The 72,089-nt window shown below is 41.8% G+C and overlaps 1 protein-coding gene across 1 annotated transcript; it reads left to right on the top strand.

Annotated features, from left to right (window-relative positions):
- Nucleotides 1–16,820: 16,820 nt before the first annotated feature.
- COLEC10 (collectin subfamily member 10) lies at nt 16,821–54,199 on the top strand. The gene is made up of 6 exons (XM_036264315.1): nt 16,821–17,060; nt 38,753–38,824; nt 40,188–40,259; nt 49,835–49,888; nt 51,601–51,696; nt 53,808–54,199. Exons 1-6 carry the CDS (start codon nt 16,913–16,915, stop codon nt 54,197–54,199), a joined length of 834 nt encoding a protein of 277 aa, XP_036120208.1. The 5' UTR covers nt 16,821–16,912.
- Nucleotides 54,200–72,089: the final 17,890 nt, after the last annotated feature.

Genomic DNA, 72,089 nt, shown 5'->3' on the forward strand with positions numbered 1-72,089 from the left:
CTCAATTTCCCCCATTTCCCAGAGAGTACACTCTTGGTACAGGTGAGCTAGCTCTTGCCTGGAGTGGCAGTTGACTTTCAAGGCTGCAGGGCGGCCTCGGAAGCCGACTGCGGTCCCCACGTTCAGGTAACAAGAGGGCCTGCCTACTGGGCTTTCTCGTGAAAATCTTGCTCATGGATGTAAAGCACTTGTAAAGTGAATGTTCCCTGGCACTTCATAAGTCTTGGCTATCTTATTTTATTTATCAGATTACCAAAAGCAAAGCATTTGATTTCAAAGCTCTCGTCATTTATAACTTTGAAGAATTTCTACAGTAACTAGAGAATAATTGATTCTCAGTTTCCTATTGAAATCATCTTATGGTAACCTTCAAGTGATATAATTTCTTTAGAAGTTGGTCAGTGAGGAGATTTTTCTATCCAAGAGAATCTTATAAACCATTAGATAGAGGCTGCAAGAAATCGTATATACACATTTACAGTCTGATGAAATGTCTGGGTATTTTTTTCTTCGAGAAAAAAAAATTGTGATTTTTGGCTTGGTAACTTATTTTACTGTAATGAGACAGTAACTTTTGAGACAATGCAAAAGTTACATGAGATGACCATTTGCTTCTAAGACCCATGTGAACAAACAAACTATTTTTGGAAAAGGCCGATCAATCAGTCCACATCCTGGTCACCGCTGTGGAGGAATTCTCTCCGACTGTGGAAGCTTATCTGAGGGATACGGACTTGTTTATAGATAAAATGACAGCTCCTTCCATGAGCCAAGGCATTCTCTCATTTAATCTGAAGGCTACCACAACTCTCATTACTGACCTTCGCTTCTAAGATCTGAACTCACTTATTAGTTCTGCAAGTGTATCATGTCACTTAAAGTCCCCGAGTCTCCATTTCCCCACAGAGTCAGCGAGAATCTCAGATGAAAACAAAAGCTCTGGGGACAAATGCCAAACAGCAGAGCGAGCCAATCCCCTCTCCCAGGGTTACTCGGCGACGCTGCCTTCATCCCCGTTCCATTTTCAGAGCATGGACAAATAAGTCTATTTACATTTTAAGTTACTGAAAGAAATGTTGCTGATGGCAATGCGTATCTTAAGGGAAGGATTTTATTTTATTTTATTTTTTTTTTTATCCTCACCCAAGGACATTTTTCGATATTTTGTTCAGATAGAGTGGGAGGGAGAGAGAGAAAGAGAGAGAGAGAAACACCGACGTGAAAGGGACACATTGAGTGGCTGCCACCCGCATGACCTGACCAGGGCCGGGGACAAAACGCAGCCGAAGTACACGCACTTAGCGGGAACCGAACCCGGGTCTCTGTAGACTGCAGGCCAATGCTCCAACCGCTGAGCCAAACCGGCCAGGGCTTAAGGGAAGGATTTTAGAAGTTATTGGGCAATTGTAGTGGAAGGCACACAGCAAAAGAACCTGCAAAATGAAAACAAACCAAAACAGAAATATTTTGAAGGTTCTATGGCAGCCCAAGAAAGAGGGATATTGAGGGCATCAGGAGCAAAAAAAAAGGACCCGGGGTTAAACTTCTGGAAAAAAATGTGGAGAAAGAAAGGTCCGAGAGAGGACAGCAAAGAGGAAATTTCTGGCATGTCTTTGGCCAGAGGTCTTGGAAGAAGAGGAAAGTCTCAGACTCAGTTCGGAATTGTTTGATGTGCTGTTGAAATAACCACCTTCTGTGGTCCTTGGCATTGTAGTAGGAAAATGCTGCATGCGAATACCTTGTGCTGGAAATCAAAGGAACGGACGAGGTTCCAGATGTGGTGAGGCAGGGGACAGCTGCAGGGGACAGAGGCGAGGCTCAGAGAGACACTGAGAAGGGCCCTTGCGGTGACTGGATTCGGAGAAGGAACGTCCTCTGGTATTCTCAGCCATTTCAGGGAGGGCAATAGGCTGGAGCATTTACAAGACAGAGACCCAAGACAGTGTTAAGGATTGAAGAGCTCCGTGACCCCCACAAAGCAGGAAAATCCAAGGACCTTCAGGTGGCGACGACTAGGCTGCATACTTGACACCCCCAACATGGCACAGTGTGCTTGAAGCAGCATGCCGTTGTTCTCAGCAGGTGTTTGCCGTCAACAGTCCGGGTTTGATCCCTGACTCCACACTTTTCCCTGAAACCTTAGGCAAGTTGCTAAAGCTTTCCAAAGTCAATTCCCCATTTGTAAGAGTGCGGATATGATCCCCTGCACAGGATTGCAGGCAATAAAAATGGAATAAAGGTCCCTCATGTGATGGCTGACACACACTTGAACTTGCAGAGGAGGGATCGTTTCTTTCCTTCCGTCTTAACTGAGTCAATGGACTGGAAGTCATTTGTTTTAAGGATGCAACTTGTGGATGTGATGACTCGTCAGGGAAATGTTCCCATACCGACAGATTGCAAACAGGTCATGTAGAAACGTTTACATTCTACAAGTTATGTGCCTCAGATGTTCAGAGAGGAAGCATGTGGCAGATGAGGAGCCACTTAACGGAAGCACCATGGAGCTGAGGTTAAAGAAAAGAACACGAAGTCCACATTGACCTGAGCACAGGGCGGGTGGCCCTCGTATAAAACATGAACCTACACGCATATCCTCAGGGTCTCCAGAAACACACTCGGCATCATTTCTGGGAGTCCCTCAATTTTGGCTTCCATTTTCTGTGTTGTATTCCTACCTCTGAAACAAACATGTTTAAAGACATTTTTAGCAACAGAATGCTCATATTGAAACAAAAGTGTCGCTCAGTGTTGTATACCTTGTTACATGTCCCTGGAAGCCTGTGGATCTTTTGAAAGAAAAAGTAATGATATGAGTAAAAGAGACTTCAGTATCTGTGCATGTGATGAAGCAGAAATGTTAGAATCATTTTGGGGATCTTAGGAAATGAAGGGGATTTGTGCAATAACTGAGTTGAAATCACTTCCAAAGTATTTCATGAAATTGTGTTTTGAGCATTATATATGATGTAAGGGACCAAGTTTCATGATGTGAAGTCTAAAACATAAACAGACCATTAAAAAATAACATGTCATTTATTAGGCACATGCTTCCCTGCAGAGCTGGGATAAATATTTATCTCCATAGTGCAGGAAATACTTTCCCAGGAATGGGTTGTAGTCTGTGTTTCATCAGCTATGCAAATGCTTGATGTCTCTCTTAACTCTTCTGTGTTGCATGTCTGACAAGAACAGCAGGTCGACCTCAAGCTCTTCTGTCTGCGTGGAAACTGGGAGCTTCATGCTTCTCAGGGGAAGGGGTAAAGGAAGAGTGAGCTGTAGAAATTACCTGAAAGAATCCTCATTCTAGACCTCTGGGTGCCAAGGGGAGGGGCAAAGACGCCCTTCAGTAACTCAGCCTGTGTCTGTTTGGTGCCTGCCTCCCAGATCTCGGGTACCATGAATTGTTTTTTTGACCCATCTCCACACACAGAGCATGGACCAAGGTCTCCACATTTGAAAGCAGGAGAGTCAAGATGTAGAACAAGTAAATAATCTTCCCAGAGGCAGAATCTGCAATGCAGTTGCAAGTTGGGCTCAGGCCTCTTAAATGTCAAGTCACGACTACTGTTTAACATCATTTCTATTAAACATATTCAATTTAATCATCTATTTGTCCTGGAGAGCATAAAGCAATTTAAAAGAGATCATGTATTTGAGCTGACTACAAAGAAAAAAAAATGCCTTGTCAAAAAGAAAGAAAAAGAAGTGCTTTAAAGTATTAATTTCTTTTTTCTGCTGCCAAAAGCATCAAAGAATCTCCCAGTTATAAAATGTGAACTTTCTCTCTCTGCACAGATTTGACAGCTTACCGAACTCTAGTGATTCTTCCTTTAAAAAAAATACCTTGACTCTTTTCTTCACACCTTTTATTCTTTCAAGAGTTCATCCATTCCAATGGCTTTAATTACCTATGTAGATGACTTCCTGATCCGTACCTCTGCCTGGGATTTCTTTTAGGCCATCAGGTAGCTCCCCTTGAATATTCTAGAAGGATATTGAGCTTAACATATCCAAAATTTAATGCATCATCTGTTCCCTGAAATTAGCATTCCTTGTGCTCAGTAAAAGGAACCTGGGAATCACCCTGACTCCTTCCTCTCGCTTACCCTCCATTCCCAAGCAGTCAGCAGGTCTTAGTTTTGCTTTCTTATATTCCCATTGCCACTGCTGGCGTTCAGAGCTCTCACAGGGTGAGGCACCACAGTTCGCCTATTTAATGTTCTTACTTCCAAAGCCCCAGTTTACCTGTCAAAATATTTCATCTCTCAGCCTCCCTTGCAGCTAGCAGAGGACATAATCTTGGCCAATGGGATGTAAGTGGATTTTACCCCAGAAGTTTTCCAGGAAGGTTCTTTATTTTTTATTTGTTTTCATTTTTTTATTAATCTTCACCCTGGGTATATTTTTCCATTGGTTTTGTTGTTGTTGTTTTGTTTTGTTTTTTAGAGTGGAAAGGAGGGAAGAAGAGAGAGAGAGAGAGAAATCTATGTGAGAGAGACACATTGATTGGTTCCCTCCTGCAGAACTCTGACCTGGGCTGGGAATTGAACCTGCAACCCATGTACGTACCCTTGACCAGAATCAAACCCGAGACCCTTTGGTCCTCAGGCCGACACTGAGCCAAACCAACCAGGGCCCAGGAAGGTTCTTTAAAAAGGTGACTAACTTAGCTGTCATGTTTCCTTAGCCCTTTACCTACAACCATTTCCTTCATCCTATGTAGAAAGTAGGTGCAGTGTTTGAAACTGTAGCAGCCCTTTTGTGACAATGAGGAGGAAAGCCATGTATGAAATATGATGAAGCCAGAAAGTGGAAGTCCTGGTCCCTGGTAATAACATGGTACTACTATGTTAGGATCCTCTGCCTACAGATTTCTTATCATCTCAAAAAACAAACTAAACATCTATTTCATTAACTCAGTAAGTCACTGTTGCTGGGTTTCTATTACATGAAGCTGGTTTAATTTGATCTCTGACACACCTCTCATATTCTGATTCAGGTCTAATAGTGACCTCCCCTTTCTTAAAATCCTTCCTGGGCTCCCACTGCCCTTAGGATATTTTTCAACTCCTGAGCAGCACACACAGTGTCCTCCTGGAGCTAGTCCTTACGTTCAGCTTAAGCTTCGTCTGCCTCATCGAGTTCCCAACTCAAGCCGCCGTGGACTGCTTTCTGTCCCATACACATCATTCTTTCAGCACGACTTCGCATATGCTGGTCTGTCTTTGTGAAATATCTTCCTGTAAACAGGTTTTCCTAAACCTTGCTAGGAAACGTCCCCTCAAGGAAACTTTTCCTGATCTACCAAGCTCAGGTCAGACACCTCTCCTCTAGGTCACGGTAAGAACTGGGTATCTGGTATTCATCCCTACCAGAATAGCCAAAAAAAAAAAAAAAGTAATGGCAACTACTTTTAAACTTCTCTGTCTTCTCAATAGGAAGATGATAAATTCATTAAGGAAAAGACTGTATCTAATGGACTACTACAACTTCAGATGTTGCGCCACTATTCAGATATTGAATGAGTAAATAAACGAATGCATTTTCACCACACGTTCCTATCATTTAAGCTCAGACTCCAATCATTATGTGCCTGTGTAATTAGCCATTCAAATTCATCCAGTATTATTCAAGTGATTACTATATATAATTAATCATAGAGCAAAAATAATGGAAATCAAAAATTTGCCTCTAATTCCATTAGGGCCAGAAGAAGGTATTAATGCCTTAGTAAGTAAAAAAGGTTGAAAATATCTGTGCTCCTTAATATGATTAATTTTTGTAATTAAATGTATACTTAAAATTTTTAACAACACCATTCAGTTATGTATCTATGTTAATACGTTTTCTTTTCTCTGGTAATTTTCTATTGGTTGCTTTAAAGAGCCTCCCATGAAGACACTCCTTAGGTGTACTAAACTAATACATACTAAACTGGAAATAATCTTTTTTTTTTTTTTTTAATCCTCACCCGAGGACATTTTTCCATTTTTTGTTCAGATAGAGCGGGAGGGAGAGAGAGGAAGAGAAAGAGAGAGAGAGAGAGAGAGAGAGAGAGAGAGAGAGAGAGAGAGAAACATCGACATGAAGGGACACATCGAGTGGCTGCCACCCGCACGACCAACCAGGGTCGGGGACAAACTGCAACCGAGGTACGTGCCCTTAGCGGGAACCGAACCCGGGTCTCTCTGTACCACAGGCCGACACTCCAACCGCTGAGCCAAACCGGCCAGGGCGAACTGGAAATAATCTTAAAATTATGACGTACTGAGTCTACAAGGAGTAGAGGCAAAATCAAGTTTGTCTAGACTTATAAACCCTGCTAGAGAATTAAAATAACCCAAGAGTTCTGGAATGCAATTTTAATATTAGTTTATGTTAATACAGTTTTATGGAGGTATAAATTCTATACCATACCATTAACCAATTGTAAGAGTTGGATTTTTAAGTATATGTATATGGTGTACAACCATCACTGTCATTCAGTTCTACAACACAACTATCACGCCCAAAGTTTCATCGTGCCCGTGTGCAATTAGTCTTTGCTCCCAGCCCCAGCCCAGGCAACCACTCGTCTCCTTTCAATCGAGTCTTTCTTGCCTTTTCTAGAAAGTTCACATAAAAACAATGATATAATCTGTAGTCACTTGTTTCCAGTTTCTTTAATTTAGCATAATTTGGAGAGGAGACATCATCCATGCTGCACGCATCAGTAGTTTTTTCTTTTATAACTGAATCGTGTTCCACTTGATGAGCAAAACCCATCCACTGCTTGATGGACATTTGTGTTGTTCTCACTTTTTGACTATCATGAATAATACTGTTGTGAACATTTACGGGCAAGTATTTGTGTGAACATATGTTTTCATTTCTCTTAGGTAGATATCTAAGAGTGAATTACTAGGTTATATTTAAGTGTATATTTAGATTTTTAAAAAACTGCCAACTGTTTTCCAAAGGGACTGTGCCATTTGACAGCCATGTCAGCAGTGAATGAGGGTTCCAATCTATCACAGCCCAGTCAACACTTAGTAGTGTCACATTTTGTATTATTATGGCCATCTTTTCTGTATATAGTAGTATCTTACTGGAATTTAATGAATAATGACATCCCCTAAAGGGGATGTTTATACACACATTAGCTATTTCTTATCTTTGTAGATATGTCTGTTCAAGTATTTAGCTTATGTCTTTTATTATTTAGTCATTTGTATTCTTATTATTCAATTGGGTACAAGTACGTTATTGATACATGACTTGTAAATATTTTCTTTCAGTCTGTGACTTCTCTGTTTATTTTCTAAATGGTGTGTTGTTGTTGTTTGAAATCACAGATGTTTCAGATTTTGAAGTAGTATAATTTATCAAATGTTTTATAAACTATGGCTTTGGTATAATATCTAAGTCAGTTTTGCCTAACCCAAGGTAACTAAGATGTTCTCTTATGTTTTCTTCTATAAGTTTTATAAATTGTGTCTCTTCTATTTAAGTCTTGGATCTGTTTTGAGTTAATTTTTGGATACTGTTGTGAGGTATAGTTCTAAATTCTTTTCTTTCCATGTGGCTGTTCAATTTTCCAGTGGCACCATTTGTTGAAAAAACTATTATTTCTCCCACTGAATTGCTTTGGTACCTTTGTCAGCAATCAATGGGAGGGTTTATTTCTGTACTCACACATCAATTACATTAATCTATCAGTGTGTTTTCACACCCCATTCCCTACCGAATCTGCCTCGTGCTGAGAAAACTGCTAATCTTACCTACCAAGATGGGGAGAGGGGTAGAGTTGACTTCATGCACGAAGGCCTCCTACTTTCACTGTTTTTACAAAAAGTGTGGCATCTTTTAAGAATAAATACTTCTAAACTTGTTGTTTGCTTTGGTCAATTGTCAGAACCCTAAAAGGGTTATTTTTAATAATGTTGTTTACTTTAATTCATGTTACGTGGAAAGGATGCCATACCCGGAACCCCTCTCCAAGACTCATACTTAGGAGAATAAATACACACGTTGAATTTCATCTTATCACAAATACACACAGGAGTTGTTTGAAACTATACTAAAAGGTAATCATGGGAATATCTGAGTTCGTATGGCAGATTGAATCAACATGTTTATACTCTTTTTTTTTTTTTATCCTCACCCAAGAACATTTTTTCGTTCCTTTTTCAGATAGAGTGGGAGGGAGAGAGAGAGAAACATCGACTTGAAAGGGACACATAGAGTGGCTGCCACCCTCATGATCCAACCAAGGTTGGGAACAAAATGCAATCGAGGTACATGCCCTTAGCGGTAACCAAACCTGGGTCTCTCCGTACCGCAGGCCAACACTCTAACCGCTGAGCCAAACCAGCCAAGGCTACATATTTATATTCAATTCCCCCCAGAATATCACCAAAATAGCATAATGGAATAAAAAAATAAAAATCCACAATGACAGAGAATGGAAGAAGCAAGAGAAAAGTAGCTAATCCAATACAGTGAATACGAAAAAGCCAATATTAAGGACATATTACTAAAATTTCAGAACACAATCTATAAAGAAATGTGCCTAAAAGCTTCAAGAGCAAGGAAAGAAATATTCTGTACAAAGTGTAGACAATTTGAATGACACCAAACTTTTCAACTGTAGCACTGAAAACTAGAGGAAAATAGAACATTTTTACACCTTAGTGTTTAAATTACTTTCAACCTGTGATTCTATACCCAGCCAAAATATTACATAATTTGGACATAGAATTATTAGATTTTTAAACATGCAGTATCTCAAAAATGTATCTGCAGCTATGCTCTCTTTCAGGAAATTACTGGAAGAAATGCTACAAAATGAGGAATGAAACAAATCAAAAAAAGATTTGAAAAAGGAGTTATAACACAGAGTCCCAGATGATGGTAAAGACATGTTCTAAGATAATATCTTTACGCAAGTCTGACAAATACAAGATCCAGCTGGAGCGAGTAGCTTGAAAATTTCAGAAGAGATATTTCTAAAAAAAGCAATGGAAACTAATTAAACATTTCATGTTTTCCACAGAGCTGACAAATCTCAAAGAATTAGTACTTATTATGGGATTTGTATGCAGAAAGCTATGCAAAAGAAAACAATGCAATTATTAAACCTTGCAAAAATAAAATTAGTACAAGAAACAAAATGTAATTACAATCCACATGTGTTCAGCTATGAATTATTTTTATAGTGTCATTATAATATAAACATTAAATTTTCTATTAAAATGATAATATTACTAAATTACAAAGAGAAAGAAGGGAAATGTGTGAGGAGGAGGATGCAGGGCAATGGATGAAAGAGAAAGAAATAACTATCTTCTATATAAAGAAGTCATTGTGTATCTAAATAGAAAAAAATTAAAGTCAAGAACATTAGCACAAATTTGTTACTTAAATACCAAGGTTTCAGGTTTCATCCCAGGATCTTTCTCTCTCTCTCTCTCTCTCTCTCCCCCTTCCCCTATTTCTTTCTCTTTTTTTTGAACAAAAATGGATTCTTTTATTAGTATTCAACCCTAATTCTTTTTATTTTATTTTATTGATTAATTTTTGTTACAGATGATTCTCCTTTTTTCCCCCACTGATTCCCCCCTCCCCCTTCCCTCCCTGCCCCTTCCCCAGATTGTTGTCCATGTCCACTGTTCATGCCCCCCTTCCCCTATTTCTAAAAATCAATAAAAACATATCTTCGGGTAAAGATTTTTTTAAATTTGATTTAAAAAAATATGTCCTTATAAGTATAAAACTAAAATATAAAATAATTTTATGAGCATGTTTATCATATTGCTTTCTAAATATGTGTCATCTTAGAAGCCATTCTACTCATTTTCATTTTTGACAAATTGCATTTAATCACATCAGTTCACCAGAGAGATCTTTAATCCAACTGAGACGTTCTTAGAGATGGTGGAAGACAAAACCAAGTTTGAGGTTGAGTTATTTCCATTTGTTAGGGAATTTCTTCAGCAGGTGAGGGGTCACCTCGCTGCTCTCCTGCTTTAACTAGTGAACACTCGGCCTTCGTGGATGCTGTTTTCATAGTCTGTATTTTATTTCCCTCCAGATATCTTTTAAACTGGATGCATGATCATTACAATGCACGAGAACAGATGTTGCTGGGTCTCGGTGACGCACGTCATTTTTCGGTGTGTCATTCCTTCCAGGAACAGTGCATGAGCATCAGAAGGATGGTGGGTTTGTTTCCCAGTGCTGCCTTAACAAATTATGGCAAATTCGATGGCATGAAACAACAGGAATTTATTATCTCGCAGTTCTGAGGCCAGACATACCAAGTCAAGGTGCCAGCAGGACTGAAATCACCCTGAAGGCTCAAGGGAAGATCCTTCTTCGTCTCTTCTAGTTTCTGGTGGCTTCAGGTGACCCTGAGCTGTGGCTGCATAACTTCAACCTCTGCATCTGTCTTCACATGGCCTTCTCCTGTTGTCCCTGGGTTTCTACTTTGGGTCTCACTTATGAGGACACTTGTCATTAGATTTAAGGTCAACCTAGATAATCCAGGATTATTTCTTCTTGAGGTCCTTATTTGATTACAACTGCAGAAACAATCACATTCACAGGTTCCAGTGATTAGAATGTAAACATACCTTTTTTTAAAATTAATTGATTGAATTTTTTTATTACAGATGTCCCTTCTTTTCCCCTCATTGACACCCTCCTCCCTGCTCTGTAAACATCTCTTTAACGGGACCACCAGTCAACATACAAAATCATGGGTAGAAGAGTAGGAAAAATTTCGCTTGTTATTCACTTCAGTGGCATGTCATATTTGGACAAGCATAAATCTAACCTTAGAATTTCAATGCTTTTTTTTTAAAAATAAGGTTTATTTATTTATTTTTGTTACAGATGTTTCTCCTTTTTTTCTCCATTGACAACCTCCTCCCAATCCCGCCCCACCCCCAGCATTATTGTCTATGTCCTTGTTTCCGCATACATGCATGTAAGTTCTGTGGTTTCTCTCTTCCCTCCCCCCATGTCCACCTCTTCTGAGGTTTGTCAGTCTGCACTCCACTTCCATGTCTCTGGGTCTATTTTGTCCCTCAGCTTGTTTTGTTCATTATATTCCACAAATAAGTGAGATCATGTGATATTTGTCTTTCTCTGTTTGGCTTATTTCACTTAGGATAATCTCCAGGTTCCTCATCTCAAAGGATAAAAGACCTTTCTTTTTTACGGCTGCATAGTACTCCATTGTATAGATGTACCGCAGCTTTTTTAGCCACTCATCTACTGATAGACACTTGGACCGTTTCCAGATCTTAGAGATTGTAAATAGTGCTGCTATGAACATAGAGGTACATATATTCTTTCTGATTGGTGTTTCGGGCTTTGTAGGGTATATTCCTAGAAGTGGGATCACTGTGGAAAATTTTAAAAATTAGAAAAAATGTGGAATTAAAGAGAAAATTTCATAAACCAGCCAGTGACTCTTATCTTTTCTAGATTTACCATTAACCTCTTCCAATTTTACACCAGCCGAAAACTTGATAGCTTGTTGTCTATTTCAAAACTTTGTTTTAAAGAAAATTTATTGACCTATAGTCTATTTAAAAACTATGCTTTAAAGAGTTGACTTATAGTTATCAATGACTTCATTTTCTAGATAACTTTTAAGTCTCATTAGAAATCTTTCTGGTGGGCCTAGATGTTTTTCACACACTCAAAGGAATACACTTAACATAATTTTATAACTTTCTTTTATTTATTTCATCTTCTCTCCTATTTTAAAGTTTATGCTATTTATATGTTTCATCCCATATTTATTGAGATATCAAGGAACTGCTACAAAGATTGCAAGTAACAGCAGCAAGCTAACAATTTTTATCCATATATACCACCCCTTCCATGAGTTACAGGTAAGGTTCTGTTAATGCTTTCTTCACATTATATTTATTTTCTTCTTCAATAACTTTCTTTAAAAACTAGTCTAGATTCCATTGTGTCACTTGCCACACTATTCAATTTAATGGCACCCTTGTTTAAACACTGTTTAGAACTCTTATAAGAAGAAATACAGCATGTCCCTAGGTACTGATCATAAGTAAATGAAAGAGACGTGGGTCAATAAAAGTGTGTTATTATTAATTTTTTTAAATTATTATGACTGTTCAATAATGACTTTTCTATTGGACAGGGAACCCTTTGTCACTCCTTTTTGCTCCCTTTGATGAACTCTCTCCTGAGTGCTCTCTTTTATTCAAGGTTCTATTTAAAAGTATTGACTCCTAAGTCCCATGGCTTGTTCTTAACCTTCATCTTATGCATCCATGCATTAATAGGCATCTGTTATAGGTTTAAACTTTCTTGTCCTTTTGTTACTGGTCCAAAGTTGGTGTGTCTGATGCTTCAAAAAGTCAAAACTCAACAGAGTTTGGAGTAAAAAAAGGTTTATTAGTTGAGGAGGCACTAACTTCGAAGATGGGAGACCTGATCCTCAATTCCATCTTACCAAAGTAGACGTTCAGGCTTTTTTTTTATGTCTACAGAAGGGGTAAGAGGTGATTGATCACTGCAGACATCTGGATGCCAGCAGGGATCCAGGAAGATTGTGCTGGTTGATATGAGTACTGTCTGGAGGTTCCTGCAAATCTTTGATAAACAATGCATGCTTCTCTTATCTCCTCAAGCTGCAAGCAGAATTCCTCTAATGATTAGCATGTCTGTATGCAAGACTATGTCCCTGTGTTCCAATATGCCCCATTATAATCTCCATCCTGTTATTTCCCTGACCCTTAAATTCACCCAGTCTCATTATTTCCCCTCAGAACTAGTTTTTTCTTGAACCAGGGTTTCTTACTGGCAATAGTGTTTTTCCCAGTCACCCAGACTAAAGCTGAAAAGTGATTTTTAAGATCACATTTCTCTGTAAATCTTAGCTAAAAGTAGAGTAGTTCTCTACGGTCTATGAAAGAACTCATCTTTGAATATTCATCTATTTATAAACTCCCCATCAGTGTGAAAGAAAGGAAACTATAGTTTCTAAGCCAGATGAGAAAAAAAATCAACCCAGGAGACCGTTGTCTCCATGAGAAAAGAGAGCACAATATGACTACAATATATGAATTCTTTTTAAAAGTTTAGTTTTTCTGTTGCTCTCAACTTTCAGTGAGCTACCAAGCAATATACATTTATCTCCTTCAAAGAATGGGCACACAGAATGACCTCTAAAGATGTTCATCACAGTTTTATTTATATTAATAATATTAGAAAATTTAAATTTCCCACAATAGAGCATTGTTTGGTTAAGTGATGTTTTACATATAAAATATGGGATTAATAATCTATAGCAATTCAGATTTTGATGTAATAGTCTATTCATTAATGTAGAAAGCTATTTATATTTAGTGTTGAGTTGATTTTTTAAAGAGGTTGAAAAGAACAGTAATAGGATAGCCCAAAGAATAATACTGAAGACTGTTATTTGCTTTAAATTGCAACCAGTAGATTTCTATATATAAATGTAATTGATGGCCGTGGCCAGTTTGGCTCAGTGGTTGGAGTGTTGGCCTGTGGACCGAAGAGTCCCGGGTTCGGTTCCCGCTAGGGGCATGTACCAAAAAATAAACAAATAAATGTAATTGATGTATTTTCATCATGTGCCAAGAAATGCTTGAAAATAAATGAAAGAAGTGAAATAGATTTAGACTAGTCTAAACAACAACAACAACAAAACACCTATTTCAAAGAATCTTATAATTCAAGCAGTCCATGAAATATCAAGTCCTAACTCACTTTATATATCCTATGGCAATTACAGTTGAATGATTTGCTATAGATTATATATCTGATTATGACAAATGCAGAATTTGAGGCTTCTACTACCATTCTACTAATGCCCACTATTTTCTTATCACCGTTAACATGACAAATGCATGTACTTTGGACATTTTAAGCATATGTGGAAATTAATGCATCCTCAAAACTTGAGAATATTAAGCTTTATAGGAACCAAATAGCATTTTAAAGCAGGACTTTTTTGAAATAATTTATATTTAAATTTCTTTTTTGTTTTCTCTCAATGGGTAACTGTCAGTCGGGATTCTACAGAGAAACAGAACCAATAGGATATATCAACATCTATCTATATTTATATCTGTATCTGTATCTGCATACCGATATCTGTATCTCTATCTAGAGAGAAACATTTGTTGTTTCAGGACTCGCTCACATGACAATGGAAGCGTGAAGCCCCAGGCCTGCAACGGGAGGCCCAGCAAAGCTGGTGGCACACTCCCCGTCTGAGCCCCGAGGCCTGAGAATAAGGGGGCAATGGTGTGAGCCCCGTCCACGTTCAGAAGCCCCCAAACCAGCGGAGATGTTGCAGTAAGCTCCAGCCCAAGTACCTGAGAAGACCCAAGTCCCGGCTCCACAGCCCGGCAGAGAGCAAATCCGTCCTTCTTCCACCTTTTTGTTCTATTCAGGCCTTTGAAATATTAGATGAGGACCACCCACATTGCGGAGGCCAGTCTACTTTACTCAGTCAACCAATTCAAAAGCTAATCTCTTCTGGAAACACCTCAGACATGCCCAGAAATAATGTTTAGCCAAGTATCTGGCACCTTGTGATTCAGTCAAGTTGACATAAATTAGCCATGACAGTGACCTTAAGTCAATCGTTTAAATTTTGTGAGCCTAGGATACATTGTTTGTAAGAATGGGGGGATGGGTATCTATTTCCACAGTGTTATTTTAAGGCTTATATAAAATAAACTTAAGAGATTAACTCTATCCTTACACATAATGACTATTCAGTCAACGCCAGTTTCCTTCCCTCCCTCTCCTTGTATTTCTTATGACATGGTCAGTGAAGTCTTACTATAAGCCTGTTATTGGTTGAACTGGGTCTCCCGAGCCAAAAAAAAAATTCATATGTTGAAGTGCTAACCTTCAGTACCTCCTAATGTAGTCATAGTTAGAGATAGGTTTGTTAGAGAGGTAATCAAGTTAAAATGAGATCACTGGAATGAGCCCTAATCCATTAGGAATGGCATGCTTATTGTCAGGGGAACAATGGACACACCCACACAGGAGGAACTCCGTGGGGAGATTGCAGTTATACTGTCACAAGCCAAGGGATTACCAGAAGCTATGAGAGGTGCCTGGGACAGACCCTTTCCTGGCACCTTCAGAAGAATCATGGCCCTGCCAACACCTTGATCTCAGACTTCTAACCTCCAGAATGCGAGATGATAAATGTTTGTTGTTCAAGCCACTCAGTTTGTGTCCTTCGTTCCAGAAGCCCTAGGAAACAAATACACCTGTATTTCTTAAATTGAACATCATATCTCGTAGGGTTAATTCTTTATTCGGCCTTCCCATGATCTGTAAGATCCTACTTAGGAAAGTAGGTCCAAAACCCCTCAGGCCCACTCTTCAAGAATCAAGAAGGTAAGGTATGTGACTCTGGTTTTAGTTTTTCAGTATCTTACAAAACTAAGCTATTTATACAGGTCATAGGTTGATGGAAAAGATAAATATGCAGATGAATGGATTGATGGAGAGAGAGAGAGAGAGAGAGAGAGAGAGAGAGAGAGAGAGAGAGAAGAGATAGATAGATAGATGATAGATAGATAGATAGATAGATAATAGATGATAGATAGATAGATAGATAATAGATGATAGATAGATAGATAATAGATGATAGATAGATAGATAGATAGATAGATAGATAGATAGATAGACAGATACATGATAGATAGATATCTCTATTTCTACCACTGTGCCTATACTTACATCCATCCTATTCATATCTATCATGCTTTTTTTTTTAATCCTCACCCGAGGACATTTTTGCATTTTTGTTGTTGTTGTTCAGACAGAGAGGGAGAGAGAGAGAGAGAAACATCGACGTGAAGGGACACATCGAGTGGTTGCCACCCGCACGACCAACCAGGGCCGGGGACAAACTGCAACCGAGGTACGCGCCCTTAGCGGGAACCGAACCTGGGTCTCTCTGTACCGCAGGCCGACGCTCTAACCGCTGAGCCAAACTGGCCAGGGCTCTATCATGCTTTTTAATAAACATAATACCACAGGCTTTTTCCCATTTTATAAAAATCTTGCTACAAACATCTTTTTAATAAAATCATCATGCCATACTCTCTCACGTTTGTGTTTGTTAGGATTTTCTAACCATAACTGTATATTAAGGCAATTGATGTTCCTTCCCCTTTTTCTCACATCTTTTCAAGTGAAGCTCTGTCCACGTTTCAGAATATTTTCTTAAGATCGTGTACTAGAAAGGCAATTACCAGGCCAAAGGCTATCAATATTTTCAATATGCTTGATACTTATTGCCAAATTGCCTTGAAGTAAAGATGGTATTCTTTCCTTTAGGGTTAAGTCCTAAGACAAGTATCTGTAGCAGGAGAAAAAAATAAGGTCATGGAGAGCAGGGGTAGTTTTGCTGTTCAGCTGCCACACACAGGTAATCCATATTTCCTCGTGGAAAAGCTCAAAGCCATGCGTACTGCTCACGTGACGTGAAGGCGATAAAGAAATCTCTGGCTCAACCTTTCTGGAATCCCATCATTTAAATGCAATCCAGGGTATTACGTTGTCAGCTCATGTACTGAGCAGAAGGCATCTCTATCGACTCTGTTCTCTGGAATGTGTCTACTGACCTGCACACTTGGCTGTTTAGTTCAGAGATAATTTTCAATAAACTGTTGTCACTTGAAAATAAACAGTCTGGACAATGTATGGCCCGTTTGGAATACTGAGAAAATAAACAACCCAGGATGTGTCTTCTTGTCTTTGCAGGCCTTTTGGGAATGTGTGCTCCCGAGACTTCGCTTTCTTCCCCAGAGAGAAGATTCGATTTCAAATAAAGCTGATTATTGCGCACTTCTGAGCAACTCTTGTTTGGAGAACCTCAGCAATGGGTGGCTTCGCAGTCCCACTTCAAAGACACGAGTTCATCGTCCTGGTGCTCCTTCTCCTGCAAATTCAGAGCCTGGGTCTGGACATGGAGAGCCATCCTACCGCTGAAGTCTGTGCCACCCACACAATTTCACCAGGACCCAAAGGTAACGAAAGAAAAAGAAAAATGTCATCCCTGATAAGTAAGCTCTTTCTTCAGCTCTCAACCCCATTCCGGCTCTCAATGACTTTCTTTTCTCCCCTCCCTAGTTCCTCCTACTTTGCTCCTATTTGGGCAAATCAGTGGCCTCTTACTTATTTATAAATCTCCCTTGATGTTTGGTAAGATAATTTTAGGAGGGAGTGGAACCCCAGGGAAGGGGTGTGGTGGGACTGACTCGGGGCAGCGGGAAATAGCCTCTTCCACGCCGCTCTAGAGGAAGACCCATGAGCGAGACATTCGGCTTCAGGAATCTTTCCTTCAAAGCCCAACTCCTTTCTCACACTGCGTCTGCTTCAGCTACTAGGCAAAAGCTCAGGGACGCAAATAATAAACCTTTTGTACGTTTCATAAACTAATGGGCTCCTGGGTTCCAGAGCAGAGGAAAAGTTTTGTCGAGGATTGGAGGTAGTATAGAAGTGAACATTTCTTTATTTGAAAGTGACATCTTTGGGGCCAAGCGCCTTCAGCTGAAGGATGATAGAACATTGCAAAATGTTCTCAAGCGGAGCCGATGTGCTTCAAGCAACTGGTTGATAAAAAATGCCGCTGTTTTCCTGGGTGCAGCTCTGACCCTTAGCTGTGGAAGGGTCACCGCAGTACACATTGGTGCTCTCTCATTAGGAATTCATGCTGTTTCTCCAGGCTACAGAGCGGAAGAATTACAGCTGCTTAAAATCTTCAGCAGAAAAAGGGTCTTTCCAAAAAAAAAAAAAATTCTAGAAATACATCACCCTAGCCTTGTCAGTTACTTCAATGTGTACTGCTTAAAGTGCATTTTTCTTAATCAGTGAATTAATTTCCTCATAAGACTGCAATCCAAGTTTTAATCTCTGATACCACAAAATAAATGCAGGGAGAACAATGAGACCTCGGGGCTTCCTAATAACTTCTTGGGTGAATAAATGAATAATGTGAGGGCAGATGTTTAGAAAAGAAAGTTTTGATGAGAAAGAAAGTGTTTACTTAAAACCATTACTGAACTTTCCCTAGCGTATAGGAGACTTTGTATTAGTCTTTGAAATTATTCCTAGGGTATCACGGAAAAATTAAAAATGTTCCTGCAAATAGGAGAATCCATTTGATAATAACACTGTTAAGCCCTTTTCTTGTTGAGAAACTACAGTTTTCAAACTGGAAAAAGAAAGGACAATGTGATGTTAAAATAATGTTCAAAAGAGAATGTTCAGCAATTCTCTTCATTCTAATTCAGTAAATCTATATTGAATACCTACGAAGTGCCGGCCACTATTTTAGGCACATAGGCCTCAAATAATATGTATTAATGTCATGAGCAATGGGGAGATATGTGATTTAGGAGGGAGAACAGAGGGCAATTAGTATTAGTGAGATGCCCGCAGGGTGTCCATCATGAGTCTTTCTACCCTCATTTCTTTGCTTAACAGAAACCGTCCCCTTTCCCATTAGAAACTCTATTAAGATTTCAAACAATGGAAACCTTTTGAACTCTCAACCTGAGCCTGTGTAGAGATGATTACAAGCCACAAATGTGACGGAATGAAGTAGGGAGCGCTCCTGGGAAAGAAAGATTTAGGGAGTTCGCACTGACCCTGGGTTCCTGCACTGAGTCTGTAAGGAACCTGGTGTGATGTCTTGTTCTTCCCCCAGGGCCTGGGAACTTTGCTTCCAATACAGTCTAAGTTCCTTTCTTATGAAGGAGATTCCAGGACTCTGGGATGGACTGACTACCCAAGTCCCAAGCATATGGAAGATGCTAACGTTTTCCAGCTAAGGAAGAACTTGTCCTAGGAACAGCAGCTACATTTCCAGCTGGGTATTAGATTGCAAACCCTTGGGGTCAGGGCCTGGTCAGCTCAGTGTTTTCTCTGCAGATCGCCTGTATGGACACACGGTGCAGTATGACCATGTTCCCCGGGCCCTGCCTCTGCTCTGGGCACTGTGCTAAATGTTGTGCATACAATGAAAAATAAGACATCACCTTCTGTCATCATATGAACTGTGATCTACCCTACCTAGTTCCTTCATAAGCACAGTGACAGCTTCTTTCCAGTCCTGAACCAGGCGGATTTATCTATTTAGCACTACAAAATGAAAAAAAACGAAAAGAAAAAAAAAAAAAAAGACAAAGCTTGGTGGCCAAGTAAATATTTTAAAGAGCTATTATTTCTGTTCAATATATTTTTTTCTAAGATTAAGCTGGTCTTTACTTTTCTCCATGGCTAATCATTGCAATATCGCATTTATTAGCAGTGTGCTCAGAAACATCTAGATACTTTGGGAAATAGACAATACAAGGAGCTTTCTGTATATTCATTTTAGAGGCTGGGAACTAAAAAGCTATTTAGCATTGTAGCTGCAAAACCAGTTAGGTTAACCCATCATGTAATATGCTGTCCAATAGAGAGACACCATATTGCACTGTGTGTATTTCCCAATGACTTAGATTCAATCTCTTTGATCTTCAGTATGTGATTATATCTATTTATACTTCAGATGTTTTTTTTTCACTTGTAAAATGGGCCTTAATAATAGACCTGTTTTAAAATAATATACGATAATCAATACAAACTTTTAGTTGTGTAGACATCATCAATAGGTATTTATTTATCATTTCTTCTCTCCCTACTGTTGGGTAACAATTTCGAGAATGAGCCTTGTTCCAGTGATCAAAACTTCTTTGTGTAAAGACATCTTTATTCCTCCTTCTGTGCCTTAAATGTATTCTTTTATTCTGCTTAGTTGGAAAAACGTTTTGGGTGTTGTTTTTTTGTTTTGTTTCTACCTTGGTAGTTTCTTGAAACAATTCATGTGAAATTCTGACCTCTAGTGGTTTGACTTAAAAACAACAATGACAAGAAATTTTAACAGGAAATAAGTTAAAATTGTTTTAAACCAATGAGAACTAGTGAGGCGATGCTCTACAATGTCTAAGGACCTCTGAAATACACTATCTGGTTCCATTTTCACCATTTCCCCATGTGGTAGCCATTGCAACGGGAAGATAAGGAAACGAGATGGATGAGGCCAAGCAGAGTGCCCAGGTCTTGCGAGTAGACACACTCTAGTCAGGCACATGAACTTCACCTCTAGCCTCTGGCTCCCGGTGCAGAGTCACTCTGCGACATCCACTGGTTTCTGTTAGGACCAAGTCTGAACACACTGTCGGCTGACCCTTGTTTGATAAGAAATGGACAAGGCAGTACCTAAGAACACACAGCTCATGGAACTTCTCAGCCCACCGTTGTACTGGACACCAGAACATGCCCAAAGTGACGACAGGCCTCCTCGATGATTAATTCCCCTGCTTCACTGTTTGGAAGTTAATGATACTTTGCCTTTTGGCTTCTGCTCGCTTTTCAGTGTAGGCGTTCTTTCTTCCAATGACCTGGAAGATCCTTTGCAATGCATCCTGCTTCTCCCTGTGCCCTCCGCGTCATTCCCGACCTCTTTCCAAAGGATGTTTGCCCGACATCCTTGACTTGTGTCTCACTTCTGACCGAGGGACTTAGCCCTTGAAGTTCCCTCTGTTTGGCCCAATCTTACTGCAGACCTTCCCAAGGATAGTTCCCTCTTTATTCATTCAGGTTTTAGCTCAAATGCCATTTGCACAGGGAGGTCACTCTCTGTCATAGTTTCCCAGACACTTTATTACTTTCAAGGACTTTTACTAAATGAAAGTCTCTGGTGTAGTTATAGTCACTCCTAGATCGCAAGCTTCTGGGGTATAGGGACCCTGTGCATCTTGCTGAGTGTGTTTTCCTGCCGACGAGAAGAGTTCCTGGCACATGGTGGGTCCTCAGTTAGATCCCCATCATTTCAGCGGAATGACCTATCCGTCCAGTTCCTGAATGCCCGCCACGTGTGTTCTGCGCTGGCAAAGAAGACACTGCCCCTTTTATGCAAATACTTCCAAAAGGAAGACTGGCCTTGGGGGCCCACTGTAACTGCACCATTTCTTCACTGGTCAGAGCACTTCCCCACTGGTGGCCACCGATTTTCTGCAATTACAAGGGCACCGTGGCTTCCCCGATGGCCGTCTCAGCCTGAGCTGGCCACTAACTCAACACCACTGCACTCAGGAAGGACAGCTTTTCACTGATTGCTTCTGGGGACACGCAACTTCTGCAAGTCACTGTCGTGACTCCTCCACACACGTGGCCTGCGATGAGCCCATGGGACCAGGGCAGTCTCTCCTCCCTTCAGCCTGACTCCAACAGCAACCTCTGTCCTCACAGTAGGAGCAGTGACACAAACACATTGAACAGCTGCCATTCACCTTGGCATTGCGTGTTTGCAGGCATCTTCAAGTTTGATGACCTCAGTAGACTCACAGGGAAAAAAACGCAGTATGATGACCATTTGACAGATGAAGAAACTGAGGTTCAGAACTGCTCAGTCACTGGCCTAAGGCCACACAGCTGGCAGGTGGTAGGCTGGAACTCCATCCTGTTCCAGTTGGACTCCACGCCCTAATCAGCAGAGGGGCCCTGGGCAGCGCTGGCTGCCCCGCAGGGTTTCATGGCGCCGGATGCAATAGCTACTGCAGTTTTGCCTCCAGCTCTTACTGGTCCCAATGGAGCTCTTGCATGGCTAGACCAAGTGGCACATGTGAGTGGCAGACGACAGGGTGTGCCTATGGCTTCGCCAGGAGGGAAGCCTTCCAGAGCCCCCTCTGTCTCCTGAAATAATTCTCTCTCAGCCAAGCCCTTCGCCTCCAGAAAATGGACTTCCACCTGACCACCCAGCGTTCTGCTGATCGCGGCTCAGGATCCCAGCAACGGACACAACCTGAGTCGTTTCCCAGGGGTCTTCTCAGCCTCCAAACAGGCCTTCCTGTGACATCATCAAACGGGTGGTCAGATATGCCCAGAAATATCTGGGTCACTTTCACACTCAAATTGGGAGTCTCGCCACCTGTACAGTAACTCTCAGAGATACTTTGGTTTAACCCCAGTTATTTTTACGTTTGTGAAAGCTGAAGCCCAGAGAGGTAACCACGTGTGTTCTGTCTGCACCACACAGCTGCTCCCTAGAGGCAAGTCTGGAGTTAGAGCTCAGGTCCCCAGCCAGTCATCAGTCCCTTCCACCAGGTGTATCACTGCCCTCGTGCTCTGTCATTCCCGTTAAGTGGGAAATGATCCTTCCTTCCATTTTATAAATTAACATTAGAAAAGAAGTTCCGTGAGCTCCATGTATAAACATGGGGCAGAATTGTTTTAACTCGGTCACCTTGATATAATTTAAGCTGCTAATTTCTTTCTGGTGCCTTTATCAGAGAGGTTAAGCATATAGTTAGTTTTGAAAAACTTTTATATCAATTGTAGCAATTAACTGGATTCTTTCATTGTGAGTTGTACTATGTACTTGATGCTTAAGGACAGATCGAAATTGTAAGTGGCTTGTCTTTGTTTTACTTGATATTTCAGTGTGTGGGTGTTCTGAACCATGTTCCTCCCTCCCTTTCCTTTGGGCAGATGCCAAAAGAACATTTCAAGGTTGTGTCGAGGCGAGGACTAGAACTCTAGTCAGTCAAAGTGTGGGCGAAGACGAGTCAGGAAGTACTGAATGGTAATGACAAAAACGATTATTTTGTTTCATTTTAGTAAGAGTGTATCCTTTACCACTGCCATGTCTCTGTCCAACTCTCTTACATAATAATCTGGCTATGGATCCACCACCACCAGGGACCATACTAATAGGTACTTGCATGTTGGTCAAGGTCATGGGCTTTGGAAACAGTGTATGGTTTCGCCACCTCCTATCTGTGTGATCTTGAGCTTCAATGTCCTCACTTTTTAAATGATGATAATGATACTGCCCATCTCAAACGCTTAATTTGAAAATTAAAACATGTTTACCATATTAATTAGCTATCATTGTTTAGCTTCCATTGTTATTACTGGTTACCACCCACTTCCCCCATGCACCTCCCCCGGGTTGTAAAGATGATTCAACAAATAGAAATCTACCAGGGAAATGCCACTGTTTCTGCTCCTTGCTGCAATTTCCTGACTATTTTTCATCCACTGCAACGTCAACTCTTGTTCATCGATAGCTCACAAACCTGAGAGCGCCCATCATCTTTGTAACATTGCCTTCTTTCTGTAGTTCTGCCGCTGAGCCTCATGCTTGGCGAAATGGAAATGACAACCCTGTAAATACCCCAGAGGCGTAATCGGGTTAAATTGGTTAAGGCACACAGAACCAAGCCTCAGTTTTCTCATCGGTAACATGGGATGTAAATATTGTGTGACTGCTTCACAGGGTTGTGGTGAGGAGAAATGAGTTAAGCCACCAAAAGCACTAAACACAGTCCTTGACACAAAGTAAAGGACCCTAAATATCAGCAAACCACACATTAGCAAGACCCAAGGGAAATGATTTTTTTTTTTTCCTTTGTTGTTGTTGTTGTTGCTCTTTTTCCTTCCTTTAAGGACTATTTCCCTTTAGCTACTGTCTGTGCCCCAGGCCGACAGTTCTATTGGCCTTGGGGTTATTGACAATATGTGTAGATGTCTCTCGCTCTTACAATTTGCATTTAAGAAATTCCACTTCGGGAAGCTGTCTCAGCTCTGTTAGAAATGGTTCGCTTGGGCCTCTCCTCATCTCTTCCGGATGTTCCAACCCATCACCAGCCTGTCTGGTTTTCCCAGCACGTATTTGATGTGCAATACCCTATAATTTCACCAAATTCTTTAAATTATATTTTACAGCTTTCTCGGCTCTTTCATAAAAGAGTTGTAAATATACACAGTAAAAATCCGACACTCAAAAGCTCAAGTGAAGGAGCCTCCAAATAATTTCATTGTTTTCAAATCATTTATCGTGATTGTTCTTGATTTGAAAACTCTGACGCATCATTGCAGGTCTCTTGGGGCCACTTGACAATGCTTGTACCTGTTAAACAAGTTATACGAATATGCGTCTTCAGAATTTACGAAGGCTTTATCCATTATTTTGTTTCAGGTCCACTTACATACTGTAGGAATTATTATTTCTATTGAAAGAGAAGGAAACCAGAGTACTACCCTTGCAGGCCATCTGACTGCACAGCTCTAAGCATGTGTTCTGAGGCGGAACCCTCTGCCCATTCTCCCTTCCTCACTACGAAGGAAGTAACCCTAACTGACTCAGCCAATGAGATGTGCTAAGATCCCTTAAGTGAGACATCATCTCAGGCAAAATCAGCCATATCTTGCTTAATAAGACAGGTTAGACGCACGGATGATACCAAATTCCTTGAAGAGATGACTCACTGTTGACTTGAAGAACTTCTAGATTCTAAAGGTCATTTATTTCACCTCGCCCAGGGATGAGTGTATGTGCAAGACATTAATAGTATTGGGTGAGTCAGAAATCATTTCGATGATGTCCTGCCTGGCCTGAGATGACAAATATCTAGGAAAAATGTCGACATTCAGAGTGAAAAGCCCACAAAGAGGCCATGGCTCTCTCATCAGACCACATGCTGAGTGTCCAAATGACAGGAGAGCCAGCCAAAAGGCGGAGACCTGTGTGTCCAACGGGAAGCAGTTGGGAGATGGAGTGTGGCAGTAAGTGTGAGAATATGCACCAGACAAAAATGAAAGTCTCCAGAGACACTGGGAGACTTTGATATACCTTAGAGGAGGGTCTCTGGAACTGATGATATCAAAACGATTTGCCCGTGCCACCCTAGCACTTGAAGAGCAAGGCTGCACAGTGCCACCGGTGATCATGGGGCAAAGCCGGCCCTAGACCACAGACACAGGAACAAAGCCCCCTTCGAGCGTTCAGAGGTAAGGGACATGACCTGCTTCCCTAGACTGGAGCACTCCTAAGGTGACACTTTACTTGTCAAAGTAAAATGGGCTCAAAGTTTTGATTAACTTACTTATACGTTCATATGTGTGCGTGTGTGTGTGTGTGTGTGTGTGTTTTCATGATCAGGGAAGCCATGTTGTTATTATTCTAATGTGACCCAGCCACACTAGCATGCAACTTCTTGCCCCCTCTTTCTGATTCTATAATGTTTTAATTCTGTACAGATGAGTGTACGCAAACCAAAAATTCCCAGCATTTACTGTTGCCAAGGCATCCCTGTACCTGCCTATAAGGCTTTACTGGTGGGAAATGTTCTCCTATATCTCTTCCTGTCTTACTTTTTGCAATTAAACATGTGAGTGGGGTGGAAGGTCAGGACACAGTACTCTGGCATGTCAAAAACTATCATTATGCAGCAAAATTTTCACTCAATTTTCTGGTGAGTATAGACTGAGTCTTGGAGCAGGGGTATCCAACAGAGGAGGAACTGTTATCCTACCTCCTTTTAGGTAAATAGAGTAGATTCTTTAATAAAGTAGAGCACAGAATTATTTCCCCTACTCTAGCTTCAATGGCTTTAATGTAAATGGAAACTTGATACATTTTGTTAACCCAGATTTCATTATACCTTGGGTTTCCTTTCCTCTTCCTCCTCCTCCTTCTTTTTTCTTCTTCTTCACTTCTTTCGGTTTTTATAGCTATTTTGTAGAAGTTGTGAGATTGTATTAGGACTTACCAGCCTAATGATAGTTTAAACCAGAGAAGGCAACGGAAGTTTTTGAGTAGAAGAATGAAATAATTAGATTGTTTTTCTGGCAGATAAATCTCTGGGCAGAGTTGAAGATAGACTGAAGGATGTGAGACGGTCCTGGTGGGACATGAATTAAAAACAAGAGATGATTAGGGTTTTTGAGATAGGGAGAAGGGAGTAGGGTATTATTAGAGGGATATTTCAGAAGCAAAATTTGCAGGTTATAATGAGTTCTGAATATTATTTGAGCTGCCTATGGACATTTAGGTGAAAAGCCCATAGGAAGTTGGAAAAAGGTACCATAAATATTTCTTAGGCATTGCCTCTCTACAAAAGCTAATCATACACCCTATAGTCTTGACCTATGGCTTTTATCTTCTGTGATAGTCATCAATCAGGACATTTCCATTCTCACTGAGTGTTGGGATGTCCATGGAGCGGGATATTAATGTATAAAATAGCATCATTATCACATATTTAATAACAATACTACTCTCTTTTTCTTATTGGTTTTTCCCCACTTTGTAGTAAGAGGAATCTTAGACAGGATGTTGTATGTCACCCCTTCAGAGTGTTGTGAACATTTTTTTCCCATTTTTTGTTCAGATAGAGTGGGAGGAAGAGAGAGAGAGAAACATCGTCGTGAAAGGTTCACATTGAGTGACTGCCACCCACATGACCAACCACGGCCGGGGACAAACTGCAACCGAGGTACATGCCCTTTGTGGGAACCGAACCTGGGTCTCTCTGGCCCACAGGCTGAGGCTCTAACTGCTGAGCCAACCAGGCCAGGGCTGTTGTGAACATTTCGATGCCAGAAGCACAGATCTCTGGAAGCACAAATAGGCATCAGCCAGGAAGTTGCAAATCTGCACAGGTGAGGTATAGGCTAAGTGAAACATGGCTTCCCATTGGCTGCTTCTTTTTGTCTCGAATTTTGAGCGGTTAGAAATTCTCGGTGGCCTATTGGATGATACCATTATGATGCAGTACTTCTCCAGTATGCATTGTATTCCAGGCACCATTCAACCCTTCCGCATGATCACATTGGCTCCTCTCCACAACACCTAGAGGGAGCTATTTCACTATTCTGACCTTCTGATGAGGAACCTGAGTGTTCAGGAATTTAAGTAGGTTACTAAAATCTCTCAGCCGGTGAGTGATGGAGCCAGGAGCTGAACTAAGCACTCTGGTCCCAGACCCCACGCTCCTAGCCGCTGCACTGCGTTGCAGAAGCATGCCACTTAGTCCTGGATGGATAGGTTTTTCCTGGCATTTGTTTCTACTGCCTTGGCTGTGAATTCATTTTAATAATGAATGATCTGTGAAGGCAAAAGAAAACCTGCCCAACAAATCTTAATGTTGTATTTTTCATTAAGTACAATGTTAGTTGTTATTGTTTTTTTCTTCCCTGTTACTCAGACATGCAGTGACTGCAAAAGACTTGAAGGCCCGATGTAGTCATTCTTTTTAAGCCAAATAAGCCTGAAGACAAACAGTTGGTGCTTTGTAATTCAAGTAGGAAAGATTGTAGGATTCTTGAAATCCTCACTCTTTTTTGTTTTTTGGCTGGGTTGCACAGGGATGAATTAAAGGGCAAATCAAGTTCACGGGTCTCTAGAATTGAATGGGCACAAACAAGGCATTGGTTGACATCATGGTCATGCACATGAATGACCAGGCTTGGGCCATACTAAACACCCAATAAATATTTGCTGTTATCGTGATAGGCAGTGATAGTACCGCCAAGATAAATTAATCACAATAATCTCCTCACAGATTTTATTTTTTTTTGCATTTGTGTAGCACATTAATATTGAAAATACTGTTAGCCCAGCTGGTATGGCTCAGTGGATTGAGCATCGTCCCGTGGACTGAGAGGGCCTGGTTCAATCCCCGGTCAGGGCACATGCCTGGGATGCAGGCTTGATCCCCAGTAGGGGGCGTGCAGGAGGCAGCTGATAGATGTTTCTCTCTCATATCGATGTTTCCATCTCTCTCTCTCCCTTCCTCTTTCTCGCTAAGAAAAAAAATCGATGAAAGCATATTTAAAAAATTTTAAAGAAAATATTGTCAATATTTCATTGTATTCCCTTATTTGTATGTTATCCTGTCATGTGAGGAGACGTGAGTAAAAGCGGTCTTTTCAGCCCGCACCACTGATCTTTCCACAGGCTCACCTTGTGAGATGCCAACAAAACACGCGGCAATTTCCGTAACACTCACGACGTTGACAAGGTCTTGTTCCGTGCTTTCTTCCAGCCAACTTTTAGGCTTAGATCTCATGAGATGCGGTGCTGTTTCCCGAGGACCCAGCCAGGACTTGATAGCCAGTAGCAACTCAATAAATATTTGTTCAGGGAATGAATGAGTGAGCAAACTGTGAAGGTTTGAGCAACTCTTGCGAATAAATGAAGTACAGAATAGCTGCCCTTATCACAAAGAACTTACACTCTAACTAGTTGATATCAATACAAAAAATTACATACGGTGCATGTTTAAATAATGCTTCAAGGCAGCAGTTAGGAAGCAGTAACAAGGAACCATATGGTGAATTGCCAAGGAAATAATTTCGTCAATAAATTCAGAGAATTTAGAATTTAATTTCAGACAAGACTCATGGGTAGTGTTTATAGGGGAAAGAAAGCCACGGTTCCTTTATATAATTTATGACTTATTTTTTTAAATTGCAAGAGTATTTCATGCTTGCTGTAACATAACATTTATAAACATGTACAAAATATATACAAAGACAAAGCGAACGATCTCTCTTTTTCCTGCGACCCTTCCCTTTCCACACCCACTTCTTCCCTGTAACCATCATCAGTAGCCTGGTGCTAACATTGATTCTTTATTTATTCCGCTTATTTATTCTTTGTTCTAAATGGGATCATAGGCATGTGATTCTCTCTCTCTCTCTCTCTCTTTTTTTATCCTCACCTGAGGACATTTTTCCATTTGTTTGTTCAGACAGAGTAAGAGGGAGAGAGAGGAAGAGAGAGAGAGAGAGAAACATTGATGTGAAAGGGACACATCGAGTGGCTGCCACCCGCACGACCCAACCAGGGCCGGGGACAAACTGGCACCGAGGTACATGCCTTAGCAGGAACCGAACCCGGGCCTCTCTGGACTGCAGGCCGATGCTCTACAGCTGAGCCAAAGTGGCCAGGGCAGCATGTGATTCTCTAAGAGATATTCTTTACATAGTGTAACATGGAGCTCACGCTTCATCCAAAGATTTTTCTCAACTCATCTCATTACTTTTAGTAGCTGTATCGTATTCTTCCTTGTATTTTCATCAGTTCTATGATGACAGACTTTAAGGTTATTTATGGTCTGGGTTTTCTGCCACTACAAACAAATATTCTCATATATACATTTGTTCTTACAGTTATTCCCATTAAAATAGGTTCCCTAAGGTAAAATAGAGTGTGCGGATCTTTGCTTTAATCATTATTGACAGATTACTTTCCAGAATTATTGTAGCCATTTACATTGCGAAAAACAATGCCCAATTGCTATACACACACACACACACACACACACACACACACACACACGGCATCTTTAGATGCAATTGGTCTTTTTAAATTATTTCTAAATCTGATGGCAAACTCTGATAGACATTGAGAGATATGCATGTTTTTCTGACTAATATTGAGTCTGGGCATTTTTCAGCTATCATTGTTTGTATTTGTACTGCATCTTTTTATTTCATTTATTGTCTTTTTGCAAGGCAATTTGCAAAACCTCTTTGCATATTAAGAATATTGATCATGTTTGCCCTGGCCAGTCTGGCTCAGCAGTTAGAGCGTCGGCCTGCTGTCCAGAGAGACCCAGGTTTTGTTCCCACTAAGGGCGCGTACCTCGGTTGCAGTTTGTCCCTGGCCCTGGTTGGGTTGTGCGGGTGGTGGCCACTCGATGTGTCCCTTTCATATCAATGTTTCTCTCTCTTCCTCTCTTTCCCTCCCACTCTATCTGAACAAAAAAAGGGAAAAATGTCCTCGGGTGAGGATTAAAAAAAAAAAGAAGAAGAATTTGATCATTTTTATGTCTTAGTGTTTGATTTTTTTCCCTTTGTCTATCAGATATTTGTTTATAAACTTTCTACAGCCTGGGGCAAATGTAAATTTACAGTTGTGCATATGGAAAATAATACAATTATGAATGAATAATAATAATGTAGGAATAAACTCTGTTTCACGTACTCACAATGTAGACCTACATTTGCCCACCTAGTATGTTCATGTGGCATCTTTCCTCACGTAAAAGGACTTCATGTCCTACGTGGTCATCTACGTTTATCTTTCCCGTTATGACCTCTGGGCTGTTTCTCTGAAGACATGAGTTTCAAATAAAAAGGACAGCATAGCCTTTCAAGAAGGCACGGATACAAAGACGTTTCCATGGACAACGAGCAAACAAGGCGGACAGGACGAGAGGGGGTGCAGGGAAGACAAGGCCCGGAAGGCCCCGCGAAGCTTGTCTGCGGAGCTCAGTGCCGGACTAGTCAGTCTGCACTTGGCTTGTAAGCACAGAGGGACCGCTGGAACGTTTGCCTGGGGCCCTTTGACAGTGACCACGTGATTTTATAAAGATTAGTTTGGAAAAGTTAAATTCAAATCCAAGGAAACCAACATTTCGGGACTATTGAACAGACATTATCCGAGGCCCTGGGAGTCACCGGTGAATAAAACACCAGCGAGACCATTGAGGGATCCCCTGCCAGGACCAGAGGGTACAGTACGGGGACTTACAAGGTAAAATAAAGGCAGTGGGGATGGGAGGAAAAAGAAATATGGACACGAGAAAAAATAAGAATCCAGATGGGAGTGAGGAGGGAGGCAGAGTCAAGGCCGATGGGTATCAAGCCTGAGAGATGAGAGGTCGGCAGTGACATCGGTTGACATGGGCAAATTAGAAGAGGAAACGCAAGCGGTGAGTTGGAGGGAGCAGCTGGGACAGGTGTGTGTTGCCTGTGCCACCTTATTAGAGTCCAAGCCATCGCCACAGACACCCCAGCGGACTCCAACCACTCACTAGTCACCCGTTATTGAGAATGACATTTCAATCAATGACTAATTCATTTGACCGTATTATCATTCAGCTCACAGTTACCTATCTTGTCTTGAAGGATATTATTTCTTTTAATTTGAAAACCTTAATTGAGAAAACACCTATCGCATCTCAGACCCTGTGCCATCTCAGAAGAAAGTCACATCTCATCCCTGACCTGTCCCATTGTCTAGGACACCGTGTGGGGCCCCTGTGAAGTGTCAGAGGAGTCCCTTCAGACGATGAGATGAATCCTGACTGGTGAAGAGGGGGTGGGGCAGGAAAGTCTGTACATTCGGGCAGTCCTGGGTAGACCAGGGAGCTCAAGAGCTGAACCTGTAGAGAGCATGGAGTTGGACAGAAGATAGAAACCCATGTGAACTTCCATTCATGGGAACATTCTAGTACCAGCCTGCCTGAATAGAATGACACTTCTGCATTTTAGCTGTTTTCTTTTTCACTTACCTTGAGGTGTAAGTTCACTCTAGTGGAGCTCAGTGCGAGAGATCCCGTTTACCTCTTCCTGGGAAAGAATCAGGGGGAGTTTCAGGTGTGGGTGGGTAAAGTGAGGTTTTCTTCTTTATGTTCCCATAATAGCGATGCTTCCAGAATTTGGCAGAGTAATTATCGGTTCACATGCCCGTCATCTCCCGGGGGTTTGATCTCCTCAGAGCAAGAAAGGCCCTTATTCTCCCCATCGGTGTCCAGTAGTTACTAGTAACAAAACGTGTGTTTGCAAGTGAAGAAAAACAAACCTAAACTAGTTAAACAAATAAACCAAAAGAGAAGGGGAATTAATACACTCACATGATAGGGAAGGATTCAAGCTGAGCACAACTTGGTTCTGCTTTTCTCCATAGTGACTTCATGCTAATGAAGGGTCACCCTTGTAGTGGTTCAGACACTTCGGTAATAGTCCACCTTTCCTGCTAGCCCTGCAGAAGGAGCAAGTCTCCATCTTTAAAACAGTTACAACTGCTCGAGTGACAGAGGAGACTCATCTACAAATGGAGACTTATTGGCCCTTACTGGGTCACACGTCTATTGTTGACCTGGGTCCTGTGGCTAAGGTCCAAACCACAGGGACCGAGAAGAAGCAAGTGTGGTTTCCCACGGGAAACTGTGGTGCGGTCACCAGAGCACAGGTAGAGGCACAGGCAATAGGCGCCCACGTACATGCAACATGCGGTGATCCGTGAGGGCAACTCCGTGCAAGGAACCCCCTGCGAACTTTGCCTCATGACATCATTACACTTTCCGGTAACTCCGTGAGAAGAGCATACCCATCTCAGTCTTCCAGGAGAGGGAACTGAAGCCCAGAGGAGATTATTTACGATACAATAAAAGGGCTGTGACCGTGAACTCGTTTGCTAGGACTGCCATGACAAAATACCACCAACTGGGCGGCTCCAACAACAGGAGTTTATTGTCTTTCGGTTCTGGAGCCTGGAAGTCCAAGGTCAAGGAGTGGGCAGGCTTGGTCTCTCTTCGTTAAGACCTCTCTGGGCTTGCAGGTGGCTGCCTCCTCACTGTGTCTTCACCTGGCCTTTGCAGGGACGTATGCCACCTCCCTTGTGCGTCCCTCTTTGTGCGTCCAAGTTTGCTCTTCTCATAGGGACAAGAGTCAGACTGAATCAGGACAGCCCTAACAGCCACACTTGAAGTGAATCACCTCCTTAGAGGCCTCATCTTTCAATGTAGTCACATTCGAAATACTGGGGGTTGGGGCTTCCATTTATGAAGCCCCATGGGGGAGAGGACAGAATTCAGCTTGTAATGGACTATAAAACTATTCTGCCCTTGCCCCAAGCTTCCAGAGGGGGCTTCCGCAAGTGTCCTGTCACTCGTCAAGTTGAACAGACCTGTGTTCTGAAGGCTGGGTCCCTTGGCAAATGGCATCTTGATACAGAGCTGCTGTCTTCTGTACAAGGTTCTTCCTAGGACCGCCTGTCTCTTAAGAGCACACAGCGTCCTGTGGACCAAGATGAGCTTGTTTGTTTTGTAAGCACATCCCTACTGCAGGACCAGAATAAGCAATGTTGTGTGAATGTGTCAGTATTTTTTTCTGTTCACGAGAAGCATCTTGTTTATTGTTCTTAAACAAGTTTGGCCAGGGTCTGGATCTCCATGGTCCACAGGTAAGCTGCCTCCGGACAATGACGATGGCCAACCTAGTGTCTGTGAATCATTCTTCGTTTAGGTCTTATGCTTGCTTGCTTTTTATTCTTTTCTTAAAAGAAATATAAAGAAAACTGCCCCCTTAGTTCTGAAAGGAGGAGAGAGGGCTGTGATGAGGTGTCACCATGGGTCTGTGATCTGTCTGCAGTGTACATCCACTGCTACCTCTGGGGGTCAGGGATCCTTGGTCACAGAGGCCAGGTCTTAAGTTACAGGTCACCTTCTCCCGTTGGCTCCTGTTAGCCGAGTGGTGGGTGGCAGTTCTGGGTATAAGGCCATGTAGACAGTTGAAGAATCCCACCTTCAGGCAATGGGCAGGGGCAGTACAGGTAACACTAGCCATCACTTGGCAATGCGTCTGATAGGGAATAAAGGACATGAGAAACCATTTTATTGATGTCTTCGACCCGCAATTTTCATCACAAAGCTACTAAAATAAATCAAAGTACTGTGTGTCTCAGAGTAAAAAAACAACCCTCAATTTGGGAGACTTTAGAATAAGTAAATATTCTACTTATTTCTAGTTATAGATAAAGCAGAGGCTTTGAGAGGTTAAATATCACACCTGAGTGCACAGAGCTGGAAAGCGATATAGGTAGGGTTTGAAGTCAGGATATAAGAGTGGAGCCCCGGGCTTCATCAGTACATCGTCCCAGGTCACCAGTCACTCCTGTCTTCCGTGAATGACCGAAGGAAGTTCGTCTTCTCCCACCCACTCTGGTCATGGCAGTCTCTCCGTGCATTAGCACTCCTTTCCAAAGAGAAAATGCAATTATTTGTGATGATTTGTTTTCAAAGAACCTAGGTTTACTCCTCTGAATGTCTGCTTCTCTTTCTTAGTGCTCAGTTCTTTTTTATTGGTTGTCTATAGCACAGCGTAGAGGCTCAAGAAACCACATCACAGAACTCTCTGAAGGTGACTTCAGCAAACCCTGTAGTCCATTAAAAAGTAAGATTGAGCCTTAGCTGGTTTGGCTCAGCAGTTAGAGCATAGTCCATGGGCCAGTGAGTCACGGGTTTAATTCCGGTCAAGGGCACGTACCTCAGCTGCGGATCATCCCCGGCCCTGGTCGGGGTCGTGCAGGAGGCAACCGGTCGATGTGGCTCTATCACATCGATGTTTCTCTCTGTCTCTCTCTCTCCCTCCCTCCCACTCTATCTGATTAATAGGTAGAAAAATATCCTTGGGTAAGGAATAAAAAAAAGTAAGATTGATAAAAATCTCATTATGTTTACATAGGAGAATGTTCTTACCTTTTAGAGACACTTGCTGAAATATTTAAGGAAGATTTGTTATGGTGTCTATAATTTACTTTTTTTAAAAAATCAGTAAAAATAAATATATGAAGCAAAGACAACATGTTAATTGTTAAATCTTGGCATGGGTATGCATTTATTTCTGTGTATCGTTAATTGGGTAAAAATGTTTATATTAAGTATTATAGTAAACATTTTTAAAAGTCAAGTAAGAAATTAAGTAATGAATATAGCATAAAGACTGAAGTACTGGATACAACAGGAGGTTTAAAAGAGGTGTCATTTCTGGTGATGATGATGATGACAGCAATAACCCTATGAAAACAAGAACAGATGCGTTTATGAGAGCCAGACACTGCTGAACACTTACCACGCGCTGTGTCCCGTAGTCCACGCCCATCCTAAGAAGTACGATTTTCTCCACTTTATGAATTAAACTGAGACTCAGAGAAAGGAGGCGGCCTGCCCCACCTGTCAGCACCTTTACGCGGGGCGAGCTTGAGGAGTGACGAAGGGGCAAGAGTCCAGGACACCTGGGAGGCCGGTGGAGGCACAGCAGGACTATAAACTTGTTGAATGCAGAGAAGGCAACACCAGCAGGTCCCAGGGAGGCCCGAGTGTTTTCGTGAAATGCTGAGGTTGTGCTTAGGGAAGGAGAAGAATGGGTCCACTTGAAGACCGCGGGGAATAACCGATGACCATTGAAATTTCCAACAAGGAGGAAGCAATTGACATATATGGAGAAGGATGTAAGCAGAGGTGAGAAGGGCGTGTTTTAAGCAGGTGTCTGGCCTCATTAACCCAGGGCACCATCCTACCTGTCTCACTCAATTCCAGGGCTGATCAGGGGAAGGGCTGCTAACAACTTCTCTCCAGTCTGTACGATCGTTTCGACAGTGGGGGAAGAATGAACTTTCTTCAGCATTTCCAAGACCAAGTCACCGATTCTTACTCATGACTTCCTTTGAGCAGGGGGTACTGGCCGAGGTTCACCTTTTTCATTTCAAATTAGAATTTAGTTTTAAGACTTCATGATTATTGGTGGGAGGAATCCTACCTAAGAAAAATGGGCCAACTGTGTGCTCGGCTGGAGAGTTTATCTCAGCAAGCTGGGGGCCCGGAGGGGCTGAAACAGACCGTTTCTGTAAAACTGAAATGAGTTCATTTTCGTGGATAGCTTTCGCATTTAATTTTTAAGTATAAGTAGCTATTTTTAAAAGAAGGAAAGGAGGTCTAACGCGCTCTACTAATGCACTGAAATATTGCCAAGAGGGTAAAAGCAGACCACTGTGAGCCGTGGGGGGGATCCTTTCCAAAGCTGGCGTTTATACCTCTCTTCTGTTTCCATTAAAGCAAGTCCCAAAGATCAAATGAACCGGGGACCCAAGCTGGAGGCCAGGGCACACGTTGTCTGCTTCATCTCTGCCGGCAGCCGGCTCACCACCAGGCTGGGCTGCAGGCACACAGGTCAGAAGAATGACCTTTTCCACCCTCCCAGGTCTCCCTCAGGAGCCACCAGGGAGCAGCAGATGACTAAGCCACTCATCTGGTAGCCTCCAGTTAGACACTTGCTTGAAAGTGAACAGGAAGGCTCTTAGGAAGGGGGAGAAAGATGGGGTGATAATGGTGCCCGTAACTCACATTCCTGTGGTTTCATGACTCACCACGCCCGCCTTTGGTGTTGCCTTTGGGTGAGCCTCTTGGTCCCATTGTACAGAACAGCAATCCCAAACCCAGAGATCTTAAGACAGGAATTTGTTCCCAATCATGCAGCTCCTTCGAAACAGGGGCTTTGATAACGAATGCCCTGGTTCAAATCCTGGCTGTGTTACTTATGAGCTATGTGACCCTGGGACATTCCTTAACCTCTCGTTGACTCATTTTGTCATCTGTACAATGGAGCTAACAGTAGTATCTGTCCACTGCAAAGGTGGTTGTAGGAATCAAACAATAGAAAGCATGTCAAGTAGGAGGAACCATCTGGCATACAGTATTCAATAAATGCTGTCATTACGTTTCTAAGACATTTGATGGCTCAAAAAATGTTTTCAGTTCAAATGTATTTATTAAGCACCAGAGCCAAATACTGTGCTAAATTCTGGGGATGCTGGAATAAACCACTCATGACCCCAGCCATCCCAGAGATCACAGATACACAGACTCCTTCAGCAGAAAGTGATATTTTAAACAATGAAGAATTAGTCATTAGAGGAAGAATTTAGCCTGGCTTGAGAGTGTTAGAAAGGGCTTCGTGAAGGAACATACATTTCTGACTTGACCTTTACTAAAACCCTCTGGAGAAAGGTATTCATTTTATCCAGTCTACAAATGGATGAAACAAGCCTCAAAAAGGGTCAAGGACTTCCCAAGTTTCCTCAGCTGGTGAGTGGTGAAGCCAGGTCTCAGTTGTACTCAACTACCTTACCTCAAGGGTATATTCCCTGCAAACTCTTATTGACTTAAGCCGTTGTATTCCTTTCTTCCCCACTATCTTTCTTGTTTAAAAAGAGACTACCATTCTATCTGCATCTCCCCTTTTCTCTCTGAAAAATTTAACACTGACAGATTCTCTGAAATCCACAGTGTGCTAAGACTCACAGAAGCCTAGACCAGGAGGGACAGTCATTGACCTGTTGGGATCCAGAAGGGCGGAGACATACCCGTTGTTGAATCCTAGTTCCACCACTCACAAGTTCGACAACAATGGACAGACCACTTATTCTCACGGAGTCTGAGCTTTCCCATTCATAAAATGGAGCAATAATAACTTTCATCTCTTGGAGTTGCCACGATGCTTACACTAACGCAGTGCTTGGCACACATTGTAATTGCTCAATGAACTTTCACTGTTAACTTTAGAGAGATGCCACTAAGTCCACCCACTCCACCCCTCTGTTCTGATCACACAGATCATCTGCCTGTTCTATTTTAAAAGCTTTTCCCAGAAGGAGGTTCTTGAGCTTCGAGGGTAAATTGTCCCAATGCTTGACCCATCGCACTACCTGGAAATCCAACTCTTTGTACATTGCTTATGCTTTCATTCATAATATTAACATTCTTCTCTCAGGGGGAAAAAAAAACAACACAGAGGATGGCTGGTCATAAAAGAACGTCTCAAATTTCTGTCTCTCTCCCAAAGTGTCTAATCCCAAGAACTTAATTTTTGTCTTTTGTTTTTTTCCTTTCACTGGTGATGGACAGGACCCCTCCTGTCCTGAGATCGATGCAGTTAGCTGGTCATAATATTGTGTGTGTAGTGCTCTTTATTTTCAAAGCATATTCCCATGTTTGCCTTGTTGATCCTAAAACAACGGAGAGAGGTGAGGAAGGAAGGTATTCCCCAGGCTAAGGATGAGGAAATGTAAGTATACAGCCACCATTGCTAAACACTGATCAGGTGCCAGGTCTATTATGCATATTATCTTTTTTTTTTTTTTTATCCTCACCCGAGGACATTTTTCCATTTTTTGTACAGATAGAGTGGAGGGAGAGAGAGGAAGAGAGAGAGAAACATCCATGTGAAAGGGACACATCGAGTGGCTGCCACCCGCACGACCAACCAGGGCCGGGGACAAACTGCAACCGAGGTACGTGCCCTTAGCGGGAACCGAACCCGGGTCTCTCAGGACCGCAGGCCGATGCTCTAACCGCTGAGCCAAACCGGCCAGGGCTGCATATTATCTTATTTAAACTTCTTAAGAGTCCTCTGTAATAGGGGTTAGCAGTTCATCGTGCAGGAGCAGTAAATGGGCCCCGGAAAGGGAAGTCAGGTTTCCAACTTTCTCCCGACAGTAAATGGTAAGGCTGACTCTCAAGTCCAGGTCCGTCACACTCCAAAGCCAGTAAGGTCAATCGGGGACTTAAAGACGTACTCAACCCACCGATGACTGCCGTGGCATTGAACCAGAACTTCTGATGCACAGTCCAGGGCACCTTTCATTAAACCACTCACTCAGTCCCTCTTCTCGGCCAAGGTGCTGTCACAGTCAGCCCTGCCGGGTCCCAACCTCTCCACAGAGCCGCCTGGTCCTGCCTGGAACCGGGGGGCTCCCATGCGTGCAGTCCGAGAATAATAAATGTATGCTATCTAAGCTATTTCCAGCATTTTAAAATAACATAAGTTATATTATTTTGTATATAATATCTGTTATATATATTTAAATAATATATTATTATATTAATATATTTCTATTTTTATTATATATGTTATATATAACATAAATACATATGTATACATATATGTTTACAGAGAGATATGCATGTGTACACTGCATGTATTCAATGTATATACATGCACATGCTTCAAGAATTTGCCAGAGTCTCCAACAAGAATATAGATTTATCAGACCAAACAAACTTCCCCGGGATTCATGAGCAGGATATTTCTTTAAGCATAGAGCTGGACGTGGAGAAAAGAGAAAGAGAAGAGGTACTGGGACTTTGTTTTCTTCCCCGAGTGCCCAGCCCGTGTGGGGATGTACACGTAACTCACAGGAGGCGGCAGACAAGCTCTGGGCTGCAGGATGCAGCCCCGCCGTGTTCGCCCTCCCCCGGGAGTGTGTGCGCGCCTTCCTTCTGGATCTGCTTCACTCGTTCATTTTCCATTTCACAAGGGGACGATGGTGAAAAAGGAGACCCCGGAGAGGAAGGAAAGCTTGGCAAAGTGGGCCGCATGGGGCCGAAAGGTGGGTACCATGGTATGAACTTGGCACGTGAGCATTGCTCTTCTGTTCCTGGACTTGCCCTGGGCCGTGGCAGCTTTCAGAGCCCCCTCTGCTCCAGAGATGCATGAAATGTATCTCAGATGTGAAATTACTCGCTAACAGAGTTCTTATGAGATCACCTGTCAACAGGACTCAGAGTATTTCTCAGACTTCATCCTCGGGGTGCTGGAGTGGGACTCTCTGGGCGCCCAGGGACCCGCAGTCTCTGAGGGTGTCTAAGAAGCTGTGAGTTTGGGGAACACAGCTATATTCATCGCTGCGTCTCCCCTTAGAGGCCCTGCTAAGCATCTCCTTTTGGCTGGCCTGGAACTTACAGAGGAAGATAAGAAGGAGCAGAAAGTTGTTTGGTCTTTGGGTTTAGTCACCTTTCCTCAGCACCTGGAGGGGTGAGGGAGGAGCAGGAGCAAAGGAGATGAGAATAACACATAGGCTGTTAGAGAATGTTTTTACTCACAAACCAGAAGTCAGTCTCACCAAAACATAGCTTCTGGATTGAGATGTGTAAGCATGTGTCTTTGGAGCACCAGAAATATTCCCTGCCAACTGTTACACAGTGGTGGCCCGAGATTATGGATTTTAAAATCTTCATAATTTAAAGAGAGGAAAACACTCCCTGGTCTTTGAGACCTCAAAGTAAGAAATTCTGATTTAAAATCTTTGTATACTATAAATATGTATAATATGCTATACATTTGAAAAATCAATTGCAAAATTTTTAATCACAAAAATATAGCTTTATAATTGGAAAATATTATTTAGGTTATCATAGGAAAAAAACAAAATTAATTACAATTTTGGAGGAACCTAGTGATCCCTGATCTTGTTTTTTTTGGATGAAAACTCAGTGGGACAATCTTTGATGTTCCTGTGATGAGGAGGCTTTATGATTGTACATTCTCTCCTCTCTTTGAAAGAGGCCGAGGTAGTCAGATCTGATGGGAAGGCAGGAAGAAATAGAATATCCCAAAGTGAAGCCGAAATGGATCTAGTGAGGCACAGAATTAGAACAAAATGCAAGAATTCTCCACTCAGCCCTTATCTGACCTTTAGATTAAACATTCTCTGTGGGCCTTTTAGAAATGCTGCATCGGTAAGCATCTGCATCTCACCAGGTTCAGCACGGACACACCCACCCACACTGTAATTTTAATACATACATCATAATGCTATTAAAATAGATAATATTGCACAGGATAGATACATATACCACAGCTAGGAGAATGCACTTTTTGCTATTTCCTTCTAGTGGGTCTCATATACCAGCCGCATCTTTACAGGACAGATGAAGTGTTAGGATATAAAGATGACATGCTTTGCTTTTCAGGAATGAAGGGCGAACTGGGCGATATAGGAGACCAGGGCAACATTGGCAAGACCGGGCCCATTGGCAAGAAGGGTAAGCCACACCTTCCTCTTCCCCAACAGCGACGGCAAGCAAACTGAGCATATCCTTGATATCCATAAACGGTTCTGCAGCATAAGACTGCTATTCTTTTTCTTTTAAAATATGAGTGTTCTCTTTCTTCATATCTTGGCTGTTCAGTAGTAGAAAACAATTATTCTTATAACTCAAGGTAGCAGAGGACAGTATAATTTTATTTCATGAGTGGAATAATAATAATTCTGTGTCAGAGATCTATGAACAGGACAGGAACTTGAAACACACACACACACACACACACACACACATCTTTTTGTTTTCAGTCATATCCTGATCCTGTACTTAATTATTACTTCAGTACTAAAAATACTTCTATTACATACTTCTATATAGCCTCCTTTATATTACCTAAGTACTCTTTTCCTATCTCCTCATAAAACCCCAAATCATGGCAGGTTCTAATCGCTTCTGATATTCAGCAATTCACACAGGCATTGTTCCACTTTGTTTGAAGATACAAAGTTGAATGAGAATCAAAATTTTATTGCAAGAAGCTCACAGACTATTTTTGGACACAGAACTTTTTCAGAACGAGTCATCATACTGAATGATGCTGCAGCAGAGTGTGTCTGAGGTGGATTCACCAGGGAGCCCATGAAGCTTTGGCTTCAGAGCCCCGCCCTTGTTTGGGTCCTTCCCAGACCCTGAGAGGGTCCTTAGCAATAGGTGCACATGTCTTGGTAAAGTTAAAAAGTATGACTTTTTAACCTCAACAGTTAAAATCCTGCCTCTCAAAGTTTTTAAAAACTAGCACCCCACCCGGAAAATTTTTAGACATTTTTCCCCCCAACAAGAGTTTCAGACATATTTTTCCTAATTCCTCTCCCCCCGAGATGTTAATGCCACCGTGGGCTATGTATTTGTTATGGACTGTGTATAGAGTAAGACGTCATCCTCTCAAGAACTGACTTCTGCGTGCTTGAGATGATATCATCCCCATTGAGAATGTGCAGGTTAAGATTACAGTCTTCTTTTGCTTCCACTTATCTTCATCATATTTCTCCTTGTGTTAGGTGGTTTCTGGAGTGGATGCCAGGTATTTGGGGAGCTAACTAAGAAGAACTTGAGTGGGAGAGATATTTAGTTTGAATGCATTTGTGTAGTGCACAGTTACTTCCGTGTACAGAGCACAGTTCCAGCGAAGAACTAGTTCCCAAGAATGTGCCTACTGTTACAATGTGTCAGCGAGATAACCGGAGATGCACAGCCAAATTGTAAAGGAGCGCTTTATTCTCACCGGCTGGCTGCGGAGGGCATAATCTCCCCTCAGATCAGCAGCCAGGGTTCTTCTTGCTCCTCTGATTTTAAAGACAGAAGCCCCATCCTCCTTCTCCACCCCCACCCCCCCAGGACCAGTACAATAGTGGGTGTGACAGTGATTACAGAAGTCAGAATTAGCATTATTCACCAGGCTCACGAGTACCAGCAAATGCCTGCAATTACCCATACTCGGAAATTGCAAATGCCTCCCAACGCGTGGGGCAACTATAATCTTAGGCAAAATTCCTTTGCTTCTAGGGGTAATTAACCTATTATTGGACAAATATTGAGGAAGATTCATTGGTGATAAAAATAGAGTTATTAGGCACCTTAGCCAAGAGGCTTACATAAGAATGGAATCTAGTCCCCTTAGCCTTGGGGCTCAGGTCACTACCACTTACAGTCCAGCTCTATCCAAAGTCACGATGAAAAAAGTGTGTCTGCAGAGAGTATGCCATCTTATGAATGTGTCCTGGGCCATCCAGCACAAGACACGTGTGGATGGTGGGAAAGAAACACGTTTTGAAATGAATGGGGCCAGAGCTAGTCTGTAGAAAAATTGTCCAAGTCCAACAGCTCATATATATGAAAAAGACTTTTTAGAAGTATTCTGAAATTTGACGGTATTCTTAATTTACCTACATCATCAATAACAAGTTGTGAAGATAAAAGAAACTTTTTACATTATTAATGATGGAAACATAATTCAGATTTATGCTACAGGCCATGGGAGAATTGCCTGCATTAATTCTGATGCTAGTGATTCTTAACAGAAACGTTAACGCAGGCAGTTACGCAGAATGAGCCTGTTTTTGTTATGGAAAACAAAAGTATAGGCGTGCCAGGGGGGAAAATGGGAATTCCTTAGGAGTAAAAGTTGTCACCATGGTCAAAACAGCTCTACACAAAATCTTCTCACCTTCCTGACCTCATCTCCCCTACTCCTCACCCCCTTGCCTGGGACATGGTAGATGTTCAATAAATATTTAGGAATAAATGTTAAAAAAGAACGACTAGCTGAATCAAAAAAGTCCAAAATATATTTGAAGTCATGAGCAGGCTGCCAAATTAAATAGGACTTTAGGGTTCATAATCTGGAGGAGAATGGAACCGCTCCAAGGTAAGCTACGCATTCTCTACGTCCTACTCATCCTCTCAAATCAGTCACTGGGTCCTAAGCACTGAGAGACAGAGCTGGAGCGGAAAGTCGCTCAGACTGCCCCTATTCAAGGTTGCCAAGAAGACTGGCCTTGGAAAATGCCACTCCTTTTTTTTTTATCCTCACCCCGAGGACACTTTTCCTTTTTTTGTTCAGATAGAGTGGAGAGGGAGAGAGAGAGACAGAGAAACATCGATGTGAAAGGGACACATCGAGGGCCGGGGACAAACTGCAACCGAGGTATGTGCCCTTAGCGGGAACCGAACCCGGGCCTCTCTGGACCGCAGGCTGACGCTCTACCACTGAGCCAAACCGGCCAGGGCTGCCACTCCTTTTTATTTCAAAAATAAAAATTTCCAGTTAGAACTCCAGAAAATTCTGAAAAACTTTTTATTAAGCATATACTCATTCATGTTTTAAAACGTCTTAGCAAAAAGAAGAAACATCTGTAAAAAATAAAATAAAAATATAAAGTTTTAGCAAACTAGAAATAGAAGGAAACAGTTACTATTTAGAGGGATATCAACATCAACAACAACAAGACTTTAAAAATAGTCAATGATGGAGTATTGAGCTTCTCTCCTGAGACTGGGACTGATGAGCACAGGCCCCATCGCTAATTCTAATCAACATTACGGAAGAAATTCTCGCCAGACTAAAATGGCAAAAACAAGAGAGAAGAATCATAACTGGAAATGAAGGAATAAAAGGACCATCATCTGCAGATGACAAGTTTGCATGCCCAGAAAATACAAAAGAATCCACAGATTAGCTGTTCATATTGTTATTTTTTTTTTTAGATAGCTTGACGTACAAAAATGAATTTTGTTTCTACACACCAGAAACAATTTTTAAATAAAATAAAAAAGATGCCATTGCCCTAGCCAGTTTGGCTCAGTGGTTAGAGCATTGGCCCATGGACCAAAGAGTTGTGGGTTTGATTCTGGTCAAGGGCATGTACCTCAGTTTCAGTTAGATCCCTAACCCTGGTCAGGGTCATGCAAGAGGCAGCCAATGGATGTATCTCTCGCACATCTCTCTCTCTCTCTCTCTCTCTCTCTCTCTCTCTCTCTCTCTCTCTCTCGCTCTCTCACACACACACACACACACACACTCCCTCCCTCCCACTCTACCTGAAAATCAATGGAAAAATATCCTCAAGTAAGAATTTTTTTTAAAAAAAGATGCCATTTATCAAAGTTATAAAATATCTAAGAATAAATTTTAAAATATGCGTAAGTCTTCTAAAACAAATGCTTCATAATGATAATGAGAGAAATTAAATATCTAGGGAAATGGAGGTAAAACTACATTCACAGATTGGAAGACTCAATATTGTTAAGACATCAGTTCTCCCTAAATGGATCCATAGATCTTGATCAACATCCCAGAAATAGTTCTCTGGAAATTTAATAAGGCAATTTCAAATTTATGTGGAAATGAAAAAAATCTTGAAAATTAAAAATAAAGCTGATAACTTAAATCACTGAATTTAAACATTTTTATAAAGCTATAACTATGGCCCTGGTTGGTTTGGCTCAGCGGTTAAAGCGTCAACCCATGAACTCAAGAAACACAGGTTTGATTCCCAGTCAAGGGCATGTACATGGTTGTGGGTTTAATCCCCGGCCTTGGTCAGGGTCATTCAGGAGGCAACCAAACAATGTGTCTCTCTCACATTGATGTCTTTCTCTCTCTCTCTCTCCTTTCCTTCTTCCTTCCCACTCTATCTAAATTTAATCAATGGAAAAATATCCTCAGGTGAGGATAATAATAATAATAATAAATAGAGCTACAACTATGAAGATGGTATTGATTTAATGCAGAGACAAATAGATCAGTGGAAAAGATTAGAGCATACAGAAACAGACTCCCGAACTTGATGTATGCAAAGATGGCATTGCTTTGCAATGGAAAATGGAAAGCTTCTCAATAAATAGTGCTAGCTCAATTGTATATTCATGAACTCAGCCAAACATATGCTGCCCATAATGTATGGGGAAAAAATTATAAAGACACAGAATTTATTTATTAATTAAAATGTTATAATGTGGTATTTGTCTATTTTTAAACTTTAGTGATTTGTTTTTATTTCTTTTTTTATAAGTATTCGTTTTTATAAACACTTTTCTATTTACAATTGATATTATTTTTTTTAATTTTATTGATTTGAGAGAGAGAGAGAGATGTTGTTCCACTTATTTAAACATTCATTGGTTGATTCTTGTATGTTCTCTGACCGGGGATTGAACCTGCAACCTTGGTGTATCAGGATGATGCACTAACCAATTAAGTTACCTGGCCAGGGCCTTTGGTATCATTTTTCTTAATGAGGGCTCCTCAAATTGTATAAGTTTCAGATAAAATCCGTCATGGATCTGCTCCTGACTATCAGCTTCATTCAACAAGTGGTTAAAGGATGGAAAGGTGGAGCCAAAAATGTTGGACATCAAGATTTCTGAGATGCAGCCATATTAGCTGAGGTGAAGATCCCCAGTATCGCCCTGGAATGGGCAGAAGTGAGGGGGGGGGGTATGTCGCTGCCATGACCACATCCAGAATTCAAGAACTTCATTCCTCAGTGAGTTAGTCAAGGTGTTGCATGACCCTAGATTTAAATACGTCGAATCTAGATGCGACTCCAACTAAGAGAGATAGGATGGATGTCTTAATCCTTTTATAGATTAAGACTAGGTAATTTAGGAGGCTGGTAGATGAGAGAGACAAGGAGAGGTCAAGAGTTTTAGAATGATTTTCTGGGTGTCAGAGTAGATGAACTTCCACAACTGTTGGAAGAGTAACTCTGGAAATGATAGAATAAACTCACCTTATCTTCTTCAGGACAGTTCCTCATTCACACTCAGATGCAGAAACACCTCACGCGTTCCCCCATCACTCCGTTCATGGTCCTGGCTTATTGGCTTGCCTGCTTTGTCCTGCAAACTGAACTTCTAGAGGAAACAAATGAATACAAGATTTATTAGGTCAATTTGCTTAAGTAAATATAAGCTGTAGGCAGGCACCCTACTTTTCAATCATTTTATCCTAATGCCTAGTATATAATAGAAGCTTTCTAAATGTTTGTTGCATTAAGGATGAATAAATGAATGGCAAATATATTGTTTCTAATAATGCAGCCCTCTTTTCTATGCTTTATTTTTCTAAGTACCACTTTCCTTTAACATCAATTTCCACCACTGACTAAGATTTCTTTCTCCTCCAGAGATGTGCCATCAAAATTTATGAGCATGTCCTGAAATTTCAAAAAAAATGGAGGTTCACTGTTCTGGCTCACCTGGATTAATTTCATTTTTAATCTGTACTTTGAAATTTATTGTCCTCATTTTGTCAATGGCCCTTCTAAATTTTTCACTGACTCAGATTAATCTCAACTTTCTGGACTGACCTTAATGTCACTTGCATGGACAGGTAGCTTTCTGGATATCAATATTTTATTTCATGAATAAGAAAGAATAATTTAGTACAGGTAAATTAGATCTCAGAGCAAAATACACGTTTTTACTTGAGGTCAATATCCTTTCACAATGAAAGCATTATGATTTTTATTTGTTTAAGTGCAGCTTCCAAATCTTCCATTTTAAGACAGTTATTACAGCCCTGGCCAGTTTGGCTCAGCGGTTAGAGTGTCGGCCTGCGGTCTGGAGAGACCCGGGTTCGGTTCCCGCTAAGGGCACATACTTCGGTTGCAGTTTGTCCCTGGCCCTGGTTGGTCGTGCGGGTGGCAGCCACTCGATGTGTCCCTTCACATCGATGTTTCTCTCTCTCTCTCCCTTCCTCTCTCTCCCTCCCACTCTATCTGTACAAAAAATGGAAAAATATCCTTGGGTGAGGATAAAAAAAAAATAAAAAATAAAAAGACAGTTATTACAAACATGTTCCCAGTCATGGACCAAAATAAGTCTATGTACATGGCTTTAACCAGAATTTGTTCGGGGGAAATAGACATTGTACATTCACATCCTCCACTAACTGGCTAAGTACGCGGTGTACTTACCTTTAGCACGACTCGGTTTAGGAGGCAGAAGCTAACATTGGTTGAGCATCTTGTGTGAGTCCAGCGCAGAGATAATCCCACGATAAAGTGACATTAGCTAATCTATCCTCTTTCATGATCTTAGATATTAGGTACCACCATTTCCTCTTTAAACATCAGAATTGGAAGCCTAAAGAAATTCAGTGGGCTGTCCACGTGTAGCTAAAAGTGACAGGGCCGAGAGCTAAGTCCTGGCTGTTCGAGCCTTTCTGGTCTTTCACTCCACCCCACCCACTGTTTTGCCTTTTCCATCTGCGAAAAAGGAAAAGAATTTATGTCGAAATAGTGGAAACTCATCACAGTGCTTATATCATCTCAGAAAAAAAAAAAAAGCAAATGATCAATTCAGGAATCTGTTTTCCATGCTATTAAGATTTAGCTAGAAGCTCTCCCTTCGGTGAAGCCTTCTCTGCTCTGATCCACCAGGCATCTCCAGATTCCTACCAGGCATCTTCTTTATTTCACTCTCTTAGTTCATGATGGTGATAGTGTCCCATCTCCGTGGTCGCTGATGTGTGCTTTGTTTTTCTTAAAATAATAATAATAACAATAATTTTTTTCAAAGCACATATTGTGCTTATGCTTCTTGTATGTTCATATTTGGGCTTAGCGCAGAACTAGGATCAATTTTCAGCCCATGTTAAATTGAAAGGGATTTATGTATAAAGAAAATACACTATTTTAAAATATTAAACCATATTCATATGATCTTTCAAGCCCATATTGTTTTCGGTGGTGCTAAAGACTGGTATTCCTTACAACGTTTGGTAATAGTTTTCAAATACTTTGGTGCCTTTCATGAAAACATTGGTTAACTCATTCGGAAGCACCGTGACCTGGGGAGTCAGAAGTGGCTGGGCTTCAGCACCGAGTGCTGCTGAATAGATGGATGTCCTTGAGCAACTTCCTTTGCCTCTCAGATCCTCAATTTCTGCAGTGGTAGAATACAGACAATAAGTGTATCTACCTCATTGGGTCTAATATGATGACATCTATAAAGTATCCAAAACAGTACTTGGCAAATGATCGACACTTAGCAAATCTGTATTTCTTTTTTTTTTTCATTAATATATTCTCCAAACCTATGCTTTTCTTTCCATTTAAATATAAAGAATGAGGAATTTGCAGGACACGACTTAGGTCCGAGTAGGTCAATCTTCCTCATCAGGGTGCTTGGCATATCCCCATGCTTTTTCCCACCTATACCTCCTACCTTGCTCCCATCTTCACCTGCTGAAGTCTTTGTAACCAAGTTCCCGCGCCATCTCCCGGGGACGGCCTTCCTGCTTCCTCCAGCTGGGCACCCTCTCTTCCAGCTCCCGCCCAGAGCGTGTTATCTCTGGGCAAGGCCTTTCTCACAACGTTAGCAGCATCCTGTTGTCATAGGTTTCACCATATCTCATTTCTTCCACGTACAAGTTCCGAGGTGCCCTCCCACATACATACACTGCATTCCGGGTTTCACAGACCTCCCCTTCTGTTTGGCGGGCTCCTCCACAGCCGGCCTCGCTGTACAGAAATGTCCATGTCGGTCGATTCAGAAAGACCCGGCAGCTCCGTGCGGCCCCAGCAGGTGTGCCTTTCTGGACGATCAATAGTCAGTATGTACAGGACTATTAATAAAAAGCACTCAGCAGAGGTGCCCAGTGCCACGGTTGCTAGTGACATGATATTGGAGCACTTGAAATACGGCTAGCCCAATCTGACATGTGCGGTGAGTGAAAAGTGCATATCAAACTCGGAAGACGTAATACCAAAAAAAGTAAAATACCCATTAATATGTTAATATTGACTTCTTATTGAAATGACAACATTTTGGATATAAGCATTAAATAAATATATATTATTAACTTCTTTTAAAAAACACTAAGCAGATAGTGGTGAAGAGAATAGCTAATGGCAGCCAGCAGTGGACACTCTGTGGGTTTTGGAAAGGTTCCCATCTTCGTCCCTTTCGGTGGCAAGGGGTGGGGTCAGGCAGAACCTCAAGGCTGACTCTGTCTCCCCTCCCATGACTCCTCGGGTCACAGACCCAACTCCCTGGCACACCAAATGCCCAAAGGGGTGAGACACAGACTCCTCCCCAGACCGGATGATCTTCATCCTGCATTTATCCCTCCTGAGTCCTTCCTCCTTCTGTTTCCAGACCACCTTTGAAGCACAAACCCTATTTTACTTCTATCAGGTTCTTCTCTTTTTATTCTCAAGAATTTCAGCTAAACATTTCCTCCTGAAAATCAAAGGCGCTTGCTTTCAGTGACTGCATCTGATGTGGCCTTAAGAGCTTATTTTGAAGTTAAAAAAAAAAATCAACAATCTTTTCTCGCTGTTTCATTTATTCATTCTGATTCTCTGAGAATTACTTTGTAGATGTCTCTGACTAAATAAGAAAATGGTCACACACAAAGAAAAGCAGAAGGGAAAATTATCAAGGTTGACATTTTCATATATTTGACTACTTTATAGATATTTGCATATATCACCTCTCTTCAGAAAATGTATGAACTCTTTCAAGTCAGAAGTTTAAATTTATCTCTCTCTAGCCTTTCAAAATACCAAGCATTTTGTCCCACACAGAGTAAGTAAAGAGTAAATATTCGTTGAAGTTGAAGAAGCACAATACATGTTTTTGAAACCTAAGGGCAAAGCCGCATGGAAGAACCTTGGTGCATGTAAGTAGAGATGCAAGGTGTCAATCAGTGGATCCAGGTACCCGAAACAATGATACTTTAAAAATGAAGAACATGCAGAGAATTGCGTTAGCTCAGAAGGCACACTGTAAACATGTGTGGAAGATAGGTGACAAAATGTAAATGTTTCCTACACATCCCACTGGACTTCTCATTCAATCTAAATCAATTGTGACTTGTCGGATTAGCGGTATCTGAGCAGCCAACTCCAAATCAAATTATTCATAGAAAACCAAGGAATGCTGGTGGGAGATATTGCAAATTAATTTTAAAACGGTTTCCTCTGATTTCAGCCGCACGAGGTCTTGTCAGTCTGAAATGATGCATTCATGTAATTGTTCTTTTCTTGGCTATTGTTTCTACTCAGGAGACAAAGGGGAAAAGGGCTTGCCTGGGATTCTTGGAGGAAAAGGCAAAGCAGGTAATGATTGCGAACCTTTCTCCTAAGTGTCCGGTATTATTCCAACGTATTTATCTCAAAACTAGAGTAATTGTTTTATGCAGGAAAAGACAAGAATCTTTTCGGCGTACCAAACTTTATTTTACTCCGGGTAGAGGAAAAGAAAGAAGGGAACTTTCCTCTCTCTTTGCGGGTGACTTTCCAAGCCCTGGGAGGGGGTGATGGCACATTCCACCCGTCATGCTTGCTGTGAGGAAGCATGCCCAGCATCGGGGAGCAGGAGGAAATCACAGTGCCTCAGCAGGACGGGACACATGCCGCGCATTCCACCAGCATCTCAACCACGTAGGGCCAGCAGTTTGCCAGAAGCAAACTGACCTAATCCAGAAAGACCCCGTGGGTACGGGACATGCCTTCAATGGCCATGGACATTCTCCCCAAGTAGGAGAGTATTATTCCCAGTGCTATATGGGGGGAAAGAAGTACATTTGGGGGGCCGGGGGAGGGGGGTTTCACTTGTTTCTGTCTGCAAAGGTAAAGACTAATTCTAAGAACTGTTTAAAATTCCTTATATTTAACTGAGAATATGGAGAAATCAAGCCACAACTTTCCCTCCTTTTGGCTAATAAATTTCTTTTTATTTTTCAATCACCTAAGAAAAAAGCAGACGAAAATGTTTACATGAAGCAGCCACCAAACAGAAAAGAACAGGATCGTTTGAATGTCACATCATTTTCCTTCCAATTCCTTCTCTGTCAGAGTATCAGTAGGTGATTGAAAATGTCAACGAGCATAGGGGAATGAATGGCAGAAATTAAAATTGTAATTAACCCACACATGTGACAACTGGTTCTTGAAATGATAAGTTGGAGCTGTTCACAGGAGTTAAACTTAGTCCTCAAAACATTCAAGCTACACTCCCAGTGGGTCATCATCATTACATTTGATTTCATCAGGAAAGGTTTCTCCTCCCTTGGAGAGTTGTGTGAGCGGGTGAGCATTGCAGTAATGGGAGAGAAGGCTGGCCAGGAATGCGTTTTAAGAAAGCGGCAAAGATTTTATTCTGCAACTGGAGAGTCATGTCCTGCATTCAACAGAAATGCCAAGCGGTCCACAGCAGGTGTGCCGTGGCTGGTCATATTCCCTCTTCTTTTTAAAAACATGGATTCGAACTGTGTTTTAACTTACTCGAAATATTTCAAAAGGTATATTCTGAATTCCTAAAGGCAGTGTAATTTGGCATTCACATACACCTATAATGAACCCACAGAAAGAGAAACTAAAAGAGCAATCCCATTTACCATTGAGGCAAAAAAACTAAGACACCTAGGAATAAACTTAACCAAAAAAGCAAAGGACCTATTTGCAAAAAACTACAGGACATTGTAAAAAGAAATAGAGGAAGATATAAAAAAGTGGAACCACATACCTTGTTCATGGATTGAAAGAATAACATTGTTAAAATGTCCGTATTACCCAAAGCAATCTATAGATTCAATGCAATCCCCGTCAAAATACCAATGACCTAGTTCACAGAACTAGAACAAATACTGCAAAAGTGCATATGGAACCAAAAAAGGAAACCTTCTTTTTAATAAGAGTTTAAACGTATAGCTGCTCACAGAGAAACACAGTGACTAGGAAAAGATAGTACATCTTAGGGAGAGTGTCATGGCTCCTTTCAACGGCTCAGCACGTTTCCAGGCGAATTCACAGTTTTTGTCGTTTCAAAGGCACTGTCTGCGATTGTGGGAGATACCGAAAAGTCGTTGGACAGCTGGACATCAGTGTGGCCCGCCTCAAGGCATCTATGAAGTTCGTCAAGAATGGTGAGTATATTCTCTTTGGATTTGTGCTATTTATTGAGTCTCTTTTAACATTACAATTCCAGTATTTCCAGCAGCAAATACCTTGGGTTGGGCAAAGTACTACTGAGATAGTATCACCAGCTTAGAGGTCTCTCAACATACCAATTATTCACTCCAACTCCAGGGCGCTTCAAGCCACTACGTACATATCTGTGCATATTGCATTGACCATTGGGGGGGGGGGAGTTACTGTCTGGAGGAGGGAACGGTGAAAAAGTCAAAGCTTGGCCATGCTGTAAGAATAAAAAGGGGCGCCTGGCCTGTGTGGCTCGGGAGTTGAGTATCGACCCATGTACCAAGGGGTTGCCAGTTCGATTCCCTATCAAGGCACATGCCCAGGTTGTGGGCAAAATCCCCAGTGGGGGGCTGTGCTGGAGGCAACCAATCGATGTTCTCTCTCATCGATGTTTCTATCTCCCTCTCCCTCTCCCTTCCTCTCTAAAATCAACAGAGGAAAAAAAATTTTTTTTCTCTGTACCGCAGGCCGACGCTCCAACCGCTGAGCCAAACCGGCCAGGGCGGAAAAAAAAAAATTTTTAAGAGTAAAAAAGGACAGCAAAACTCAAACAGAGCTATCATCTAAAAAAAATAGAAGTAATAATAAAAACAAGAGTTGTTTTCTTGAGTCCTTGGAATAGTGCTAGTTACGTTGCAAGTGCTGGGGATCAGTGATTTAGGTGAAGCTTAGAGAGACGACCTTGCCCATAGTGGCAGAGCTAATGAACTGGGGAGCAGGGGTTTGAATACAGGCTTCACCAATGCTCTACCCTCAGTCCAAATCAACAGGGACGTTGTGTGTTTCTTTAAATTTGCAACTTTTCGAGTGGTCATTGTTTTGTTATCCCTTGTTCGCTGTTAACAGTTAAGCCCTTAAGTGGGGCTTATGCGTTCTCTTCTGGGACAGTAAGAATGAGGAAACTCTTATTAGTCCTGTAATTGGTCTCGTTCTGTTGGACTTCCACTTACTGCCATCCAGCTGTGTTTGTTGTACATTGTTGGAAGCACGCAGATGCCACCTTGTGTTCATCCTCATCTTATAAGACTAGAGGCCCAGGGAATGCTCGATACTAAGTAACAGCCTTAGTTATAGTTCTGCTTATAACCTGCACACAGGATGCTATCTCTGATGTGACTTGGACGCTGATGAATAAACCGGACCCCAGAGGTTCAACATACAGCAGTAGTTGTTAACATTGGCGTGATCGCCGATTTCTTTGTGAATTTTAATTTAGATACCCTAAAACTTATATGTAGATGCCCCTGAAGCCCAAAACATATATATCACACAGTGAGCTCAAAATAATCCTAAGCCACGATTCTGTTTTAAATCTCGCTCAGTCTATTTCATGTACCTGGAGTGAAGTAGAGACCATCTCAATAGATGTACATGTTCACAGCCCAGGAATCTGGCCCAAGGTGGACACTGAATTATTCCCACCAGTTCAGTAAGCTTCTATCATCCTTTTCAAGGCTACAGAGTGGCAAAGGCATGGTCCTTGTTCTCAAGATGTTCACAGTTTAGTAGAAGAGACGCAGCCAGTTGGACTGGGATGGGTTGAGTACTAGAAAGTTGAAGCAGAGAGAACAAGAGTCCCCAGAGTCGGTTCAGGAAAGGCGTCTAGGGATAAAGCACTTCCACTGAGGTCTAAAGGGTGAGCAGAAGTGTTCTGGGTACAGAAGCAGGGAGAAGAATTCCCAGGCATAAAAGCATGGAAATGGAAGAGAGAAACACATGCTCATGGGACTGGAAATTTGGCAAAAAGCACGAACTAGGATGGGAAGAATCATCTGAGATGAGCTGGGTGGCAGTTCGTATAACAAGTCAGTATCAAAATAGCTCTCAGCAGTTCTGTGGGAAGTTAAAAAAGAATGACCGGGAGGACCAGGGTAGGAGTTCTTCCTCCATTTGATAACTAAAAAGGTAGAGAAAATATTAAACCAGTGCCAACCTCATCATAGGGCCTTGCAAAATAATTGTAGAATCTTGAAGAAATTAATTTGTATCCAAAAATATTCTATACTTGCCTTTTCTCTTTGTGAGATACATAATTACACTCTTCCTCTCTGCAAAGTCATAGCAGGGATTAGGGAAACGGACGAGAAATTCTACTACATTGTGCAGGAGGAGAAGAGCTACAGGGAATCCCTGACCCACTGCCGGATCCGGGGTGGCATGCTAGCCATGCCCAAGGACGAAGCTGCCAACACACTCATCGCGGACTATGTCGCCAAGAGTGGCTTCTTCCGGGTCTTCATTGGGGTGAATGACCTTGAGAGGGAGGGGCAGTATGTGTTCACGGACAACACCCCACTGCAGAACTACAGCAACTGGAAGGAGGGGGAGCCCAGTGACCCCTATGGTCACGAGGACTGTGTAGAAATGCTGAGCTCAGGCAGATGGAATGACACGGAATGCCATCTTACCATGTATTTTGTCTGTGAGTTTGTCAAGAAGAAAAAGTAGCCTGGCCGGTGTGGCTTAGTGGTTGAGCATCGACTCATGCACCAAGAGGTCGCTGGTTCGATTCCCCATCAGGGCACATGCCCAGATTGTGGGCCTGATCCCCAGTGGGGGGCATGCAGGAGGCAGCCAGTCAATGTTCTCTCTCATCGATATTTCTATCTCTCTCTCTCCCTTCCTCTCTCTCTAAAATCAATAAAGAAAAAAAAAAAGTAACTTCCCTCATGCCCCACGTTGGTTATTCCCTGTGACTACTATTGCTGTTTTATTTATCCATCCTTTTCTTCCTGGTCACACTAAATTTTTTCCTGACTCAGGACAGTGGGAAATGCTAAACAGTTGGAATCTCCATCACCATGTTCTTCAGTGACAATTTTAAAATTTTCCTACATGGTATAGTGTTGAGCCAACAGCTCACCAAGTTACATGGTTATCAAGAGAGTTTGAAGAGTCAGTTGTGCAGGAAGTGGTCATTTATGACTCAGATGAAATGTTCCCTTGGCATTTGCTGTGCCCCCCCCACCCCGGCCCTGGAGCCCTGCACTGCTCTCTCCCCAGCCCAGTGAAGAAGTGGGACAGCTGGTTGGTGAGCACTGGGATAATCTGCCCCTGCCCAAAGTTAGACATATGGGAAGGTCTTCCGTTTTCCAGAAATTCCATGATATTATCTGTGTTTGAATCCTAGATCCCTAGTTCTTTGGTCAGTATAGCCATACCCACACGTGCAAGGTCCTCTTGTTTGCACAGACATAGGGACACTTCAATCCCAACCTCTGAATGAGGGACTTGTAGCCAGTGACCTGATCCAGACCATATGGGGCCACACAGACTCCTCTTGTGCTTTGGATCCAGAGTCTTCACTGAAGAACGTCGATGAGGCTGTAACTCTGGCCACCCTCCTGTAGACCCTGAGATCATCAACTCTCTGGTTTCAGGAATAGAGAGCCTTAGAAATTAAAAAGAATAAAAAAGAAAGGGTTTGTCCCCAAACAATGTGATTTATAACCCTCCTGTTAAATGTCTCCCTGCTATCAACATGGCTGCATTTTTCTTTGTCTTTGGTTGACTCGTATCAGCGTTCCTCCCTTAGGCATGGGGAATGATGAATGGGTTTGTGAAGCCTTCCCAAAGCTGTGGAAGCTTCCAGGTGCTGCCAGCACCAAGTCTCCAAGTCCCCTCCTCCCTGCCTCTGATGCATCACTCACGGTGACATTCGGTGGCAGGCCCTTTACTTCCCACAACGGTATGTTGTCACAACACCACCACAGAGATGCCTTTCCAGTCCTCTGACATCACAGGAATGTGTCAGGCGTGGAGTTTGGAACATGCCTAGGACTCACATTTACTGAGCTGGTGAAATTCTACTTTGAACTACAGATCAAACCTCTAAGCAGCTTTCATTTGGAATCTAAAAATAAACCCTTCCACACAACTCTAGATGATCCCCCTTCGAACTGCTGCTCCGCATATAGAGCTTGTGACATGTGATCAGAGTGTTTAAAATGCTGGCAAAATGGTTAATGAACTTAGAGAAACAGATCAACAACATATGTTCACCTTAAACCATCTGTTCATGATTTCACCCATGACTAACTGGTTATGAGATAGGATTTAATTAGGTTATTTCTGGGGTTTAACGAGGGTCACAAACCCAAGTACTACAGGGGCCATGCAGATGACATAAATAAATGAGGTGGAACGGGTGGGGATCCTAGCACACTGCAGGCAGCTTGCCCGTCTAAAGGAACCAGCTACTCCTCAGTGGCTGCTGTTTTTGCCATGGACGACCCAGTGTCACTACGTGTTCTGATATGTCAAGAACAATCGGGGAGCTGGAACGTTAGAAGATATCTTTATATTTTTCAAAGTTGGCATCTAATCAATTTTTAACCCGAATTTTAAGCTATACAAAACAGTCTGCCAGCCAAAATCATGACCTTTCCATTTCTCACCTCTTGGGAAGAGTTCTAAAGGTTCGAACGATATCGAATGTCATTAGGATACAGTGACATCAAAGTCAAGCTCTCCCATTAATACCTCGTTCAGTTCAGCTCCATCACAGGACTTTCTTCAGCGTTTGCCTCTCATCAAGTTAATTAACTGGTTACTTTTTCAGACTTTTGAGACTGTGGCATATGATATTTTGAAGGCAGGGCAGTTTAATAAAAATTGCAAAGAGAACACCGTATCAGAGCCAGTATCTTTGGGGAGAATGCCAGCCAAGAGCATGCGGCACCAGGATCGAGGAGCACTTGGAGGGGAAGAAGAGAGCAGAGAGGGAATGGACAGTAAGCCTTGCCTAAGACCTCGGCTGGGATTTATATTTTGATTTGTTCTAAGACCCTAAGAATGGATATTTTCATGTGTACTAGAAGTGCTATTCCTACTTCGATTATGATCATTATAATAATAATGACACTTTAATCCACGGTGCGTCTTTTCTGCCAACACTTCCAAAGATGACAGAGCTTCAAAGGATTTATCCTTCCACCTGTCCTGGGAGAAATTTTGAAGGTACCACAGACTTAATTAGATTTGTTATTATGAACCTTGCTTTGCGCTTCACAAGATAAACGCCTTTCCCTATCATATTGCACGTGATTTTGATAAACTTTGTGAAGTACGAAGGGCAGACATTGTCACCCATTTTCCCGACGAGTAAACTGAGGCCCCGGGAAGCTGTGCAATTGACCAAAATTAAGTCATTTGAGAGAAAGCAGGACCCCAGCCTGCAGCTCGGAACAGCCAAGTCTGTTCTCTGCTGCCTCTGTTCACTGCTCTTATATCAACTAGAAGAGCATCCACATCCCCTCGGGGCAGAGGCTCAAACAATGTGCCTTGATTACTTTCCACAGTTAAAGATTAGGGTCCGTGACCAGAGATTCTGGGGATTCGGAAACTTGCCTTACAAACACGGGGTTCACTGGTTTACTTCTTCATTCACAAATGTCTGACCATGGCATCATTATTGGGGAGGTGACTTAGTACAACTTTGCAGACAACTACAGATATAGGAAAAGCAAAGTAGACATATAAAAATCAAAATTTGTCCCAAATAAAAATGAGCCTGTAATTATTTGTCCCATAAAAGAATTCACTAAAGTATTCCCTTAAATAACTGGCATTTAAAATTGATTTTATTCTCAAAAGTTGAATTTATACTCAACCTTTCAGAAACATATCTAGTCACTTCCCAAGGATGACATAAAGTTTCCAGGGGAAGAAAATTTAAAAAATTTTTTCACAATCTCACAACACTGCCTTATCAAAGAGGCATATTCTATAACCACACAAGAGGGAAAAGCTTATGCCCAAAGTCCTAGCTCAAACACCGTGGAAAGATATAACAGTTGAGACAGATATAACCATCATTGATTATACTTTGGACGACTCACCCATAAAAATGGCCAGAATTGTTTTTTAGCGTATTTTTTAATTCCTACTTAGATCTGCATTACCCAAATATGAGTTGCTTTGATGGTTAATAAATTAATTTTCACCTCTCTAGATTTCATTTCTTGAAACAATAAAATGTCTGTGGAATAGGAAAGGTTAGCTAAATAGCAGCACCCACTGCATTGACCACAGATGGAGACAGCATGCAGAGAACCAAGGCTGGATTCCACACGGGGAGGCACAGGTTTGAGTGCATCACTTTGAAATTCAAAGTCTAGGTCTGGTGTCCTGACTGCCTTGGATCTCAGTGCCAGCTGTGCCACTTGCTGCCCTGCAGGGAAATACTTCCCACACTCTAAACCTTGTTTGCTTAATCTGCACAGATCCTCTTCACCGAGTTGTGGCAATTAAAGGTGTAAACATTTAAGGAGGCCAGAAACGTTATACAGGTATAATAAAGAAGCCATTGCTACTGCTACATGTTGAAAAGCCATATTTTAATATATATAAAAAGCCCTGGCCGGTTTGGCTCAGCGGTTAGAGCGTTGGCCTGCAGTCCAGAGAGATCCGAGTTCGGTTCCTGCTGGGGCCACGTGCCTCGGTTGCAGTTTGTCCCTGGCCCTGGTTGGGTCGTGCGAGTGACCACTTGATGTGTCCCTTTCATGTTGATGTTTCTCTCTCTCTCTTCCTCCCACTCTATCTGAACAAAAAATGGAAAGATGTCCTCGGGTGAGGATAAAAAAAAAAAAAAAAGATATATAAAAAAATTACCTAAGTAAAAAATGTGTATATATGTATACAGTGTGTGTGTGTGTGTGTGTGTGTGTGTGTGTGTGTGTGTAAAGGTAAATTTTTATCCTCTTTTCAAGATAAAATATTCATATTCTGGACAGTAAATAAATGGCCAAGCATTGTGCTGCTGCTGTGAATTAGATCTGGGCTCATACCAGGGTAGGATTGATTCTCAAGCCATCTATACTTTTTTAAAAGATTCCTCTGAATCTATATTTATCACATAAAAAGTAACTATTTATAAATTCAAAAATAAAACCATTGACTTGTAGCACTTTGAGATCACAAGACCTTCATGGTCTAGCGAAGTCCCTTAAAATTGAAGGGGGAAAAGAAGTCATGTCACTTTGAACGGTGACGAAAGAAAAGGAAGAATTTGCCACAGATGTTGTACTCATGAATCTTTTCATAAATATTGGATGTTCTTTTACTGCACCCCTAACAAAGGGTCATGCAGTCTATATTTGAATGTTTTGGGTAATTTCTAAGCTCATTAGAAAGTTTTTCCTTAGAGTTGAGTTTCTCTCCAATTTCTACCCATTGTCCTGCCTCTTGTTATTGATAATGCTGAGAGGTCTGGCCCGCAGAGAAGCTGGGGCAGGCTACTAGTAACAGTAAAGTCGGGTAGGGAATGCTGTCCTCACTATGGGACTGGTTCCCTAGGTGGCTGTCCGGTTTGATATATTCTGCTAAAATAAACCTAGATGGTATGGCCCACATCCATTGAATTCAAATTTTAAAATGATAAAGACATGAGAGGCATAGATGTCAAGTATGAATAGTAATCAAAGTCATGGGGGGCATCTAAATCATAAATCATCTATTTATTAGGAGGGGTACATGGCAGATGGGGTTCAAGCCCCAAGGAAGAGGCTGTTAAGAAGTTGGTAAGGCCCCACTAGAGGGCTCAGGGCAGGTGTCCGTGGGAGAATGAAGTCAAAATTAGGGTTCAAGTGCATGAAGCCTACTGGGTGAACAACTGGCTTAGGTGGACAGTAGAGTTCATTACCTCATTGATGCATCAGGTGTATTTATACACCATTTAATATGTGTTAAGAGACAGCATGATAAGGGATGGAGACACAATGGACAAGGTTTCTAGACTTGTGGGCAGAACTCCCCTCAGGTTCAATGAACATCACGCCTACCTGAGACCCAAGATTTAACCTATCACCAGCAATGGAGTCTATGAACTATTCTACATCTGCACCTCCTTCCTCTTCAACATAGCTGCTCTTCAAAGATACACTGAAATAAGTTGGACAAGGGAATTTTTTGTAAGAGTACCACGTCACCCTGTCTTAAAGAACGGCACTGCTACATTTCAAGTGCATATAGACATGCATTTTCACTGACTCTTGGTGTGAACAAAAAGTTCTCATATCACTGTGTATGCTCACCACACCACTTCCTCACTGGAGAGAATACCTTCTTGTGCTTGTTCATGAGTGAGCTTTGACACCTGCCAAATGTTCCCTTGCCTTATGTTTTCCTGGTGACCTATACGTGATATTCAGTGAAACCCAGATTTGCCATAGATGGCCATTTTTTATAATAAAATATGGACAGGTAGGAGGAAGAGAGGAGAAGTGCTTCAGACATTCGATAATCTATTTAAATGTGAGGGTAGCAACCCTGTATTAATCTCCCCGTTGGTGTCTACAACTGGGAGAGGATGCAGATTAATGTGGGTCCATACAATTTTAAAACTATGTCAACCTTTGACATGTGCATTTTCAGTTTAGAGCACTTAATCAGACTAATTGATCAATAGTTAAGCCTTACTGCATGTAAACCTGGTTGATGGGCCTTTGGGAGAGGGATGGAGAAAAGGACGGGCTACAGTCCACCCCTTGCTATACTGGTAGACGAGTAGTCCCAGGGAGGAGTTTCCATAAGCTCTGCTGTGATGTGGAAAAAACCCAGGCACTTTCCAAGTCTTGAAAAAATAAAGCAAGGGGAGACATAATTGCAAATCCCATTCGATTTAAACCCAAAAGTCTAGGTGAATATTTTTACAAAGATATAGAGTTGACACAATACAGAATTATAGGAGACTCTTCCCTAAGAGATCACAATTTCACATGGGTAGTTCCTAAATCCACTTGGAGAAGGTTGTTCTGGAAAAAGCTTATGAGGAAGAGCAGATACGTTTTGGAAGTGAGTGCTTTTGGGAAATGTTTATGTCTTAAAATGTTTTTTCCCCAAATCCTCTGTTTTATATAATCTTATCTTTTATTTTGCTGACCTTGATACTTATTCAGGGACACAACCTCCAGGATGGATGAAGGATTTTTGTATTGACACTTACAAGCCCAAAGTTCCACAGAACAGGGACTTTGTTTTTGCCCTGAAGGACTTTAGGACTTAAAGAATAGGATCAACAAACAGGAAGCTATTTTCAATTTTGATCTCTATATTTGAGAAAGAAGAGAGAAATCAATTGATATATCCAAAAACACATTTTGAGATATCAAAAACAGTTTTTTTTAGATACTTGCAAATATTTCTTCTGTGTTTCCTAATACGAGACACCCTTGCATAGAGAGACCTTATAAAAAGCTACCACCGGGGTAAATATATGTTTGTGTCTCCACCTTCGAAAGTGCAAAGGAAAAACTACCTAAACTCTTTTTTCCTTATTGATGATAAGGGGACAAGATAGGACACTATACTACTGCTTCTCTTTCCAAAAGGTGTGTTATAAGTTTACCTCCTTCTTACATGTCCAATAATTCAGTAGCTCTATATGCATTAATGTTCTGTCCTCACTGGTTCATGCTTCTGTGAATTATCAAGATAATGTTTGCAGGGTGAAATTCTACAAGAGCAAAGGATGTGTTCCTCTGATCACCACAATTAAGCCCCCAGTTCCTCCTGAACAGAAATTATATGATACCTCGGTCCTGGAGTGCAAACTCCTTGTACTAGAAATCTTTACTGTCAAATGGTTAGCAATCACTCCCAAATAATGCACATGCTTGAGATTCTGCAACACTCTTGCATTAACATAATCTGTATGGCCTTTTGTGTCCTGGAAATTTCTAGCCATAATTGAAAAATATTCTCACCCTTTGCAGAAGTATATTTACCATATAGCTATTGGGATTATAGGTCCTTAGTTCCTCTACTCTTAATATGGCTCCTTCCATTCACACCAAGTGATAAAGTGTAAAAGGCAGTTTCATGTTATTTTGTGAAAAGTTCTGGATGTAAACCCACCCTCATTGGGGCTTATGTGCTCAGGGCCCATAAGGAGTCCTTGGTTAAGCCTTAGTGAGTCTCCTTCCCATCAAATTGAATAGAGTCCACCTCAACCAGAAAACTGACACCCTGACTGGTGTCCCAGCTCCCGGAAATATTTATTCTGGAAGAAACCCATCAGGTATGTTGTCCAGCTTCGGTCTTAAACAGTTCTCATCATACTCCTACTGGAAGGCCTCAGCTGCACCTGCTTCTCCTGGTAAATGATAATGTGGGAAATACTGGGTGGCAGGAAGCAGGAAGAGCTGGGCCACCCACTGCACCTTAGAAGTTTCCAAGGATGCACTCTTTGAAACTTTGTCACACTTGATTATTTTCTGCATCCCAGGTCTTCCAGAAGCTTACTTCAGAAATGTCATGGTTAATCAACTATGTTTTTCTTAAAGATGCCTGGTGGGCATTGGGGTTTCTGCCCGTGCCCCCATCATCTGTGTAATTTATCAGCAATCCCATGCACTGCCCCTTTGATTTTGATGCTTTCCGGGGATACGTGGGCCTCTGCTTTCTGTCTCTGCTCTCACTTCCAGAATGAGCCCTGAAAAGTAGCAAGATCAGCAAAACAAAGATAAGATCATATAAAGGAGGCATTTGAGGAAAAATATTTAGAGTCCTTGCTCTCTGCTAAATGTGCTCTCTCCAACGATTATAGGACAATAAAGAGGAGTTAGTCTCTAATCCACCTCCCTTTGAATCCACGAGCACAAATCCCTCTTTTTCTTTCGTTAGTGGAATGTGCCCATAAGAGTCCGATTCCTCAGAGGACAGGAACCAGGCTTAGCATTGGCCCACTCTGACATGAGGGGAATGTTGTATCGTCCTTGTTTCTTTCCCCCCACAGAGACTATTAGATCATTCTTACCATCCGGCTCATGATAGTAAACATTTTAGATTAGATCGGAGAAATCAGGGATGAATTCAAGGGCTGAAGAAAGAAAACTCATTAATGGTTTATTAACAACCACGAGCGATATCTACCAAATGCTGCATCTGAGCAAGTTTCCTTTCTGTTTCTCACCAAGATCCACTCCAAAGGTGGTAGTACCCAGCACCCCACACGAGGTGAGTAACACACGCCGGAGACGTCCTGAGCAGTGATGTTTCCTTATATTCCAAAGGCCTTGTCAGAAACTCTCAGGCTGTGATATGAGACGTGAATTCTGCAACTCAGCAAGCCCTGTTACAGATGCCTAGACACCAGGTTCCAGGACTCGGAATTCTTCTGTGCTGGCAACTTTTCGATTTCACGTTACTTGAGTCTGTGTCATACGACATAGACACTTCCAGTGGGTGTTTTCTAGAGAATTTTTATGGGCAGTCCTAGCAGTCATGGGCGTGGCGACAGCATTTGAAGATACAGAAGTGGGTGAGGTTGTTTAGGGTGCAAATGTTGAGTGTGGACAGCAGCTATGCCAGATCTGAGATCTGAGCTAATCTGATCTGTGAAGGTTGAGAGGAAGGAAGGGGTGGGTTTCTTAAGGCACAGTGATGGAGTGGTGAGAGAAGTAGTAACGGAATCAGACAGGTTTCAAGAAGAAGGGAGCGGTCACCTTTATTAAATGTCTCTGGGAGTTTAATTAGAAGCAACAATGAAAAAATACCTATTAAATTTGTCAACCTGAAGTCATAAAGAAACTTAGCAAAACCAATTCTCAGGCCCTGGCCGGTTTGGCTCAGTGATTATAGTGTCGGCCTGTGGATCAGAGTCCCGGGTTCAATTCTTGCCAAGGGCACGTACATCGGTTGCGGTTCATCCCCAGCCCTGGTTGGGGTCATGCAGGTGACAACCAATTGATGTGGATCTCACATCACTCTCTGTCTGAAAGATAAAAGTAAAAATATCCTCAGGTGAGGATTCAGAAACAAACAAACAAAAACCCACAAATTTCAGTAGTACCAAGAAAGGCAAAAGACAAAATAGAATTGGGTTGATGGAAAAATATGCTACCAAAGAAGTAGAGATGGTATTTATAGACAATATGTTCAGGAAGCTTGCCCATCAAGGAGAGTTAAAACAATAAGATGAAGAATAGAGATTGGATATTGTCGATCAAAATAAGAGTAATTAGTAATAACTGACATAACTTGAGTGCTATGCCAGCATTTTATATGTGGGTTTAAGTTAATCCACAGATCAATCCTACGTGGCAGGTATTGTTGTTATCTCCATGTTACCTGTGAGTACACCGAGGCACAGAGGTTACGGAACATCCCCAAAGTCAGCCCGTGGGGTTTGGACAGGCGGTCCAGTCCAGCGCCTGCTTTAGTAGCCACTGCTCTGTTCGGCGGCACCATAGGATCGGAAGGTCCAGAGCTGCTGCCATGGTTTTGCTCCTTGTGTTCTACGTGACTCCTCCAAACCCAGCTTCCTGAGCTTATTAGCTGCGTGTACCACATACATATTGATGGATGGTGGAAAAGATGAAAAACCGTCCGAAAACATTACTGTTTCACAACACCTCCAGCAGTCATGAATACGTTTGAAATTTAGTAACATTTCATCCATTTCTCGAAAGGAACAAATAGATATTTCAAGAATTCTGAAGACTACCCTTTTTTTCTGTCTCTCAGAAGTCAAGGAAAAATACAGCTTCACATAAAGGAAATGGTTCCGGTAGAGACAGACAGAGTGTTCGGGGGGCCCTGTGTGAAAACACAGTCGACATGATGAAGTGTTTTAACAGAACCTTGAGAAGCAACTGCTCTGACTGAGAGAAGGGAAAATGACATAATTGGGGTCCCCTGGGCTGGAGTGAAGTGACCCTGGGGTGGAGTGTGACAGGAAGAGGGAGAGCCCAGGGTCCTCCTCGTAGAGGACATTGTGACTGCTGGACAGAAGCCTGGCCGGCAGGTCCCATGTGTCAAATCCCTTGGGGTTCTGAAAGCATTCAGGTCCCTCTGTGGCAGAAGGAGTGTTCTAGGCTGGATAACCTACTCCCCAGCAATTTTAAAATGACTCCCGGCTTCCTCTCTCATTTCTGTGATATATGTAACAGGATATGCATTCTTCACTTAAGTTAAGAATAAAATATCACTTGTTCCATGATGACAATCATTTTCTAACCTTTGCAGTCATACAGTCACAGATCTCTTGCCTCCAATACTAACTCTTACTTTTATAGTCCCACACCATAAAGCCACAAATTCATACTGGGAAACCTAGATATTTGGTGAATAATTACGCGTTCTTTGTACTGTGGCTTCTGCCTACATTTTCAGCCCCTCCATGCGGCCCCTGCCAGGGACACCCTCCACATCTAACAGGTACTAGAAGTGTCCACACCAGCTCCATCCCTCTGACCTGTGGGTGTTGCCTCGGTGCGTGGCTCCACGTTGTCTGCTTAGCAGCCTTTCCCGCGTCCAGGGAAACAGCTCACACAGCCCAGCTTCCCAAAGGCCCTCCGAGGTTTCTCCCACGGCCCTCTCTCAGCTCAGCTGTGCACGTTCCTGCCATGGCATGTCCTGCTGAGGACGAGGATCACACCTTATTCATCTTTGGAGCACGACGGCCAGGGCACTGCGTCCTTCCCTTCCCTTCCCTCTTTCCTTCCTTCCTTCTTTCTATCATCTTTCTAGAAATAGATACAGCTTTGTATGGAGACATAGTATTTTGAATTATGTTCATTTGAATTGAATTGAAGAGCTGAATGGGAAGAGAGAGGGAAATAGAAAAGGGTAGCCCTGCCGGTGTGGCTCAGTGGTTGAGCGTCGACCCATGCACCAAGAGGTCGCCAGTTCCATTCCCGGTCAGGGCACATGCCCAGGTTGTGGACCCGATCCCCAGTGGGGGGCATGCGGGAGGTGGCCAATCAATGTTCTCTCTCATCGATGTCTATATCTCTCTCTCCCTCTCCTTTTCTCTCTCTAAAATCAATAAAGAGGAAAAAGAATTTAAGGGTAAAGGGCATAGTGGGTCATCACACCCTTTGTTCTGCCCAGGAGACATCATCACTCAAAACATTTATCTTTAGATGTCCCAAGCCTGAATTTTGTTCTTCTATCCAATGGCCAAAGACTAGTGCAATTTTAGCTATAAATATCAGGAGGTGGCAATACCCATCTTGTTAAATCGTAAGATGCCTCCCACACCCCTTCTTTCCTTCTGTTCCCTCTCATCTCCCAGTTTCTCAGTTTACTGAGACTCACAAGTGATTCCTGTTCCTGCCAAGTGATTCATCCCAGGGCAGCTGAAGACGTCAAAGCTGCAAAACTAAATATATTGGCAGTTTCATATCTTATCTCAAAAATGCATCTAAATGTCACAATCTAATCTGCAATGTAATGTGCTTATTCTAATATGAAACAATGTGTCTACCAGGCATTTGAGTAAGACTAGGAGTAAGGCAGGCGATATTTCTCCTTTACACTCTGCCTACTGGGGACCCTGCTCTGAATACCTCAGCCCAGTCAGCAGGGCTGTGCTTACTGAAACCAACATGGTAAGACCATGGGGATAAGACCGCCGGCTAGAAATCAGTCCTATTGCACCAATATCATGAGCATATTCACAGAAACTTCCGTTCCCCTGAGTGGACAATTACTAGACACTTTCTGAAGGAAAGTCGACTTTCTGAAACCACAGTTTCCAAGAAGCAACTACCATGAGGTGTTTTAAACCGTTGCGACATCCATAGCAATCTTATTGTTTACTTTTTGTTTTTCATCAAGTCGACCTTTGTGAGGTGGAAAGGGCTTTTTCATCATTTAAAGTAACATACTGCTGTTAAATGGATGCATTCATTACACCTGGCGGTTTGACAAGGCCACCGGCCATTGTCACTGTTCTCCTTGGCCAGGTCTGATGTCGTGGTAGACACCGTGGCTTCTTTGGGGACTGACCCCTTGAAGCCTGACTCGTTCCCTCCAAAGTTGGGGGGCCCTGAGGAGTGTGTTAGGTTCTCATACAGCCAAAGAATTGTTTTTAGACCAGGGCTGTGGTTTCTTTAGCAGCGCAATCCCTCCGAAAAGCAGTAGGCTTCTGACCTCGCTTCTGGCCGCGGGTGCCAGCAACCACACAGAAGGTTCTTTATTCGAAGAATTCTCCAACTTGTCGTATCCCTCCGCTTCTGACTCCATGCCTGCCCCGCCGTCTCTTACGTCACCGGCCTTTTCTTGAAGGCTTTCTGGAGCCAGAGGAGGGACGCTTGGCTTCTTCATCTGATCGCAGTTCCAGATGACTTGTTCAACTGAAGATTTTATCAGACCTTAAAAAAAAAAATGCCTCATCTATAATTATTTCCCTTTTTTTTTTTTAGCATCGCAAGACCCCAATTTCTAGACTGTCTCTACTTTCTATCAGTTCTACTTATACACTGACCAGTTCTTTTCTGATTTTTTTGGTAATAACCTTGCTAAAGGCAGCCAATAATAACCAATAGACACTGGTGCTTCATCCTGTCCATACATTTCCCCTAAAACTGCAAGTTACTGGAGGCAACACTTTTTCCAGCTGCTCTTCCAAAATAGAAAATGGATAACTGGTTCCTAGACACCCCAGCCTCTGACACTGACCATCTTGTTGCCTAACGGTGAAACCGATGCCATATATTATAGCTTTATTTTAAAAGCAGTTTGATGGAAAATACCAATTTCTTTATTAGTCAGGATAGACCAAAGTATGTATAAGTAAATGTATCCTCACATCAAAGTGCTTCAATGCAGTAAGTTTATTTCTTATTCATATGATGGTTGAAATGGGTTGGGCAGCCTCTCTGCCTCAGAGTGGTCCCATGGGGAACCCCTGTGTTTCTAGGTTGCCACAGAAGACAGAGAGAGGGCTGGAACCCTGCACAGGATGCTTTCATTTCATTTTATTTTATTTTATTTATTTTTTTCCTTCACTGCTTTTAGAGATAGAGGAAGTAAGAGGGAGAGAGAGAAACATCGATGAGAAGAATATTGATTGGCCACCTCCTGCTTGCCCCCGCCTGGGGATCAGGCCCACAACCTGGGCATGTCCTGACCGGGAATCTAACCAGCAACCTCTTGGTGCATGGGTCAATGCTCAACCACTGAGAAATACCGGCTGGACAGCACAGGATGCTTTTAAAAGTCAAGATTGGAAGGAGGGTTACTTCACTGTTGCTTACATTGCTCACCAGAACTCAGTTGTCGGGCCCTATCTAGTTGCAGAGCAGCTGAGGAAATGCAGCCTTTCTCTGTGATCTGGAAAAGGAAAAGTTGTGGTGAACACATACCATTGTCTGCCACAGGCTCTACCAGCTAGCAGGTAAGTGTACAGGTTCTGATGTCACCATGTATTGGCCATGGGACATTAGGCAAGTTACTTAACCTCTGTATGCTTCAGTTTTCTTCTCTCTAAAATGGGGACAATGAAAGGAAACTACATCAGAGGGTAATAGGTCTCTATATGTTAGACCTAATTAAAACAAGTCTGGTGTGCAGTAAATGCAACATAAGCTTATGTAAGTGTCACATAGCACATTTTAAGTATCAGTAGGATAATCAGGATAATCAGCGGATGTGTTGTTTCAGAGTTAGTCTAATTGACTAGGACATCAGATGGTTCTTAAACCCTAACCTACATGGCTCTAAGACCAAAATAATACTTACCTTCTGATCCCATTTCGTGACCTTTTGTTCGCTGACTTTCAGTCTGCATGATTGATTTGAGAGTGTGTGCTAAGCCAATGGGATGAGACGCTCAGAAACGTGTTCCAGATGGAGCAGGTCTGGTTCTCACTCAAGAAATGTTCTTCCCAAAGGCTGTTGAGGACTCGCTGATCTGATTGATGACTGCCAAAGTCACCAGGAAGTGAGTCTCTCCGGGAAAAACATTGTCTTCCATTCATAAAATAATCAATTCACTTGCCAAAACATAATAAGCATTAAGTATGTGCCAGGCACTTCATTAAACAAAAAAAGCTATAAATAACTGATTCTCCCTGGGGCAGTGTGCCTCTCTAGTAGAATGTATGATTATCCAAATTTTGATAAAGAAAAAAAATTGGAATTTCAAAAAGTACCATAGGTGCTTGGCTTCCTCCACATAGCACAGAAGATGAGGGAGTTGAGATTTGCATCCAGGGCTCACATGCCCGCACCCATGCCCTTTATTTCTCAGGCATGTTAGTCGCGTGCTGGCAGGAGGCAGCTGATACGCGGGAAATGCATAAGGCAGGCTCCGAAAAGGGACTATGAGCAAAAATGTGGGCGAAGTAGGGGGAAGCACAGGCAGAATGTAAGCAGGGCTGACGCAGCCAAGCACCCTTAATACCTGGGGTGTGGGAGCCAGAGGGACATGCCTGTCAGAGAAAGAACTTTGGTCAAGAGGTGTAGACTGTCCAAGGTGATCCCACAGGGAAGGAACTGGGACAATAAATGCCCAACACTTCCTCCCCGTGATCTGCCAGGGATCTCACTGGCTGAAACCAGCAGCAGCTGGGGAGCGAGAGTCCACTGAGGAATGTCTTCATAGCTCAGCTCCCCAAGAGCAGAGGAAGGGGAGAAAGGAGACAGCGGAGTAAATCTGACGGGGGCGCCAGCAGACATCCAAGGGGGAACACGGAGGAGAACACACCTGAGGTCTCCATCTCAACCACTTTAAAAATGGCATGCCTACCTAATTACGCAACATTTTAAAAAATTATATTAGTCAAGATTTTACAATGGATTTAACTTCATTTTTACAATAAACTCTCTTTTACTATATTACCTCAGTTTGTTAATGTTTCATTATTTTATTGCAGTAATCAATGAGCTGGCAGAACAGGTTTGGGAACGAACATATTAGACGCTCCGTAAGCATTCTTATCAACGGGTGGTTGGGAAGCGTGCAGGTATACCAGGTGGCCACTCTCTGCAAGACTTCAGTGGCTGGCGGAAAGGTCACTCTGATTTACCAAGTGATGAGGTACATCAGTGAACCAGCAAATCAGATTTAAAGGGCAGAGAACAGCTTCTAGCGAAGTTCTATGATGACCATCTGGCCATTTCACTTTGTACCTTAGATGGAGAAACATCTTTCTGACTAACATTATTTGAAGTCATGGTTCTTAATCTCTTCTTCTTTATAGTAGTATCAACCATCTTCAGGTACTTATGGAAGCTGTCATTGGTGGTTAACATCTGTACGATCCTCGTGTCTGAAAATTTCACGGGTCAGCATCTCCACTAGGTGTTTGGTCCATTTTAACAGACCAGTTTTGCAGGTGACATAAATGATTAATGAATCCAGTGTGGTGAACCAGCAGCCTGTTTGGTGTTTCTGACCTAGGTGCTTTAAAACTCATTACTGGTACCTATTGAAGCTTTGCTAATGGCTTTAAAATAGATTTCACTACTGTTAAAATGATTCTGCTCTTATGTGCTCTTGATTTTTCATGTTCCTTGTTTATGTTTGTTACTTGAATTGCTAGGCACTATGAACAGACTTACATTTTTTTCTAAAGTCAATTTAGAGTCAGGGTGACAATTTACCAAGTTCCATTTAGAAAAGAAAAACACTTATTACAAAGTTACAGGTCTAAGTGATGATCATTTGACACAATATAGCACTTTTTAAATGTAGAATTGATGTGTTTAGTATCACAAATAAAGCCAGATTTGTACTAAAATAGTGCCCTGAAATACTCCCTATAATGGACATTGGCTATTTGCTCGACAATTCTTCTTCATGTAGTTGTAAGAGGGTTGGCAAACATGTTACTCAGCCTCTCTCCTTGCATGAGTGGGGCGTGCTCTAGGCTGGCCAATCAGATGAATTTCTTTCCCTCAAACACTGTGATTGGTTTAAGAGTGATCATGTGATGCAAGCACAAGGCAAATCACTTTTTTTTTAAGGTTTATTATATGCATAATGGAAGAGATTTTGTATCTGGGTCTTCCTCTGCGAGTATAAATAATAAAGGTTATGGAAACGGGAGCTGTTACAGACATCTCTCGTTCTCACATGAAGAAAGTCATTTGCACGAGAAAAGAATGGGAATAACTAAAAAATAATCACCTAATTTTAGCACATGAAGAAAAAAATACTTTATTACCAGTCCTTTCTTTGGTGGATAGTATAAAATCTAGAATCTCCACACATTTTTTATATGACTCATTTATGCTAATTTAGACTTCAGTCTTTGAGGGTTTAGTCACCTCTTAACTTAGGAAGGCCAGGGAACCCTGGTGAGCATCCCACCAAAACTGTATTCATAGGGAAGGAAAACTGGGGTTGACTGAAGAAAGAGGAATGGGTTAGAATGTCCTGGAGGAAAACACACACACAAAGAAAACGAAAGTTTTAAATAAGCTACTAAATATGGATCAAAAACCAAATTGTAATGCTTAAAGAGCTATAATAGGGAAAGACAGACAGAAAAGAATATTTATAAAGACTTAAAAAGTCTTGTGCTTCTCAGTTTCTGGATTCCAGAAGGAGTGATTGTATCAACAGCCAAGAAATGTTATAGTAAATCAGAGAAATTAGATGAATTAACCAAAAAGCCTCAAGTGAGTAACTGAAATTGCACATTGCAAATGGAAGATCATATGATCTATTCACATTCTTGACTGTGAAGGCACTTTAAAAATATAATATTTATGGTAAGAACTTCTAAGAACTTTGTCACTAAAGATGACAAGGTATGGTAAATTTAAAGTGATTTCCCAATACACAGTAAAGGCAAATCTTTCTGATTATTAATGCTTAGAACAGTGCCTTATTTAAGAAAATATTATTAACAGAAGGAAGCAATTAAATGGACAAAATCCAGAAAGTAAGAAAAACATGGGATTAGACCCCAAGAAAAGTAAGTGACTGTCTTATTTACAGTTATTAGGAAATAAAGGATTTCACAGAAGTCTGTACAGATTAATGGAATTTTCCCTATTCAGTGATCAATTTATTAAACAGTGTTAACTATTTTGGAGGGAAAAGATATACACTGAATTATTATAATTGCATTCTTTCTTCATAACAACATATAAAATGTAAAAACATTTTTTTGATAGTTGACGTGGTTCTTACAAGTATGAATTATGGTCTTATATTAGAAAATAATGCCTTGAGGACTTATAAGGTGTTTGGAGATGTTTACTTATCTAGATATCTTTGCTTCCAGAATTTTGGTGTCAGAATTTTATCATTTATTTATTTATTTATTTAACTTTTTTCCTGTTGAGTTGCCACTTACTTCTCCCTATCATTTGCTTGACTGCCTTTAGTATCTCAGTGGCTGGTCACTACATATTGGTGCCCTTATTTGCTAGGGAGGAGAAATATCTGTAAGCTGGAATTAACTAGTAAAAGCTTAAAGCCACTGTGTAGTAAAGTTCATTGGCTAAGTGTGATATTTGCCAGCTACTTTAGATTCTCAACAAATCTAATTCATTCTCTCTCTCTCTCTCTCTCTCTCTCTCTCTCTCTCTTCTTACGTATTTTCATCCTTCCCTCTGTACGCTGCATACAAAGGCAGCCTCATGCTTGATGTTGAAA

This window comes from Molossus molossus, unplaced genomic scaffold (assembly GCF_014108415.1).
Source record: "Molossus molossus isolate mMolMol1 unplaced genomic scaffold, mMolMol1.p scaffold_m16_p_16, whole genome shotgun sequence".
NCBI lineage: Eukaryota > Metazoa > Chordata > Mammalia > Chiroptera > Molossidae > Molossus > Molossus molossus.

Bases quoted from the DNA above. Each gene is read 5' to 3' on its own strand.
- COLEC10 (XM_036264315.1), top strand. From the start codon at position 16,913: ATGGGTGGCTTCGCAGTCCCACTTCAAAGACACGAGTTCATCGTCCTG. The intron at 38,825-40,187 runs GTGGGTACCATG...TTTGCTTTTCAG, and splicing joins GGGCCGCATGGGGCCGAAAG to GAATGAAGGGCGAACTGGGC. The intron at 40,260-49,834 runs GTAAGCCACACC...GTTTCTACTCAG, and splicing joins CGGGCCCATTGGCAAGAAGG to GAGACAAAGGGGAAAAGGGC.